At 42.8% G+C, this 52,962-nt stretch overlaps 6 protein-coding genes and 1 long non-coding RNA gene across 7 annotated transcripts in view; 4 read left to right on the top strand and 3 right to left on the bottom strand.

Annotated features, from left to right (window-relative positions):
* The window catches only part of bcl6ab (BCL6A transcription repressor b), a 15,138-nt gene extending 4,662 nt beyond the window's left edge, over positions 1-10,476 (top strand). The window contains exons 2-9 of the mRNA XM_080544319.1: positions 5,007-5,178; positions 6,114-6,335; positions 6,457-7,305; positions 7,608-7,735; positions 7,865-8,032; positions 8,215-8,345; positions 8,556-8,693; positions 9,677-10,476. Coding sequence (XP_080400445.1) covers positions 5,007-5,178; positions 6,114-6,335; positions 6,457-7,305; positions 7,608-7,735; positions 7,865-8,032; positions 8,215-8,345; positions 8,556-8,693; positions 9,677-9,823 — 1,955 coding nt within the window. The 3' untranslated portion in view covers positions 9,824-10,476. The remainder of the gene's footprint in view (positions 1-5,006; positions 5,179-6,113; positions 6,336-6,456; positions 7,306-7,607; positions 7,736-7,864; positions 8,033-8,214; positions 8,346-8,555; positions 8,694-9,676) is intronic.
* Positions 10,477-13,054: 2,578 nt separating this feature from the next.
* Positions 13,055-17,503, bottom strand: cmpk (cytidylate kinase). The gene is made up of 6 exons (XM_080544325.1): positions 17,309-17,503; positions 16,466-16,612; positions 15,433-15,585; positions 15,035-15,111; positions 14,805-14,901; positions 13,055-13,989 (listed from the first exon to the last, which is right to left on the bottom strand). The coding sequence occupies exons 1-6, from the start codon at positions 17,453-17,455 to the stop codon at positions 13,948-13,950; spliced, it is 663 nt and encodes a 220-aa protein (XP_080400451.1). The 5' UTR covers positions 17,456-17,503; the 3' UTR covers positions 13,055-13,947.
* Positions 17,504-19,222: 1,719 nt separating this feature from the next.
* Positions 19,223-23,780, top strand: fam78ba (family with sequence similarity 78 member Ba; the record flags this gene model as incomplete). The annotated part of the gene is made up of 3 exons (XM_080544324.1): positions 19,223-19,557; positions 19,957-20,236; positions 23,538-23,780. 3 exons carry the CDS (start codon positions 19,223-19,225, stop codon positions 23,778-23,780), a joined length of 858 nt encoding a protein of 285 aa, XP_080400450.1.
* LOC308169632 lies at positions 21,376-22,205 on the top strand. Its single transcript, XR_013937762.1, has 3 exons — positions 21,376-21,521; positions 21,731-21,932; positions 22,098-22,205. It is a non-coding gene; the product is annotated as an uncharacterized lncRNA (long non-coding RNA).
* A 2,369-nt stretch (positions 23,781-26,149) lies between the features above and the next one.
* On the bottom strand, positions 26,150-30,761 carry slc35a3b (solute carrier family 35 member A3b; the record flags this gene model as incomplete). Its single annotated transcript, XM_080544025.1, has 7 exons — positions 26,150-26,243; positions 26,908-27,041; positions 27,258-27,376; positions 27,516-27,690; positions 28,267-28,389; positions 30,129-30,283; positions 30,467-30,761. The coding sequence occupies 7 exons, from the start codon at positions 30,759-30,761 to the stop codon at positions 26,150-26,152; spliced, it is 1,095 nt and encodes a 364-aa protein (XP_080400151.1).
* A 6,923-nt stretch (positions 30,762-37,684) lies between these two features.
* On the top strand, positions 37,685-42,599 carry imp3 (IMP U3 small nucleolar ribonucleoprotein 3). Its single transcript, XM_080544330.1, has 7 exons — positions 37,685-37,893; positions 39,738-39,845; positions 40,786-40,860; positions 40,966-41,045; positions 41,884-41,935; positions 42,060-42,132; positions 42,294-42,599. Exons 1-7 carry the CDS (start codon positions 37,757-37,759, stop codon positions 42,318-42,320), a joined length of 552 nt encoding a protein of 183 aa, XP_080400456.1. The 5' UTR covers positions 37,685-37,756; the 3' UTR covers positions 42,321-42,599.
* Positions 42,600-49,799, bottom strand: sec22ba (SEC22 homolog B, vesicle trafficking protein a). Its single transcript, XM_080544326.1, has 5 exons — positions 49,601-49,799; positions 48,926-49,035; positions 44,126-44,286; positions 43,706-43,852; positions 42,600-43,354 (listed from the first exon to the last, which is right to left on the bottom strand). Exons 1-5 carry the CDS (start codon positions 49,673-49,675, stop codon positions 43,200-43,202), a joined length of 648 nt encoding a protein of 215 aa, XP_080400452.1. The 5' UTR covers positions 49,676-49,799; the 3' UTR covers positions 42,600-43,199.
* Between the last annotated feature and the right edge of the window lie 3,163 nt (positions 49,800-52,962).

Here is a 52,962-nt window from a genome sequence, read left to right as displayed (position 1 = left end):
AATGTGATTCACTGCCCCCTGCAGGGCTGGAATGTGGTATCAACTCAGCTCCAGTGTGTCAGGTCAAAGACAGTCAGTAGATGGCCTCATACACTTGAAAGCCATTTACAATCTATAAATAAACCTATTGGAAGTAGAGGACCATGCATTTATCCAATTGGCTGCTATGCCTTTCCTGGTCATAGGAATTCCCACTCTAGTTAACTACATGGTCCCCCCATGTGTTGTCACAAATGCAATGAATGGGGAAAAATAGCAGGTGACATAATTCTATGGTCAGAACTCTCTACCCTTGCATCGCCTGTGCACGCCGCTGCAATGTTGCTTGCCAATGGCTACCAAGTAAATCCTGTCATTTTGTTCTGTTTTTTTTTCTAGCAAGTGAGGTGTGTCAGATACTGGAGGGAAGGCACGTTTTTTCCAAATAGCTACAACTATGTCAGACAACGCTATTGAAAACTGCTGTGAAAAATGTATTCTGGGAGGGTCAGCCTCATTTGGATGATACATTTATTTTGGCTAACCATCATAAATAATCGACTCTATAGAAACAAATTCCTGTGAATTGGGTGGTTGTCTGTGGTCAGTCAGTGAGACATTAATAAGTGAAATTGTGGGGGGAAATGTGAAATTACGTTTCTTTCAAAGAAAATATCTTGACAGAAATATGTGCCTCTTGGACACCAGCAACAAGGATAATGTTTTGCATTGGACTACAACATATGGTTTCTGTAGTCCTCTGTCATTAGTTTATTACCAGCACCCTCACTTAACCTTTCTTAACCTCTCAATCTCTCGCTCTCTCGCTCTCTCGCTCTCTCGCGCTCACACTCACACTCACACTCACACTCACACTCACACTCACACTCACACTCACACTCACACTCACACTCACACTCACACTCACACACACACACACACACACACACACACACACACACACACACACACACACACACACACACACAACTGTAATTTCACTAATCTACCCCACAGGGGGTGAGCCTGGTTAAGTGCCACCATGTGAAGTTGAAGCTGCCAACAGGATTTAACAGAGTATTAATCAATCAGCTGTACTGGGGGTGGAATATACTAAAGGAGATCCTTTACTGGGGGAAATGACAGTTGTGAAAAGAGTCTCAGATGCAAACTACAAGCTACAATTTCACAAAAAGAAAAAGCTCTGCACAAGTGTAATCTCACCGGGTTCAAACCCAGTTCTCCCACTTGCCAACTCTTATGACCTGCACAGGTGTTCAGATCTCAGGTAAGCATACTCATTTACAGGACAGTTGTTCCAATCCGTCTCCACAACACACCACCCACCGCTGACCTCCTCCTCTCCATGTCACGCCATCAATGCAACCTGACTAGGATCAAAGCCAAGTCTCCCACTCCCCAAATCTCAGCAAGCCAAAGTCTAAATCTCTCAAGCAAAGCAAGCGTACAGAAGTGGTTCCAAACCTACACAAGCAAAATAGGCTGAGCATACACTATGTCATGAGAGAACGTTTCTACGGACCCAATGAAGAAAAGCCTACCATAAATAGACTATAACAATAGATATATATAGCCCAATTATAATAAAATAAAAATAACAAAATAAAATAACAAAATAATAAAACAAAAAAAAAGAAAATGTTTACAACAGTAGGCGGCAATATTTAACTTTATAACATGGGGTAAATGTACAGCAGCTGGCATTCACATACCACTGTTTGAAACACAAAGCTGCACCTCAACCACTACAAATAACACCCATCCTCATTCGCCAATTAAACAAACCTGCAGATACGCATCAATCCAAACTCAATACAATAAACAAATGCATAGATCAATATTTTTTTAAACACAAAAAGATAATCGACTACTGTAATCGAGGATGTGTATATTTCCCATGTGAGAGGTTTCAACTTTAAAGAAAGGTTTGATAAAGTGGTGCAGCTCCCCTGCACAAGCTGAGCCTCGTGAACTAGCTCAAATTCTCCATGGGCTATATCGCTTGGTCAGATGACCTTGTATTTGGACAAATCCACTCAAGAGGGAGAACTGTATATCAGTAGAAATGGTTTATGATCAAGATCGACAACACGGATCATTTCTAACGGCAATTGCTTGTGTTACGAATATATCTTACCATAATTGGTTTCATATCAAAAAAACTTTTCATAACCTGTGATAAAACGAAATAAAAACAACTTACACCCTCCCCACTGCTTTGAAAATGGTTTGGCCCTCTGGTAGAATTCCGAGAATTAAGCCCTTGAGTTTCTTAGAAGTGGATTCTCAGAACTGGTGATGCACGAAGTTTCCAGGAAAGTTTTACAAGGTGACTTTTTTTTATTTTTTTTATTTCACAGTTATTATGCCAGAAGTTGCTTGATGTAGTTAGATATTCATTGTGCTACATTGGCTGTTATAGATGAATAAGAAGTACTTAAAACTATGTTTTTTTGGTTTTGTGCGCAATGTTAATTCTTCCATTTTACGGTGGATGTTTTGACATGATTCACAGTCATGTAGTGTCTTCTCCGCGCAGGAACCACGCTTAGATCGATCGACTCGGAAGTTCGCCATAGTCTGTAGCCTACCGTAGCCTCCCGACGCCTTGCCTACTGCAAACGATCTAAATATCATTTTCAAACACATCGCTTTATCAAATGTCATTTGGACGATCGCGACTGTCTAGGATTTAGGCTTTTATTATTGAAGACACGGAATTATTTTGTATACAGAGAAAGAGTAGGCGGTTACCTTTTTAGCTTTAGCTTGTCAAAATGTTTTTCTTCGATTATTGTATTCCAACCATAGTCTATGAATGTGTTATTGGTAAAAGCTTGTTGTGGGTTTTAATTTGAGATGTGTGTTTTTACCTACGTTTAATATGAGTAAACATCAGAAGAAAAGTGGCGCAACCGAACGAGTCTGTCTGGTTAGGTCACTGTACACTTTCAGCCCCCCCCCCCCCCCCCCTCTTCCTTGAACTTCGCTCGTAGATTTGGACTGATTATGTTTGATGATCAATCGTTTAAAAATCACTAAAATAAGCAAACAAATATGTAGGTTTGTATTTGGGATTAGCTTTGTGTGCATGATCATTCTGAACTGTGTTTTCAGTCGTTTCCGGGAACTTGTGTGCAATAGGCCAAATATGCGCACATGGATTTTGTAATACTCCTGAAATCACAGGATTTAAAAACCTATTTTCCAGAGTTAGATTGTTGTTGGAAGTTTAAATAACCATTTTACCATGTTTAAGGTCATGGGTTAAATAGGTTAGGTTTCTACTTATATCGAGGAATAGGATACCTCTTTGAGGCAACCTAATCTGTGCGCACCCAAGACGGAATGTACTAAATGCAGAAACACCATGGAAGTGCCAAGTGAGCGCGGGTCGGTCTCCTCTTAAAGGGGCAATCTGCGATGCAAACAATAACAAACCTCACCACTTATTTAGGTAAACAGCTGAGGGATGGGACTGGAGCCTAACCACTCTGGAACTCATAAGAGATATTATTATTTTATTATTATTATTATTTATTATTTATTATTATTTTTATTATTATTTATTTATTATTATTACTATATCAATGACAATAAAGACCATTCCATTCCATTCCATATGGATGCAAGGACTTATCCATGAGATTTGGACTTATCCTGAGTTTGAATCATGTTAAGTTATAACCTACAGACATTTACATTTAAAACGTCAACATTATACATTATACTGGCCCTGTTGTCTGTCGCTCAGATATAAAAAAAACATTGCAAGGTATTCATTAATTCCAACAAGTGAGTGTCCAATGTTACTACAATGTTTCAAATAGGCTCCTCAATGTGTCAATCAGCGGAGTGGAACACTGCCATCTGATGGGTTCAGTGTGGTGTTGTGATTGAGTGAAGAGAGATCATGGAGCTGTATACCCCCACCATCGCTAATTGCAAACTGATGGTTTTAGGCTACTATGGCACATCTTTTGTTTTGTATACTTTATATAGGCTCTCGCAAACCAGCCGTCCAAACACACATGTAATAATAATAATAATACATTAGACTTATATAGCGCTTTTCTAGACACTCAAAGACGCTTTACAAACTGAAAAGATCGAGTAGTAATAATAAAAAGAAACAAAAGTTAAATAGAAGAAAGTATAGAACACATGGGAAGGGGAGGGGAATGTGTCCCCAACACTACCATAATTAGGCCCCTATACGTTCTTATATTTACCTTTTTGTTTCTGTGATTTTGAGTTTGTTTTGAGTTTCAAAACACTCAAAAAACTCCAAACACAAACTCATGTGTTTTGAGTTTCCTAGCTGGTAAGAACTCTGTTTTGCTTTAAGTTCCTTAAAACCTCTAACAAACATCAGACCTGGGCGTGACTAATCGCAGTGATGTTATGGAATGTGCCGATTCCTGGATTATTGTCCAGGGGTTAATCAATCCTTGGCAATGTCACAATGAAAATTGTGTTGTGGAATGTTCACACTCAATTCACTTCACTTTGGAATGTGTTGAACCTTAATAACCTTATTCAGGTTATTTTGTCACAACAGTTCTGTAAAAGTTTTGGAGAGTTCACATGAATAAAAATAAAGCTCCTGTGTGAGTGGTGAGGCACCAACAGATTGCCTCTTTAAAGGTGCAATAGACCTAGTCCTGCAGGGAGTCGTTCCTAAATAACCTAGCAATACATTGAATGTATGCCTATTTAATGATGAAATAGGCTTTTGGTCACGTACAAGTGAAATGACTGTGTTATAGGTGAAATGGTTAACCTTGCTCACATTAGATATTGTGATAATTTCTTTATTTTGACTTTCTTGGCCACTGAAATGGTGCCACCTATCGAGGAAATATTTCTGAGACACACACCAAGTTCAATGGTAATTTCATTGTGTGTGTGTGTGTGTGTGTGTGTGTGTACAAGTGCGCAAGCTCACTCACTCACTTTTGGCAGGATGGGAGTGTTTTACCAGATATTTGACCCTTTTCTCTCAGATTCTGACATCATGGCCTCTACGGCAGATGGCTGCATACAGTTCACTCGCCACGCCGGCGATGTCCTGCTCAACTTCAACCGCCTCCGCAGCCGGAACATCCTGACTGACGTCACCATCCAGGTGAACAGCCAGCGCTTCAGGGCACACAAGACAGTCCTGGTGGCCTGCAGGTAAACTCAGACCCTGTAGATGATGTCTACCTGTATCTAATGATTCTCTTCACGATACATCAGGCTTATTTAACTGGCAGATACCGCCTACAAATTCAGACTGGTCCTTGGATCAATTCTGCAAAAAAGAAAAGAAAAAAGTCCCAGCAAAAATCTGATATTTGTTGCCAAATCGAGTCTAATGTCCTTCAATAGGAGAAGCGGGTTTTCCCTGTTGTCCCACTCATTGAGTTGACTGTCAGTCAATATCCCCAAGGTACCAGTTTGCAGCTAATCAGCGTTCACTCGTGAGTCCTCAACGTTGAATTTTGGAGCGCTGCTAGACTGACTGATGTTGGGCACTTCAGTATGTGGCCTATGCAGAGTTTTGGATTGACCGTGTAGATGGAGAGATATTCCCAAACACGAGAAGATTTCTTTCTCTAACTATGTTTGGATCAGCGTAAAAGTGTGAATCCAGCGCATATGAACGCTTTTAAAACAAATATCTGTTCCCTCTTGACAAATGAACACCATCATTGACTGAGAATTGCCCTCATGAACCAACGTTTTCTGCTCTTGCGTAGTTAAAGACATTTCTCTCATTAGAAGGGGAAAAGATCAGCGTGCTATGTTCATATCCAGTAAACGTTCAAAAGAAAGATTATGAATTTATAGGTCTACTAATGGGCACTTTAACTTGAAAAATGATTTATTGTATAAGGTACTCATAAGAGTATAGTCATATTTGGGCATTGGTTTACCAGTGTATACAGTTCTTGGGACGAATAATTACATGCATGAGGAAAATGTCTTGGCCCCTCTGCAAGTAACATTTAGAAAATCCATCCCCCTTAAGAATGTAGTTGAACAGCCCTGTGATGCATGATTATCTGGCTGTGAGAGAGGAACATAGAGTTTAACGTATTTTCTTTCCTTTTTTGGGGGGCCCACAGTGGGCTCTTTTACTCCACATTCACAGACCCCCTGAAGAGCAACCTGAGTGCCATCAGCTTGGACCCCAAAGTGGACCCCGACGGCTTCGCCATCCTCCTGGAGTTCATGTACACCTCCTGTCTGACTCTGACGGAGAGCTTGGTCCTGGCGACCATGAACACAGCCTCGTACCTGCAGATGGACCATGTGGTGGACACCTGTCGCAGGTTCATCAAATCCAGGTAAGGGACAAACTGACATCATGGCTGGAGCACATTCCAGCTCCTTCACATCATCTGAATAAGTGTCAGTTTTGGACTACATTCTTAAGAGACACTACATTTCTTTCCTTTGCATTCTTAGAGAGCAGACTGTAAGTTTGCAGAGAGAAGTGGTGCAGGCCAGCCCAGTGTGTCTCTCTCAGGACACCCCTGCTTTGAAGCCTCATGTTGGTGTGGAGCCCAGCTGGAAGAGCTACGGCCCCAGTGTCTTCAGCGGGATCAACGCCTCCGGCAGCTCCTACCACGTCTACGGACACCTGCCCGTTCCCCCAGGGAAGCTGGACGACACCTGCGACATCGGTGAACTCCCAAAAGGGGTCGCCATACTTCCGAAAATCTGCTCGGACATGAATTCGGGCGACGTGGCTTGCACCCAGGCGACCACAACCATCATCCACCACACTCTGTCGCCCCATTCTTCCTCTGCTGCCACCGTCGTCCGCCCTTTACCCTACCCCATCCACCAGTCAGGAGGAGGCTTCAGGGTCCTTCAAGGGCTCGAGCACAGAGGGGCCTCTCCCATGGAGGAGCATGGCATCCAACATCCCCAGCCTAGCCCCCTCGGCGTGTCCCCAGGCTGCAGTAAAGGGGTGATCTGTAGCCCCCGGAGCCCCCACAGGTCTGATTGCCAGCCGAACTCCCCGACAGAGTCCAGCAGCTGCAGGAATGCTGCCCTGGCGCAGACCCACGGTTCCTCCCAGGAACCCAAGGCCCACAACTGGAAGAAGTTTATCGTCATGAACCAGGCGGCAGATGAGCTGGAGGAGACCCAGGGAGGGAGGATCGAGGCTGGGGCCACCTCCCCTCCCCCTGTCCCCAATGGTACCAGTGGATCAGATGGAAATAAGGAGCTGCAGTCTGGGGGAAGAGGCAGTGAGCATTTTGAAGAGCTCCCAGCCTCACAGACTAACCACTACCACAGCAGCATCAGGTGAGCATTTAAATCCACGCCACAACTCTGTCGGGATGTATTCATAGCATATGTGACGGCAGCTGGTGAAGGGGGAACAAGTCAACCGACCAAAATGTTCAGACTTTTATTCAGAAAAATCTATTGGATTCGTTGAGTTATCATTTTCATAATAAAAGTCTGAACATTTGGTCTGTTGGTCGACTTGTTCCCTCTTTCACCAGCTGCCGTCACATATTTGTATTGGGTAAAACGGAAGTAGTGGCAAACCCTCTACATGGCCAATTCTGTTTTCACTAATGCAGCTTCTCCCTCTCCGTTAGCCACCTGAGATGCTCCTCCTGTGGCACAGACGCCCCACAGCACCTGGAGGTTTGTCCCCGCTCGCCTGGCTCCTACAGCGGGAAGGAGACCTCGGAGCTCAACTCTGAGTACTCCGACTCCAGCTGTGGTGAGTATTGTACAATACCTCAGTGAATGGAGACAGAGTGTGTTCTATTGAAAAAAAGTCACGTGTTAACATTCGTACTATTGCCCTTTTTTTATTGAGTTCGATCTCATTTATTGTTTCCTGTTTCAGAGAACGGCACCTACTTTTGCAATGAGTGCGACTCGAAATTTGCGGAGGCTGACTCTCTGAAAGGTCATATGCTCCAGGTCCATAGTGACAAGCCGTACAAGTGTGATCGCTGCCAGGCTGCCTTCCGCTACAAAGGGAACTTGGCCAGTCACAAGACCGTCCACACAGGTAAGAACACAGATCTAGTACTTAATCTGTATCGTTTTTGAATGTTCTCTGTACTAAAAATAGTTTGTTATTTTAACACTTTTTAAATAAGAACTCAGTTTAGTGCAAGTGTAAATTCCTGTTTTTAGGAGACCTGAATGAGGCCAGTGTTTCATGGCCTCTGTGTACTTCCTGTATTCCAGGAGAGAAGCCATACCGCTGCAACATATGCGGTGCTCAGTTCAACCGACCAGCCAACCTCAAGACCCACACCCGCATCCACTCGGGGGAGAAGCCCTACAAGTGTGAGACGTGCAGCGCCCGCTTTGTACAGGTGATATTCATATTCATATTCATATTCGTTCACGTCCAGTCAGACAGGACAATCACGGTTTTCACTGATGACTGATTATAGTACAATAATCTGCAGTACACCGGATGTATCAGAGGGAAGCTGCTTGACACATATTATCCCATGCTGTCACTCACATGTAAATACATGTCAATGTTCCCAGAATATAAAACATGTTGTTTTTCCTCCTAGGTGGCTCACCTCCGGGCCCATGTGCTCATCCACACCGGGGAGAAGCCGTACCCCTGTGACGTCTGTGGGACACACTTCCGCCACCTTCAGACCCTGAAGAGTCACCTGCGCATTCACACTGGAGAGAAACCCCATCATGTAAGCACCTTTTCCTTTCCATCCAATTGACCCAGTGTGTCTGGTTGTTCAAATCCACTTCCTGAATAATCCCTTCCTTCCTTCCTTCCTGTGACACAACTATCAATAGCCTAATACCCTATCAATAGCCTAAGCTGGTTAATAGATTGGATTAGATTAGATTAGATTCACTTTATTGTCATTACATAGAACAAGACAATCGTAATAAGGTCACCAATTCTGTTCCTGAAGAGCGATTAACACATCAGATTCTACTAATAAACTCATCATCAAGACTGGTTATTAGGGGAAGCAGGGGTGTGTTAAGACTGGTTATTAGGGGAAGCAGGGGTGTGTTACGACTGGTTATTAGGGGAAGCAGGGGTGTGTTACGACTGGTTATTAGGAGAAGCAGGGGTGTGTTACGACTGGTTGTTAGGAGAAGCAGGGGTGTGTTACGACTGGTTATTAGGAGAAGCAGGGGTGTGTTACGACTGGTTATTAGGAGAAGCAGGGGTGTGTTACGACTGGTTGTTAGGGGAAGCAGGGGTGTGTTACGACTGGTTATTAGGGGAAGCAGGGGTGTGTTAAGACTGGTTATTAGGGGAAGCAGGGGTGTGTTAAGACTGGTTATTAGGGGAAGGAGGGGTGTGTTAAGACTGGTTATTAGGGGAAGCAGGGGTGTGTTAAGACTGGTTATTAGGGGAAGCAGGGGAGTGTTAAGACTGGTTATTAGGGGAAGCAGGGGAGTGTTAAGACTGGTTACCGGTATTAGGGGAAGGAGGGGTGTGTTAAGACTGGTTATTAGGGGAAGCAGGGGTGTGTTAAGCTGGAATAAAAAGCCTCCACAGTACTGTTCAGGACCAAGCTGAGTCACCACTGGCAATGCCGAATACATAACTCATACAGTAGAACCTCTGTCATGTTGACCTCTGCCATGTTAACCTTTCCTCGTTTTATGAACAAACATCTGAACGCTCTCTAAATCTGCTCTTCTCCCCCAGTGTGAGAAATGTGACCTCCACTTTCGACACAAGAGTCAGCTGAGGCTCCATCTTCGACAGAAGCACGGTGCAGTCACCAACACCAAGGCTCAGTACCGCAGGGCAAACACAGACCTGCTGGTGGCCGGCTTAGCCAAGGCGTGCTGAGCAACACTGGGACAATCAAGTCTTATTGGATGACGATGTTCTTACCATGCATGAAATGTAAGAATGTCATAGTACCACACTGTCAGAGATTAACATTATGTTTGGCAGACGTGTTCCCTCCAAATGTGAACAGAGAACCAAATGATCTCTCATTTATAGTACGTTTACTGTCTTCTTTTAGGAGAAGCATTCGACGCTGTACGACAAATTCTCATTCGAATTGAGAAACACTGTTACATTGGTACAGTTGTGTTATATGCAGTATATTGGGGGGAGGGATTCCACTGGTAATGAGCTATATTATCCAGTTCATGTTAGGTACTTATAGTTACATATTGTGAATATATTATGTAATATATATCCAGATTGCCCTCTGCTGGCAGAGAATGTCGATGATTACACAAAGGTACCGCTTCTGTATTGCTCCAGTTCTTGACTTGCTTTTCAGCAAGTGAGTGCATGTATTTTGTCATTGCATAATCAGTTGTAATACATTCTCACTGGTGTGAATAGTCAATGTATTCAAAGTGCCTTACACTGAGCTGTCTGGGTTTTCCCATTCAGTTCATTGCTGTTCTGTCCTATGTCAGCACTTCAACCTTGTACAGTATTTGTTTTGTACGCTTTTTTTCAACCCCAAGAGCTGTAAATACACCAGGTCAAGCTACATGTCCTCAGGAATGTTATTAATGTGTGTTTGTAACTGCAGAGCTTTATGTAAAATATTAATAAAATAATGTATTATGAAAACAAAACTGCTGGGTTTTCTGTCTCTGTATTTATCTGTCCTGTTTCTGTAATGACTTATGAGATGTTTAAGACACATACAGGTGCATAAAAAATTTATTTCTCAATATTATTTCACAATATTTCTCCAAAGAATATCGTGGAAAGGTTAATTATTTTCCGTAATTTAATTCAAAAAGTGAAACTTTTATATATTCTAGATTCATTACACATATGAAGTGAAATATTTCAAGCCTTTTTTGTTTTAATGTTGAGGATTATAGCTTACAGCTCATGAAAATCAAAAATCCAGTATCTCAAAATATTAGAATATTACATAAGACCCCCCCCCCCCCCAAAAAAATAATAAAACAGAAATGTTGACCTTCTGAAAAGTATGTTAATTTATGCACCGGTCTGGGCTCGAATTACTGCATCAATGCGGCGTGACATGGAGGCAATCAGCCTGTGGCACTGCTGAGGTGTTAGGGTAGCTCAGGTTGCTTTGATAGCGGCCTTCAGCTCGTCTGCATGTCCATGGAGAGTTGTCTGGAAGGGAAAGCGTGGTAGGAAAAGGTCCACAAGCAACAGGGATGACCGCAGCCTTGAGAGGATTGTCAAGCAAGACCGATTCAAGAGCTTCACAAGGAGTGGACTGAGGCTGGAGTCAGTGCATCAAGAGCCACCACGCACAGATGTATACAGGAACTAGACAACATGTGGTGCATTCCTAGTGTCAAACCACTCCTGAACTGGACCGTTAGTCAGTTGTCCAAAGTCCTTTTTTCAGATTAAAGTAAATGTTGCATTTCATTTGGAAATCAAGGTCCCAGAGTCTGGAGGAAGACTGGAGAGGCACAGAATACAAGTTGCTTGAATTCCAGTGTGACGTTTCCACAGTCAGTGATGATTTGGGGTGCCATGTCATCTGCTGGTGTTGGTCCACTGTGTTTTATCAAGCCCAGAGTCAACGCAGCCAACCAGGAGATTTTAGAGCACTTCATGCTTCCGTCTGCTGACAAGCTTTATGGAGATGCTGATTTCATTTCCCAGCAGGACTTGGCACCTGCCCACAGTGCCAAAACGACCAGTAACTGGTTTAATTTCCATGGTAGTAATGTGCTAGATTGGCCAGCCAACTCACCTGACCTGAAGCCCATAGAGAATCTATGGGGTATTGTCAAGGGGAAGATGAGAGGCACCAGACCCAACAATGCAGACGAGCTGAAGGCCGCTATCAAAGCAACCTGGGCTTCCATAACACCTCAGCAGTGCCACAGGCTGATTGCCTCCATGCCACACCACATTGATGCAGTAATTTGTGCAAAAGGAGCCCAGACCAAGTATTGAGTGCATAAATGAACATACTTTGTATGGTTAGGTCGACATTTCTGTATTATAAATCCTTTTTTTGATTGGTAATATTCTAATATTTTGAGATACTGGATTTTTTATTTTCAAGAGCTGTAACCTGTGATCATTAACATTAAAACAAAAAAGGCTTGAAATATTTCACTTCATGTGTAATTAATCTAGAATATACAGTGGGGGAAATAAGTACTGAACACATCAACATTTTGGCCGGTAAAAAGACTTTGGTATTAACTCAAACAATCCAGAAAATCTAAACATTAAAGTCCATTTAGTGTATCAACTGTGTCACTCACAATATAGCAAGTGGAATAGGGAGTGCCAATCAGCCTTCTGAACAAAAAGTGGTCCCAGTCTGCCCTCTGCTGGTTCACAGGTGTCTCTGCAATGAAAAGCAGGTGGTGAAAACTCTCGACTATGGGTAGATCATGCATCGATATCAATGGGGGATTTGCTCCAATGTTAGTTACGTTTTTTTCAATTGCTAACAACGTTTTTTAAAACAGGGTTCATTTTCTCAAAACACTTAACACAATTCATAAAACCACACACACTAACTACATATACAATACAATAGACAAAACTACAATAGAAAAAATCTAACTTTTGCACCAAATGGCACACACATCATTCATATGACCAGATTTTTGTCCAACCAACTACACACTCAATTATTTTAAGACAGTGGTTCGAATCCCACTTCTGCATTTTTTTGTCTGATGCTTGTTCTCTGCAATAACAATAAAGTTGAACCCAATGTAAAAATGTATGTTTAAAATGATGGTGTAGGCTAATTTGAAGAACTGTCATAACTACAATGGCGTTTGAAGCCTTTCTGACTAGTAAATGATGTTCTTCTAGCATTGTAAGTGGCCTCTGGAATTACAAGCCTGGTTTTTCCTTTATCAGCATTCATGGAATACCGACCCAGACCTCCGAAGGAGCATATCATGATTTGGAGGTATGGTTATGGCTATGCAAGACTAGTGAACGAAGACCATGTGCAGTAGGCCTACTACCCCAAACATATTGTGACATTTTTGTATGGGTTCATGTGGGTTCACCTGGCAAAGAAAACACAAAGACACAAGAAGGGGGTGTAATTGATTTGTTAAGAGTTTTACTCTTTCTCCCAAAGGACACAACTGGTCCCTTTTCCTTTGTTGTCATAAATGATTTAACATGTAAACATAAAATGTAACAGAAGACAAAAAAAAACAAGTCATGAACCAAGTGATCAGAAGGATGTAGTAGTATCCATTATATGTGATATTCAATAACCTTATGGCACAGACATATGGCACGTATCAACATTTCAAGTATCCAACTCCCGACAAGAAAGAAGTACATGATTAAGTCTGAAGAACACCACATCCTCACTATAATGCAAAATAGTAGATAATCAAAACCCATACGCTAGCTCTTCTCATTTCATGCAACATGAGACAGGTGTTTTACAAGTTTTATTTGTACATAGGGGGAGCCATTGTTTACAGCATGTCAGTGTAAAGTGATGGATTCACCACTCACCCCTGTCCTTCATTTCCATCTTCCTAGTACAGACAACAGACAACCTATTGGTTTATGACACTGGAGATACATCAAACAATGACATGGAAACATTCTTACAAAAGAAACGCCTTTTGTTAACATACAGTATGTCACATGCCTCTGCTTGACAACACAAATAAGTGCCGCGCCAAGCTAAGAGCAATACTACTTGTAACTATGCAAAGCCCCCGTAGTACCAAGAGAGATGGCAGTCCATACTATACTATCAGTGAGCCACTTTTGTATGTAACAGTCGATCACATAAGAGGTTTGTCAGCTGAGCATCTTACTAACTCAACCCGCTGCCTCTTGGATGGGCAACTCTGCACGAACAAATAGGAAAACAAAAATAAACAATAATTGTAAAAAGTCATATGACTGGACATATAAACTGAGTATAGTGTTGCTGCAGTTGATAAAAAGAACTAAGCTAGTAGTTAACTGTGAATGGCAGAACTGTTGGCGGTGGTCAGAGATCAACCTTCTTTGTCCAGTATGGCCTTCACATCGGCAAACACCTGAGAGAGAGAAAAGTCAAATGTCTTAGTTTGTGTCTGTTAAAGGTGTCAGTAGGGATGGGACAGAATAATTGATTAATCGTTCCTCAGGCTCAAAGTCGATTTTAACATTTGGACCGTTAACATTTACCCATTCAAATGAACGCAAATTAACGAACAGAACTAATGTCAGTTCTGTAGCACTATTAGTTGTTGTTTTTGTATTAATCATGTACAGACTTCACTATACACAACACACAAGCATAATATTAATATAGGTCAGTAATTAGGCTATTTAGTAAGTTAGTTTCAAGTCCAGCAAAAGCTCTGCCTGGGCACACTTCAAGAAAATGGAAGACAATCGTACGCAGTGTTGGCTATGTGTCAACAGAATTATCTTACCATGACTCCACGTCAACAATACTATCGTAAACGATCAAACATGGCAAGCAAGCGTGAGAGAACCCGCAGCGGAAAAAACGACTGTCCTAATTGCCAACGTGGGGGCTAAAGGTTGTTTTTTTGCGTTTAAGATATGAAGTTGCCGATGATCCATGGCTGTTTTTGTAAATGTCAGCACACATTGAAACATCTATTAATCGTTCATAGCGCCCACTGATTAATTAAAACTGAGTTATGCATATCCCTAGGTGTCAGTGTGTGATAGCATTCCTTTGCAGAAGAACGATCAGCAACAGAGAGTAACGACAGAAAGGGAAAGAAAAAACACTGAAGAGTGTAAGGAACGGTCAGATGAGAAATAATATGTTTTTTTTGTTTTTTTAACAGGAGTGACCGCAATAGTGCAGTTTATCGCCAATGCTCCTTTGGCTTACCTCGTCCACATCGCGCGAGGCATCCACCCTATGCACCTTGCCCTGTTTCTCATACTGCTCAATGATAGGCCGTGAAGACTGGAGGTAGGTCTGGAGCCTGCAGCGGGGGGAGAGGAGAGACTCTTTAAACACAAAGCTTTAATACACAAGTAAAGCTACTGACACTCTACTTTCAAATCAATGTTTTCCAGAGCAGTGTAGTAGCGGATGCAGCAGGGGTGTGACGTTACCTTTTCTCCAGACTCTCTCTGTTGTCGTCAGATCGCCCGCTGCTCTTCCCCCTTTCTAGACATCTGTCGATGCAAACCTGGAGGTGACAGAAAGGCAAGGGCTCTTAGGATGAGAGGACAAGCCGAGGAGGACAATGATCTAAAACATTTAAATTGTCAGACATTTACTGTCCCCCTGTGGAGATTCTTTTTTTTTTAAACAAAGTTTTTATTCAAAGAGTACATATACACAAAGTATACACAAATATCACAGATGACTCTTTCTTTCGTGTTTTTCTTTTCTAAACATGAAAATCAAATAACCCCCCTGTGGAGATTCTGACCCCTTCCCTAAGCTCCCTCTAAACCCCCCCCACCCCCTTCCTCTTAGACTCGCCCCCCTCCTCATGTCCTCATACCTCATTGCTACAGTCGAAGAACAGCACAAACTTAACGTCCGCCTTTCCCTCCATAACGGTGACCCATCCCTGGAGGTTGTCCTCGTTGCGGGGGAAGCCGTCGATGAGGAAGCGGAACTTCTTCTCGTCGCCCTGCATGGTCTCCTCCATGGCCTGATGAAGAAGGATCCCAAATCAAAAGTGTGTGTCAGATATTTTCTAACTAAAATGCTCTGCCAGGTTGAGTCCATAGAACGCAAACCACTTGTGTAGATCCAGCTATATGTGACAGCAGCAGCTGGTGAAAGTGGGAAGTCAGCAACCGACCAAATGTTCTGACTTTTATTCAGAAAAATTTTAATACATTTCAAAGTTGTCGAAAATCAATGACACACTCGCTAGTTAAGCCAAAATATAGTGAGAACATTTTGACTGGTTGCCGACTTGTTCCCGCTTTAACCAGCTGGTGTCACATACGGTGTCTTTATAAAGGCTGTTGTGCAGCCTGAAATCAAAACCCATTAAACAAAACAAAAGATCCAGCTTCATGTAAGCCTGGTGTTTGATCTGGAAGTTGATTGGTTGCACTGAGCAAGTTTATACTGGTATACTCTCAGGGGCTGATCACTAAGGGGCTGATGACTTAACCAAACCATAATTTGTTTTACTTTGATGATGAGGGTTATAATGTGTACATACATACAGGTCAAAAACGTTAGATTTGATTCATTTTAAACTACAGCGTGTGATGTGACAAAAGGCAAAGATTTTCACAGGGTATGATGACTTTCTATAGGCACTGTATGAGTATACAGCTGAGATAGGGGTGAACTGTCCCTTTAAGGGTGGAAAAAAACATTGACTCATTCCACCAATCCTCATTATCACCTCGTCATCCTTATGAAAAGAAGAATGATAGGTGTGTCTTAGAACTGTCATGAATCCATCACTACTCTACTGCTCTACTTCACTATACCCAACATAACAGTTACGCTGCCACACCTCATTCAGGCTTACACAAGCTCTGTAGCAGGTAGTAACTGGAGTAGCATACCTTCCTAAGTAAGTTAATCGTGATCTCGACAGGGACGATCTTGCCGTCCTTGATGAAGTTCTCAATGAGCTGGCCGAACTCTGACCCCTCTCGGCCCCGTTCGGCTCTTAGCAGGTCCCCGGCCGACAAGTGAGTGTAGCTGTAGTTCTAGGAAGGAGGAATACAGAGGGTTAACGCTAACACTGGTCCAGTGCATAGGCCAAACTTGAAGTGACCACCACCATGATGGATTGAATGAGAACTGGTCTGCTGCACTCACACAAAGGGACATTTCTGAAATGTCATAAAACAGTAGCTAATAATGATCATCAGTAAAGTCACTGCTGTTCTTTATATAGCTGGTAAAGTAAAATCTTATAAGCACAACATCTACCAATAAGACCCAGCCAAGCACTAACACAGCTAGCAAGCATCCTGATGTTCATCAAATCCTACCCTCCTCTTTTGTTACCTTATTATAGCAAGTAGAAATAATGTCATCACTCACCGTCCACCCTCACCCACATTTTTGGGTGCGTTCATAAACACGCTCTGAGAGCGCCGGAGCGCACTGAGGTTCTCTCTGACCTAACTGATTTCCAGTTGAAACCACAGCGCTCAGATTTCTCAGACTGTCTTTACGAACGCACCCTTTGGCTGCTACGGCTAAAGCGCTAGCTACAATGTTAGAGGACAACCGGAAATGGTTAGATTCAGCTTATCTCCTGTCGGTAGACGCCAAGGCAAAGCTCAAAGCACAAACCAGCCAATTCTCATTCTCATCTCATAACACATGTCAATACCTTGTACACATTCTCACAGATCACTTCAATACTTGTTCCTTTTCCCCTCTCTCCTCCTTACCTCTACGATCCTGGCGCACTGAGTCCCTTTGCCGGCGCCAGGCCCGCCCAACACGAACACAACCTTCGGCTTCATCATCGAGGCGACCCGCTCCCAAACTACGCTAGGCACCTTCTCAGAGAACGTACGGAATAAACGGAAAATCATAAACCAAAAAAAGCACAAAAACACAAAACTATAAACGCGAACCGGCTCTACGTGGAGTCGATGCGTGTCAAGTGTGGGTGAAGTCCACCGGAGAAACACGACCACATCCGTGGTGGACACCGACCAATCACTGTACAGCGGGGGAGGAGTTGGAGTAGAAACCAACCAATCACCGTACAGCGGGGGGAGTGTTGGAATAGAAACAACCAATCACTGTACAGCGGGGGAGTGTCGGAGTAGAAACCACGCCCACGTCCCGTGTCTTGTTTTTTTCAATGCAGGGGGGTCGGGTGACGCCTCTCCCTCCTCTCTTATGGAGGACCAAGTCTGTCAAAATTAACAATAAATATATAGACACATAAATGAATGTATGAACAAATAAATGAATGAATACACACAGTATATAACGAAATACATTTCTATATTTATTTATTCTTTTCCAAATTCATTCTTTCTTTTCCACATTAATTATTTCTTTTCCACATTGTCTTCCACATGCATTCTTTCTTTTCCACATTGTTTTCCACATTGTTTTTTCCACATTCATTCTTTCTTTTCCACATTGTTTTCCACATTCATTCTTTCTTTTCCACATTCTTTTCCACATTCATTCTTTCATTCTTTCCCCGATTATCAGATCTGTATGCAAATATGGGGGCGTGTCGGAATAGAAACCACGCCCACGTCCCATGTCTTGTTTTTTCAATGCAGGGGGTTCGGGTGACGCCTCTCCCTCCTCTCTCCTCTGTTCCATCCTCACATCTTCAGCACCCAGCCGAACTGGACAGCGACCGTCCTCGAGGAAATGATGCCCTTACTACACTACCACATGCCAAGGGAATTGAAGCGATCACGTTCAATCGGATGAATGGATAAATGATGGATGGTTCGTGTCACCGAGACGTTTTAGGGATGACTAATAAGCGGATGGGTATCATCACACCTCATGTTCACGTTTATGCGTCTCGCCGCTTCTTCTTCTTCTCATCATGCACGATGATGCACCATTCATGATGAAACTGAAAGCATCCCTCGTCGATTTCGAGAATGGCATCACACGGAGGAAAAAAAGCATTTCATGTTTACTCTAGTTTGGGCTCGTATACGGGACTAATCTGCCATGCACCACCAGTGCATTATTGTGCATGCGATCAGGGTTCAGTAGGCTAGCCAATATAGGGTATATATAGGCCTGTAACAACGTCTTACCATTGTGACCAAATACTCTCCTATAGGGACTATCTATGCAAGCCGTCCGAACAAAGGCACCCGAACATCCCCGCTGAACGCACCTGCTGCTGCCCCCGGCGTCGCCCCCCACGGACATGACCACGCAGAGTCGGAGGGTCAGACTCAGGATCCAGGGCCACCGACCTGCCGCCGGACGCGTGGACTCGAAGAGGAAGGGGGGAGACGGACACACGGCGGGACAGCGGCCCGGGAGAGGCCCGATCGCAGTTTCTGGGGACAAGCACCAAGGGCAGTGCGGCACTGAACAGACACATCGGGGGAAGGCTGATGTGTGGATCACGGGATGTTCACTGTGTACCTTCCCCCCACTCCATTCCATGACACATTATTGAAAACATAACAGCTTGCTGTGGGTGATTTTTTTTTTATCTGATCGAATATTGTATTGAATATTGTAAAAAAGAAAAAAAAAGAAATGCTGGCTCTCTTTTTGGTCTCTATAGCAGTTAACAGCACCGATGGGCATTTAAAAAGATTGATCTGCTTTTCAAAGTGGGTGGAATCCGAGGGGGACTGATGTGCATACTGGTCAGGTGTCATCTGGTCCGCCCGTCTCTGGTTCTGCTTACTCTGCTACTTGCCAGCACCATGGGCTGCATCCAGAGCATCGCTTGCAAGCCGCGCATCAGGCGGGAGAACATTGTGGTGTACGAGGTGTCAGCCTCCATTGACCAGTGTCCAACGGTGATAGAGGAGAACTCGCCCATTGTGTTGCGCTATAAGACACCGTACTTCAGGGCCTCCGCTGGGATCGTGATGCCTCCGGTGCCCCGCAATGAGACATGGGTGGTGGGCTGGATCCAAGCTTGCACACAAATGGAGTTCTACAATACTTATGGTGACATTGGCATGTAAGTTCTAGGAGTTGTTGTCAGTGTTTGCCCCCTATCAGTTATTTCAGTGCCACACTACAGGTTTTTTTACACCCTACAGGGCTGACCAGAACCGTAGGATCTGGGTCTTATATTTTCCTTTCAATAGTCCTTTCCATCACTATGACAACACTGGTAAATGTAGAGTAACCAGGACAGCTTGGTTTAACCCTGTCCCCCCCCCCCCCCCACTCTCTCTCTCTCTCTCTCTCTCTCTCTCTCTCTCTCTCTCTCTCTCTCGCTCTCTCTCGCTCTCTCTCTCTCTCTCTCTCTCTCTCTCTCTCTCTCTCTCTCTCTCTCTCCCATCTAGTGACTTGTGTTTTGATGTCTTATTTTGTATTAAGAGATGCTCCCTACCAATTCTGCCCACTGCCCCAGGTCCAGCTGGGAGTTACCGGAGCTCCGTGAAGGCCGGGTCAAGGCCATCAGCGATTCGGACGGGGTCAGCTACCCCTGGTACGGAAACACCACCGAGACAGTCACTCTGACGGGCCCCACCTCCAAGCCATCGCGGTTGACGGTCAGCATGAATGACAACTTCTACCCCAGCGTTACCTGGGCCGTGCCCATCAGCAACAGCAACACACCCATGCTGTCCCACATCGTCCGCGACCAGAGCTTTATCACCTGGCTGGTGGCTATGAACTCTGTCACCAAGGTATAGAGCCATTCTACTTCTGTTTTGGTCTATTTATTGTTGTCTTATGTAGGCTTAAGTTTTAGTTTTTGTCCCCAGTAGCCGCGGGACAAACCATTGAGGTTCACTCAAACCGAAATATACACACCACCACAAAAGCAAATTCAAGCCACAGTACACAGTATTCAGTGCTCAGTACACCCGAAATTGCTCCCACACTCAATACTTTTTTCCATAATCGGAACTTCAGATTGCACCTAACTGTGAATGCTCTACATGTGCTGTAATATATTGCATGAAATATGCTATATGAATAGAGTTTTATTTCAGGGTATCCGCGGTGTCTTGAAAAGTATTAAAAATTGATAAATACATTTTGGGAAAATCAAGACCCAAGTATTAAAAAGTCTTATCACGATGTTATGAGGTCTTGAATTTTGTAGGTATTTTTATGAATTAGACTCTGTCCAAAGAGTTTGAGTCCTAAAAACTTTTAGTAAAAGTTAGTGAATTTATTCGTTTTATTAAAAAACAAGGATGAACCGGAAATTCTGTTGTATGATAGTGGTCTAGTCCAGGGGTGGCCAACCCGCGGCTCGCGAGCCGCATGCGGCTCTTTGGCTGTCTGTGTGCGGCTCTTCAATCCATTCATTAAAAGTGTTGGTGTAGCGCTCTCTGACAGGCCGCGTTCGTAAATTCGCCGGAGCGCACACTGGGTTTAACGTCATAATGGAACCAAGTAATTTGATTGGACAAGAGACGTGGAGGCACCAACGTTCTCAGAGCGAATTTACGAACGCGGCCTCTGTCTCGCTGCACGCTGCTGTAACCCGATACTTTTTTTTCAAGGATCATCTCGAGTCACTAACAATGTTGCCAGATTGGATTGATTTTTCAGCCCAACCAGAGTCTAAAAACCCACCCAGAGTGATCATAAGTAGCCCGATTGGGCTGGAATCGGCCATATCATGGCAACACTGTTCCCTAATTGTCCGTTCTGAGGAGAAGCTGTCACGTAACACGGCTTTTTGACAGTTCATTTATTGACAAATTACGGATAACAACAACAAAATAAAAATGTCAGGGAAGAAATGTACAGCTAAACGCAAGTATGGAGATGAGCACAGGAAGTTTTTAGCCGAGTGGGAGAGTGAATATTTCTTTGTGGAGCGCAATGGAAAGCCATTCTGCCTGATATGCCAAACATCGTTGGCACATTACAAAGCTTCCAATCTCCAGCGCCATTTCAGCACAACGCATGCTAACATTGACCAGGAGTTTCCAAAAGGCACCGAACTTCGCAAGGGTAAATTAAACAGCTTGAAAAGCCAGACACAAACACAGACCAAGTTGTTCCAAAGATTTGTTAAGCAATCAGAGACAGTGACACTTGCATCCTATCAAGTGGCCTGGAACATTGCACGTGCTAAAAAGCCATACAATGAAGGAGAGTTTATTAAGAAATGCATCATGAATGAATGAATGAATGAATGGTCTTTATTGTCATTGATATAGTACAGGTACCAAACAACGAAATTTGGGAGGGGGGGGGCTCCCCTGGTGCTAGGAAAAAGAAAAGAAAAAAGTAGTTCTGTTCTGATTGACACACATGTGAAGGAACTGCTTCGAGTGGCCACAACAGAATACGAACCAGATTTGAAGAGGATTGTGGCAAGCAAGGACTGCCAGAAGTCCCACTGAGTCAAAGGAGCAACAGGTAAGACAAAAATATTTGTCACATACACTGTTATTGTGAGGTAGGTTATTGTAAATTGTTATATTTCTGTGTGTGGAGAGAGTATGAGAGAGGGAAAGACTGTGTGTGCATGCTAACCTTGGCAAGAAATAACAGAAGCTGCTTCCTCCCTCTCTCTCGTTTCAGATCTCCGAGGCAGAGAAGAGATGATATTTAGCAGCTTTCCCACCTGCTTTCATTTCATTCATGCATATTCAGTCGTGTGTGTGAGAAAGAAAAATAAATAAATCTGTCTGCAAAGTAGCCTATTGGAAATGTATTATTGTGTGTGTGTGTGTGTGTGTGTGTGTGTGTGTGTGTGTGTGTGTGTGTGTGTGTGTGTGTGTGTGTGTGTGTGTGAGTAAGAGGGAGTGCTTTTGTGAGCCCGCATGTATGATGTGGCTCTTTGTGGTACCCCAATATTTTTTTGTGGCTCTTAGTCTCCGACTGGTTGGCCACCCCTGGTCTAGTCTATTGCAAACTAAAACTGTTAAGTTAAAGGTGTCACCAGGGGCGGACTGGAATAAAAAAACAGCCCTGGCATTTGCGACACAACAGCCCTATTTCCAAACGCAACACGCAACACGGATTGTTAACATAAAAAGTCAGAGGACAGATGCCAAACTACCAACATGTTTGCTGTAATTATATGTATTATCAGTAGGCAGTCATCAGTCAATATCTCTTTCAATAGCCTTTTCACACCGAATGTACTTTTTTGTGCTATTTTCGGCCCAATACATGCGAATTTCGGTGCATTCCTACTTCCAACTACACTTGCTCCCTGCATCCAGTTGTTGCACATTAACTGCATCGCTCTCGTCAAATTCCCCCATTCTGAAAATGAAAGCAGTGTAACGTTAACTGCTGTTATAAACGGAATGATGACATGAGGTGCGTGTCCACTGGCGATATAGAGCTGACTACGATAGTTATGGAGATATACTCCAGTTCGAGGTCCGCGCCCGCCCTGGGGTGCTATAAAACGGGCGTCCTCCGTTCCCTCATTCTCCCAAACATACAATACAGCCGGGTTTGAACAAGTCGAAGTGGGCCAGCATCCCTATTGGGCTCCGCTCCACTCATAGAACTGGAGTATATCTCCATAACTATCCTTCTATATCGTGGAGCTCCGCCCCATAGGGGAGCTCTGCTCCTATTGGTTTAGGGCCCTGGGCATACGCGCAGAACTGCGTGGATGGCCCGGCCGATATAAAACGTTTTGGGCCGCGGTATGCTGAAATAAGTTATTTTCAATGAAAATCACCAGAGACAAAATTACAAATATATATATATATTTTTTAATATAATACATTCTGAGCGGCCCAGAGTCTCGCGGCCCTCCTGGCATTTGCCAGGCTTGCCCGGTGGCCAGTCCGCCACTGGGTGTCACTGATGTAAACGGTTACAGCTCGAAGTGGCGGTGAGGTCTGGAAAAATATTGACAAGGTCTTTAAAAAGTCTTAGAAAGGTATTGAAATTAACCTCAAGATTCCTGTATATACCCTGTGTAATGTATTGCATGAAATATGCTATATGAATAGAGTTTTTTTTAAACTTTCATTACATACTTTCATTATTTCTAAGGAGCGCATCGTGCTGCAGACGGTGCGGTGGCGGATGCGGGTGGACATCGCAGTGGACCCTGACATGCCCCTGGGCTCTCGGGCCTCGCTGGTGGGCCGCCCACACCAGGAGCAGCCCCACATCCTCAACTACCAGGAGCCCATTCCCCCCAATGCCCTGGGAAGGCCCAACGCTAACGACGCCCAAGTGCTGATGTGGAGGCCTAGGAGAGGGGCGCCCCTAGTGGTGATACCGCCCAAATAAGATCCAAATACTACTGTCCCCTTCAGAGAGAACACGATGTGATTCATTTGGAATAATGAGGCAGCATGGCCTGCCACAAAAGAGGGAAATTAGGATTTCCCATACCAAGATGGCGGCTGCCCTCAGGGTTAAATGGATGACTCATGAGGAATCAAAGTTGAGGTGTTTTGTCCGTACTGCATTGGAGATGGCACAGTTTCACGTGTCAGATGTCTATTGAGCTGGACTTGTTTTGAAGACAGGTGCAGTACTGGATTAGAGTTTTTAATTAAGCAAGACTTATTTTGGACGGCCACAGAGCTGCACTAGAGTTCTATCTGCCGTTGGACTGGGACAGCGCGATCATAGATCCAGTGATCCAGTGGACTGCACACAGAAATGCTTCCTGCATCCTGCTGTAGATCTTATTGCATGAGAGAGAAAACCGTCTTTGAGTGGAATAAGAGTAGCATTTTATATAAGTTGATACATAAGGACATTTAATGGAATATACATTGGCCATGATATCCTGCAAGCTGGAAAAACCTCCTCAGTGCCAATTTTGGACATATGGCCTTTAAAACTCATGTAAGAAACACATAATTAAGACATTTTTAGAGACAAATCATATATTATGAATCTTTTGTTAGTTTAAGATCAACTCACATCAGTCAGATTGTATAGTGATTTAAGAGCACCTTTACTTGGCATAAAGTTCTGAAAGAAAATGTGGCGGTTGTCGTCCGACTGAAATTCACAATCCAATGAAATTTGTCCAATGAGGTGTGGAGTGGGTATACAATTGAGAATTGAGAATGTTTTTGCACACACAATTAGGCCTATCCAATTCCATATCAACCCCAAGCCCCCTGTCCTTGGTGGCCTATCAGGGGCAAGGTGAAATTGCTGCCATCTGGGCTGAATCCTAAGTTATGTACGCGGATCTCCAGTTAGGATTTCACCCAATATAATCTTTCCATTAATAGATCAGTGCTCAGGGGGGGACTAGGAGTTGATTTGGGAATAAGACCATACTGTATCATGGCAGTGGTCTGGGCCAATGGGTTCATTCAGACAGTGCCCATATGTCAAATATGACTCCCCAGGGTCAGTCCTCTCCTTGCCATCTGTCTGGCCTTTTGTTTCCCTCTTCACTCTCTCATCTCCACCCCAGCCCCCCTTCATCTTTCTGGACTAAGATTATGCAAAGACAAGACGCTGCAAGAGACATAGGAGAAATGTTTACGGAAGACAGGGTGGAGGTATTGACAAAGCTGGCTTTACATTTCCCCCAAAATGGATGTCATTTATTGATTCACTTGATGCTTTGATTGGGTCCTAGGTAAGATGCAAGTGACTTCCATCTTATAGCCACCAATACATAAACAGTGTATGTGCCTTTGACGAGGTACCAATCATATTCAGTGTCCAATTGCTATTGAGGCTGGTTCATCATCAGAGCTTAGAAAAACACTTAACACGCGAAATAGGCATGTCTAAATAATTCTCACATTCGTCACTTAATCCTGCTTTGGAATAAAACAAAAGAAAAAGTACAAGCACTGATGGATCCTTCAATATAAACACACAACATAATATCAAACGTACAATCTTTGAATTTATTTATTTCATCTTGTATAAAAGCAATTTGTTCCATAAAGACAACAGTAACTGGATGTCTGCATTTGATCGGAATGCCCCAGACAATGGGCAGTAAGGTCAAAGCATCCCTTTCCTTTTGCATCTTCAATAAAAGCTCATTTGGCACTTCTACATGCCATACTGTAATACGTCTCTCCTCTTGCAGAAAATTAACTATGCCCCATATCTTCACTGGATGAAGTGGTCCATAAAATAAACAAGAGGCTTTTTCCTGTTGAGGAAATGTAATTTGTCTTGAATGCTCTCAATAAACCTAACTTAATACATTAATTATGAAGTCTTTCCCCCTTTCCCTACAACCCTTTCCCCTACTCCCAAAATACATAAATACAGATTAAATATATAAAAAACTATTTAAAAAGAAAACATTGGCAGTGAATTCCCGGATTGATTGATTCCTGCTGGTCCCTGCAAGTCCCAGTTTCCCCAAGAAGCTCCAAACCCTTGAGGTTAAAGTTGATATGTCAAAGTGTGTGTGTGTGTGTGTGTGTGTGTGTCTGTTTGTTCGAGTAGTGAATAGGTAATGGTCCATCTATCTCCAGGGGGATTCCATCCTATTGTAGGCTTGTAACAATGGAAGAAATATTCATTCTACTTCCTCCCCACGTCCCTGGTCGCTTCAACTTCCTCCATTTCATGAACTCCTGTCCTGAACCCCCCTCCATTTTGCCATCCCTGTCCTCCATCCCGTCTCTTTGGGGCTGTAGAGGGTATCTTAGGGTACCCCTCTATACGTTGCAGGGGTTGGCGGCGGTCTTCTTGCCCTCATAGCCGTAGAGGAAGGTGGCAGCGATGACCAGCACTGCACCCAGGAAGAACACACTGGGAGAGAGAGGGGGGGGGAAGAAAGGAGATTACACTAGCTACACACCTGTGTCCAATACGCTACTTGAAAGTATTTGAGGTGTGTCCTTGGAGTTTGCGTTGACACGGGTCTGGTAAACTAGGCTATTCATCATGTCCCCAGACACTTCCACCCAATATGCTCGGAAAGTCTGGTAGGCCAACACGTCAAACTTGGCCTTTGTTTAAATGACTAATTAACTCAGTAAATGCACTCCCATAAAGGCCAGGTGTGAGTCATTGTTAGTCCAGACTTATGTGCACAATAGCTTCGGGATAAGGTTAGCTAGGCTATAGGCAGCACGACTGCATTCAGCTTGGTATAGTTTCTTATTTAGAAATCTAGTTTACTTCACCAGGAAGTGCCTTGAGGCTTGAGACAGTTTTAAGAGACAGCCTGGAAAGACACCTTGTCACGTTATACAGTTTATCCTAAACTAATTCTCTGTTTTCCAAGCCAAGGAGCTGAGCTTTGTACCTGTCATACTTTAAAAGTGTGTGTGTGTACAGTACCAGTAAAAAACAAAAAATCAAATTGAATGGGGAAGTGTGTGTGTGTGTGTGTGTGTGTGTGTGTGTGTGTGTATGTGTGTGTGTGTGTGTGTGTGTGTGTGTGTGTGTGTGTGTGTGTGTGTGTCTGTACCTTGTAGGGTCGAAATCTTGCAACCAGAAGTAGGATATGAGCGTAGACAGGATGATTGACAGAGACGTAGCGAAGCCCTTCAGGATGTTGTCTGCATACTTAATGACGGCTGCTATGACCAGCCCGCCCAGGGCCTGAGGGGACACCCAAACACATCACACACAGAGTCATGATCTCAGGAACCACAGATGAAAACACATTGCACTCTATTTCATATACAGTATATATATATATATATATATATATATATATATATATATATATATATATATATATATATATATATATATACACACACACACACACACACACACGCACGCACGCACACAAAGCCAGAAGTCGTAATATACCTGCAGGGCTACAACTGTCCAGGTGATACCATTATATCCTTGGAACATTCCAGACTCTCTCACCCTCTCCCCATCATACACAAATACTCCTATTAGACCAAACATCAGGCCAAACATACCTGCAGAGAAGAAAAGAGACAGAAACAGAGAGAGGGGTCAGAGTGGCCATTGCAAACCTTCTAGTACTGCAAACATGTTCACACACACACACACACACACACACACACACACACACACACACACTGTCCTGGTCCTGACCTAGCTGGATGTTGCGGACCCACACACTCTGTTTGGTTTCCTTGAGGATCTTCTCAAAGTAGACGCCAGCAAAACCACTTGAGAAGCAGGCGACCAGTACAGCCATCACACCTACCAGCTGGGAGCCTGCAGAGAGAGCCTTCTGCTCAGACCCCACTGGGGACTCTGTAGGCCACTGTGGAAACATGCACATGTCAATCAATACAGACCACAGTGTACCGTGCAGAGAAAACTCTGTAGGGGTTCACATACTTTCACATACTCTCATCACTTGGGACTGATCACTTGACATACTCTTCATTCACTTGGAACCTAAAATTGAAAAATGCCTTTAGGAATTGGATTTTTCTTTTACTGATCTACATAACCCACTCCACACGTAAAAAAAAAAAGTGTTTATAGGAAAGGTATAGAAAGAGTAAAAAACAAAAAAACAAACAAACATGTGAATAAGAACCTTTGGTAATGGGGATTCAACATCTGGGGATTCTGTAGGCCACTGTGGAAACATACACATATCAATCAAGAGATTACTATTATTAATTAATTAGTAATCTCTCTGAAAGATTCCTGTCCATCATTAAATAGTAATAGTACTAGATCAGGTCATTCCTCCAGAGTGAACAGATGAACAATGAAACATTGTGTCTCAGTGCTGTAATTGTTCACAAAAGAGCTGTGACACACCCAGGATTGCATACTGGTATTTTGACATTCTAGGCTTCAGAAAGGCTTCATTTGGTATGTTCACCTGTACGAGAGCGATGCCAGCCATGAGTACCAGCAGGGAGATCCACTGGTACACGCCCAGCTTCTTCCCCAGCATGGACACAGAGAACAGAGCCGTGGTTAGGATCTTCAGCTGGTATGTCACCTAAGGAAAAGGACACCATTGAGATGCAGCACAACTAGGGCTGGGTATCGCCACTGTTTTCCCAAAACGATTCGATTCCGATTCACAAGGTCCCGATTCGATTCGATTTGCGATTTGATATCGATTCGATTATTTAGTTACAATACCAATTTTGCTTGAACATGAAAGAAATCCTCAGAACTAATGCTATAAATGGTTCAAGGAACCCTCTAACATGTTGCATTGTTAAAATATATCAATGTTTACATTAATAATTGACTCGAAAGCAGTAATTGGAACATAAATGAAAAAAAAGTGCTTTCTTTACTGCAGCCAGTATAAATAAAGGGGCTACAAACATAGCGTACCTGTAAACAGACATCACCTATCCCTCAGGAAAACATACAATTTGCTGTAGTGTGATTGTCTCAAATAGCTTATTTGCATGTGCAAAACACTGATGATTTTGGGGAACAAAAATTGTACATTGTACATTGTAAACCGTCAAGTCCATGAAACTAAAGCCCTTTATGACTGCTTCTTCATGACTGCTTTCTCACTTTTTGGAGATGGTAAGATTTTTCTGCAAGAAAAGGAGCTGATCTACAAGTTGCGACGTCATGTTTCACATTTGCGTACATGTTTGGGGTTTCACCGCATAGGCGGCTGCATATATGAAAAAAAGACCTTACCCTAAAATAATTGGAACAAAAGGTTTCTCAACTGTTGTTTGTAGTATTAGGTCCAATTGGGGGTTAGCGGTACTGAGCCTTTATGTACCACACAGTAATAATGAATTTATTCCTTATTGGTAGCAAAAGAAATCACCTGAAAGCTTCAACAGAATGTGAATTATAAGTGAAATCACCATTATGCATTATGGCACGTGGAAAAGGGAGAAATGTCCAATTACATTGGAAAGTTTTCTTCACTTTTAACATACATAAGCTTATAAGCTTTAATATATAATTGTACTTGTTATCACTTCACTACAATTTATATATGCTAACTGGATTCCTAGATCACAAAACATGGGGTTAGGCACCAAAAGTACTTTTGTCTAGGATGAATAATGAAAGAGTAATGGTCTAAGGCACTGGCGGTGGCCATCTTGAAAATTAGACCTTACTTGTGGTCAGATTTTGGTAGACTTTTGATATGTTATTAAGTACACCTGATACTACAATAATCCATTGAGATTTTTTTTAGGGTCAAACCATATTTTATCTGACTATCACTCAACTGTTTGCGGTTTGTGGTATTTCGCTTTTCCACTTTGCACAGCTTACATATGGCTTTGCTTTTGTCCTGCTGTTCTGTCGTCATGTTTTTTATATTTACCGCCACAAGATATCGTTGCGGGTTGAATCTGCACGCAGGAAAAGGCATAAAAGATCGATCTCAGGGTTTATGAGTCGATAATCGCTCATTCAAATTAAGATCGATTTTGAATCGGGAATTTATTTTTTAACCCAGCCCTAAGCACAAAACACACATGGTGCCACTGCCAACACACACACACACACACACGCACACACACACACACACACACACACACACACACACACACACACGTACACGTACATACACACATACACACATACACACATACACACATACACACATACACACATACACACACACACACACACATACACATACACATACACATACACATACACATACACATACACATACACATACACATACACATACACATACACATACACATACACACACACACACACACACACACACACCTGGTAGGTGGCTGCGTCCAGGTTTGACAAAGCAACGTAGAGAAGGTTATTCTGGAGTGTGTATATCCCTGAAGGAATAGCCAGCTTTAATGTCTCCATGGGCTTCTTTAGGATTTCCTCCTTCAGCACAGAATTGAACGCCCGCACACTGAAGTCTGAAGGCAGTGAGAGAGAGCAAGAGACAAAAAGAGAGTGTGGAAAGAAAACAGCCCTGAAATGAAACACTATGCTTGAGAGATGGACACAGAGAGAGAGAGAGAGAGAGAGAGAGAGAGAAGCAAGAAATGATAAAAAGACACAAAGATAGATACAATCTCACAAGTGAAACCGAGACTCACTTTGGTCGTTGAAGACCAGCAGACAGCAGGCCAGGATCTTGATCAGCTCAGCCAACACCACAGCAGAGGAGGCCAGGTAGCGGGGTCCCTCCCCCTGCAACGTGCGCGAGTAGCGCATGGTCAGCACCAGAGACGTGGTCTGCAGCACCAGCACCCCCAGGGACATGTACTTCAGCCGTAACGCAGACGGCGACGGCGAGGAGGACGACATGTCCACGACAGCAGTGCCGCAGGATGACACCGGCAGGGAGGAGTGTGACAGGTCAGGCTGTGGAGACAAAAAGGCGTAATACATCTCTTAAATACAGCTATAGTATATAAAAATATATATATTTTTATAATTATAAAAAGGAATCCAACCATGGCATGGAGTCCAAGATCCTGCTGGCCCTTCTACAGAGGCACAACCGAGAGTATACTGACTGGGTGCATCACTGTTAGCATCCAGGATCCAGGATATATATAACCTCCATCCAGGATATATACAGTAAACAGTGTGTCAGCAAGCCCGGAGCCCGGAGGATCATCAAAGATCCCAGCCACCCCAGCCACAGTCTGTTTGAACCGATGGCGTCCTAAAGACGAAGCCTCTTCCGGAGCCTCACGGCCAAAACTCAGAGGCTAACCAGCAGCTACTTCTCCCAGGCTCATAAACAAACCTACTGTAGACAATTGACTATCATCCCCAAGCACACGCTATGCACTGTATACAGTCTACCTAACCTTAAGCACACAGTCACTTTACTCAATACTACCTCCCACACCCAATAATGCCACCGGGTGCAATACTCATAACATTCTACTTTATCACTTACGTCTTGTACTATTGTCACTTTTTTATCTTGAATTATGCCTATTGCCTCTAAGAATTGTACTCTCTTACACTTGTGTAATATGACAATAAAACTTGAAACTTGACTTTCAATCTCAGTGAGGAGACTGGCATGGGCTCAAAATAGTGGAACAGTAGCTATTTTGCTATTTAGAGAGAGGGGAGGAAACAACCTTTTGGAAAAATAATGCAACTGTAGCTTATAGTGCCACTACGAGGCACTGCAGGTTCCAAATGACCAGTCCTCCAAATGACCAGTCCTCTTAATGACCAGTCCTCCTAATGACCAGTCCTCTTAATGACCAGTCCTCTTAATGACCAGTCCTCTTAATGACCAGTCCTCTTAATGACCAGTCCTAATGACCAGTCCTAATGACCAGTCCTCCTAATGACCAGTCCTCTTAATGACCAGTCCTCTTAATGACCAGTCCTCTTAATGACCAGTCCTCTTAATGACCAGTCCTCTTAATGACCAGTCTCCTAATGACCAGTCCTCTTAATGACCAGTCCTCCTAATGACCAGTCCTCCTAATGACCAGTCCTCCAAATGACCAGTCCTCCAAATGACCAGTCCTCCAAATGACCAGTCCTAATGACCAGTCTTCTTAATGACCAGTCCTCCTAATGACCAGTCCTCTTAATGACCAGTCCTCCTAATGACCAGTCCTCTTAATGACCAGTCCTCTTAATGACCAGTCCTCCTAATGACCAGTCCTCCTAATGACCAGTCCTCCTAATGACCAGTCCTCTTAATGACCAGTCCTCCTAATGACCAGTCCTCTTAATGACCAGTCCTCTTAATGACCAGTCCTCTTAATGACCAGTCCTCTTAATGACCAGTCCTCCTAATGACCAGTCCTCTTAATGACCAGTCCTCTTAATGACCAGTCCTCCTAATGACCAGTCTTAATGACCAGTCTTAATGACCAGTCCTCTTAATGACCAGTCCTCTTAATGACCAGTCCTCTTAATGACCAGTCCTCCTAATGACCAGTCCTCCTAATGACCAGTCCTCTTAATGACCAGTCCCCCTAATGACCAGTCCTCTTAATGACCAGTCCTCTTAATGACCAGTCCTCCTAATGACCAGTCCTCCAAATGACCAGTCCTCCTAATGACCAGTCTTAATGACCAGTCTTAATGACCAGTCCTCCTAATGACCAGTCCTCCTAATGACCAGTCTTAATGACCAGTCCTCTTAATGACCAGTCCTCCTAATGACCAGTCCTCTTAATGACCAGTCCTCTTAATGACCAGTCCCCCTAATGACCAGTCCTCTTAATGACCAGTCCTCTTAATGACCAGTCTTAATGACCAGTCCTCTTAATGACCAGTCTTAATGACCAGTCCTCTTAATGACCAGTCTTAATGACCAGTCCTCCTAATGACCAGTCCTCCTAATGACCAGTCCTCCTAATGACCAGTCCTAATGACCAGTCTTAATGACCAGTCCTCCAGGTTGTATGACAGTTGGATGACAAGCTGCATTGCCCGACAGGTTCTGAAGACATAGGCAGAGGAGTCCAGTCTTTTTATTTTTATCATTCACTGTAGTTACTGTAATCCCTCAGCAGATATTCTCCATTCTGACTTATGCTACTGTACGTATAGCTTGAATGATGGTTCTTCGAACCTGGTCCTGGTGAAGGTGAACAGGCTTTTGTCCTGTTCATTAACACAAAGATCAGACTTTGGTCAAATAACGGTCACCTACTTTCTTACAATCTAGAGGCAGAGCTGTGCTTGACTTTGTTTGCCTGGTAAAAATGGAACCAATAGTCCCAGAAGTGTAATCTCCAGACTTAATGAAGCACATACAAATAATTGTATTAAGTGACAAGAGCTATTGTGTTTTTATTCAAGGGCACCACACTGTGCTTCAACCACTATGCTACTTGGCTAGACTTTCCTATACCAGCATCTTACCGTCCCCTGACCACCCACAAATACCATCAAACAGACAAACCCCATTCAGAGGGCTGAGGCAGCATTGCTCATTTGCAGTAAAATCAACTGTGTGTCACCCAATGACACGACTTCCACTCCTTCCCATGGTCCCTAGTGGAAAGTGACTGTGAGCCGGATGGGAGAAGGATGTACCGTAGTTTTTGCCAGAGCCCGGCTGTGTTGGCACAAGGAACAAGCCCTGTCAACTCTAGATTATTTACACAGGAGTTTTGGACAGCAGCCATGGGCTCAAATCTCCTGCCCCCTCAGTCACAAACTCACCACTACTTCAAACTTCAAATGTCAAATTCACACTTTCCTACAGGTAATCCTCGTTCTGGTAGGCCAGACAAATGGAACAGCAAAACTATGCTGTCACCAAATATCCAAGTGAAGTAGACTATGCAAATGAGGTAGTCCATTAGAGCTATAGAGTCATGTACCTTTATAGAGTCATGTAGCTTTATAGTGTCATGTAGCTTTATAGAGTCATATACCTTTATAGAGTCATGTAGCTTTATAGAGTCATGTAGCTTTATAGAGTCATATACCTTTATAGAGTCATGTAGCTTTATAGAGTCATGTAGCTTTATAGAGTCATGTAGCTTTATAGAGTCATATACCTTTATAGAGTCATATACCTTTATAGTCATATACCTTTATAGAGTCATGTAGCTTTATAGTGTCATGTACCTTTATAGAGTCATGTAGCTTTATAGAGTCATGTACCTTTATAGAGTCATGTAGCTTTATAGAGTCATATACCTTTATAGAGTCATGTAGCTTTATAGAGTCATATACCTTTATAGAGTCATGTAGCTTTATAGAGTCATATACCTTTATAGAGTCATGTAGCTTTATAGAGTCATGTACCTTTATAGAGTCATGTAGCTTTATAGAGTCATGTAGCTTTATAGAGTCATGTACCTTTATAGAGTCATGTACCTTTATAGAGTCATGTACCTTTATAGAGTCATATACCTTTATAGAGTCATGTAGCTTTATAGAGTCATGTAGCTTTATAGAGTCATGTAGCTTTATAGAGTCATATACCTTTATAGAGTCATATACCTTTATAGAGTCATATACCTTTATAGAGTCATATACCTTTATAGAGTCATGTACCTTTATAGAGTCATGTACCTTTATAGAGTCATGTACCTTTATATTTCATGCTTCACTCACAAAGCAGCCACTGGAACTCAATTTCGAGAGAAAGGGAGAGATGTTCCCCTCAGGTCAATATTAGTACATAGAACCATAAATACGGAAAATAAATGTGTACGCTGTCCTAAGTTTGTAACAGGAGCGAGGAGGTCATGTAGGTGCGGCCAGGTTGGGCAGAGAGGGATGGGGGCACAGAAGGCTTCCTATGCAGCCCTCTCAAGCTGCTGCTGTTACTGGGGAGGGGCCACACAATCCCCCTCTGTGTGCACATACTAGGGAGGGGGGGCAGGGGGCCGACAGAGCCCAGGGCAGCCAGGAGACGCCCTCCACATACGCACACAAGCTTTAATACACTGCCCTTCCTCCAAAAGAGCCATGGGCACGTGCACACATGCTCACGCACACAAGTGCTCTCACTCTCTCTCTCACACACACACACACAGACACACACACACACACACACACACACACACACACACACACACACACACACACACTCACACACACTAGGTTCCTTCTGTAGGAAAGACAGAATCCTGTTTGAGAGTAATTAGCTATGCATGAGTAAGAAATGCAAGAATGCAAGAAAAACCAGAATGACAAGAAATAATTGTCTACCCTTTGAGTACGGAATGTTTCTTAAGGGCAATTCCATGGTAACAAAATGTTGTTGAGAAGTGGCCAAAATAAAGACACAACGGTACAGTGTGGCAATGGGACAGTGAATCATTTTTTTAAATGATTTTGGTTCTATACTCCAAAGGTTTAGATAGAGTATGACTGTGTGTAAAGTGTTTTCATTTCTAAATGGTGAAACCAATACACACAGTCAAATAAAAGCTGAACATCTCTACTTTAACGTCATAGTAATTATTTGATTTAAAATCCAAACTTTTGTAGTATAGAGCCAGAAAATGCTTCACTGTCCCATTACTTATGCAAGGCACTGTAGACAATAGACACTCTCATTCAAAAGAAATATAATTAGTTATATATAATTCTAATATAATTATAATTAATATGTCATGTGCATACACACGCCCAATCTGGTCCTAGTTTGCATCAAGAGATAGCACTTCAACACATTTGTAGAACATGTGTTGTATGTGCAACATGTGTATATCATCATTCTCAATGGAAGTTACTTGCGCTGCATATTTGTGTGATTTGTGCGCTGGATTTGCTTAAGTTAGGATAACTTATTCATTTATAAACCAAAGCAAGTATTTGGTAGGTCTACCTATAGTATTCGGATTACTTTCGTTAACTTTCATTATCCTCATTCCTTATGAGGCAGAGAATGAAAACATCATATGTGGGTTTTTGGCAAATATAAGTGTTGATATTAGTTGACCGAGGTCTATACTTGAAGTACACAGAACTGCCCATATCCAGAGCCAGAAAAGCACCATTAAATGGCAACACATTTCCAATAGGTCTACGTCACACCAGAAACGGTTGGAAAACATAACTATGGTCTACATGTTATGATACTACAGGGCCAGAATAGGTCACAATACAGGCTTAGTATGAAAAGTGGGCCAATTATGAAATCAAATTGCAAGAGGTAAGAGTAAAGTCTTCTTTCTGACAGATAACATCTTGCCACAGATAACATCTTGCCAGATAACATCTTAGGTGCAGTGTACCTAACAATGCCATACATTGTGTTCACCCTGGGCAAAGGAGACACGGCTGTAAACACATATGCATTCCACCACATCTGCTGATGTGGATTGTTCACTTACTGCAAGGAGGTATCCGTTGACAAAACACACCCATTTACTTTTGAGTGGAGTTGGCTTGAAGAACAAACAGAAGACTTGCCAAATGTTTATCAGGACACGGATCAGGAAACGGATCCAGAACCTGAAAGAGGCCGATATAATGTTAATGATATCATGTTATATAGAATGTCAATGATATAATGTTATATGTAATGTCAATGATATAATGTTATATGTAATGTCAATGATATAATGTTATATATAATGTTAATGATATAATGCTATATATAATGTTAATGATATAATGTTAATGATATAATGTTATATAGAATGTCAATGATATAATATTATATATTATGTTAATGATATAATGTTATATATAATGTTATATATAATGTTAATGATATAATGCTATATATAATGTTAATGATATAATGTTAATGATATGATGTGAGCGTTGTGCCCCAAAAATAATTAGAAATTCACCAGGACATGATTTATTCCGTTATATCATACGTGCTAACAACAACAAAACAACTTTTAAAGGGCCTCCACATAGATGACACCAAAAAGTGAAATCAATATCGACGCAATCGTGGACTTAAGGCTAAAACAAATACCACGACTCTTTATTCTAAGGATTCCTAAATTATTCTTTTACAGTTGGCTGGGCTATGAAAGCTTGGACCAATATATCAGCCAACATCATGCTCCTGTCTGCAATAGTTAAAAAGTTAACCTACAAAACACTAACGACAGATCTGCCTGGTAACTTTTCACTGTTTCTCTAAATAGGATTAAACATCATGTAAGTTGTGCATTGTGAACAAAAATTGTTGTGTGCAAAAAGACTTTACTACGGTAGAAAACGTACCTGTGTGATTCAATGACGTTGAGGACGTGGAGGATGGATACTGTCCTGACTCTCTGTCCCTCTGTCCCTCTGTCCCTCTGTCCCTCTGTCCCTCTGTCCCTCTGTCCCTCTGTCCCTCTGTCCCTCTCCTCGCAGACTGCTCCAGGCGCGCCCCCCTGTCCTGTTCAACGCTGGTCACTTTCAGCGCTTTCTTTCTTTCTTTCTTTCTTTCTTTTGACTTCAGGAATTTAGGGCAACTGTCTCTCAACGCTCCCGCGGTTAAAGTACACCTGGATGGAATTACCTCGCTTGGCCCCGATCTCTCTGGACATGTTTGCTTTATTTTCTATCCTCAATGTTTGTTTTTTACTCGGTGGTAGTACGCGTGTTTATAGTGACCCCTGCTGGAGACACACAGGCGACACTGTTTCTAAACCAACTAAATATGTTTTTTTGTGATACAACTGGATGATCGTTCGTGTACCGTTACGGTGAAATGCACGTTTTTGAGTGATGCCGTGTTGTTTTTGTTTTATTGCACAAATCGAGTGAAATTACATTTCTAAGATTTCCTCCGGGTCCTATGTAACTACTCCGGCACGGTAGGGGGCGACATATTCACATATAGATATCCTCTTTGTTTACGAACCACCCGCCTGTCCTAGAAGGAACCCATGTGCTTTCTGAGCTGAACGTTCCGAGTCAACATCTCTGAGCCAGGCGTTGTGTTTTTAGTCTGTTTTGAACTTCGTTATTTAGCAAAAATGGTTCGTAAATTGAAATTCCACGAGCAGAAGCTTTTGAAAAAGGTGGACTTCATCAACTGGGAGGTGGACAACAACCTGCATGAGGTTAAAGTGTTGCGCACGTATCACATCGAGAAGAGGGAGGATTACACCAAGTAAGTGATCATGCAAGGGCTTTGATAGTCACCAGTTCTTGTTTTCACAGATTATTTGTTTATTTACATTATCTGTTTTCTATTGTTGGTAAATATGTAAATACGTAAATACATTTGATTTAATTTAAAAAATATTATATTAATATTGAAACGGCAGATTATTGATTATTAATCTCTGAGTATTGGAGAAGGGGTAGGATTAAATAAGTTTATGCTTCTTCCTACTCCTTTTCGGACATGTGAAGTAAATAGTGTTTTTTCTTGTTTTTGTTTTGTTTTTTCTTGTTATAACTATTTAATTTTTTCACATGTTCGAAATAAAGCTTTCATTCATTCATTCATGCATGTTGTTGCTTTTTTTTTTTTTTTACTGTTCTACCTGGGTCAGTGATGTTCTACCTGGGTCAGTGATGTTCTACCTGGGTCACTGTTGTTCTACCTGAGTCAGTGTTGTTCTACCAGGGTCAGTGATGTTCTACCTGGGTCAGAGGTGTTCTACCTGGGTCACTGTTGTTCTACCTGGGTCAGTGATGTTCTACCTGGGTCAGTGATGTTCTACCTGGGTCAGTGATGTTCTACCAGGGTCAGAGATGTTCTACCTGGGTCAGAGATGTTCTACCTGGGTCAGTGATGTTCTACCTGGGTCAGTGATGTTCTACCTGGGTCAGAGATGTTCTACCAGGGTCAGAGATGTTCTACCTGGGTCAGAGATGTTCTACCTGGGTCAGAGATGTTCTACCAGGGTCAGAGATGTTCTACCTGGGTCAGAGATGTTCTACCTGGGTCAGTGATGTTCTACCTGGGTCAGTGTTGTTCTACCTGGGTCAGAGTTGTTCTACCAGGGTCAGAGATGTTCTACCAGGGTCAGAGATGTTCTACCTGGGTCAGTGTTGTTCTACCTGGTTCAGTGGTGTTCTACCTGGGTCAGTGATGTTCTACCTGGGTCAGTGATGTTCTACCAGGGTCAGAGATGTTCTACCTGGGTCAGAGATGTTCTACCTGGGTCAGAGATGTTCTACCTGGGTCAGTGATGTTCTACCTGGGTCAGTCATGTTCTACCTGGGTCAGTGATGTTCTACCTGGGTCAGTGATGTTCTACCTGGGTCAGTGATGTTCTACCTGAGTCAGTGATGTTCTACCTGAGTCAGTGATGTTCTACCTGAGTCACTGTTGTTCTACCTGGGTCAGTGATGTTCTACCTGAGTCACTGTTGTTCTACCTGGGTCAGTGTTGTTCTACCTGGGTCAGTGTTGTTATATAGGATTTGACCTTAACTCGAGTTGCTTACGTAACAATGATGATTACACAACAATTGACTCTCTTGGCTGATAGTTATACCCTACTCAGTCATCCAACAATCTACCATGCAGAGCAGACTGACCTCTCTTTCATCTATCCATTCAGTCAACTAACCTAACACACCCATATCACTTTCTTTCAACTACCCAGAGAATCTTCATCAACCCTGATAAAAGCTTTCTGATACCTGTTAAACCTTTTAAACTATGAAGCTTTTTGTAACTCTAACAAAAACTCTCATCCAGTTAACCAACTAACTCTACCACTCAATCGACCAACTCTATAATTACCCTCTCCACTGAAGTAGCCTACCTCTGGCTCATCCTATCTATCCAACATTCTATTCATCTATCCATCCATCCATCCATCCAAACAAACCATCTCTAACTTTATCCCTATCCCAGGACTCTCACTTTATTTCAACTACCCAGCAAATCTATCGAAACCATCTTTTAACCTTTTCCACTACCAAAATAAGACTTTGCAGATCCACAAAGTTTCTTTTGGAACTTGTTTTTCTAATTTGAGTTCTTCTCTCGCCACAGGTATAACAAACTAAGCCGTAACATCAGAGATCTAGCCCAGAAGATCCGTGATGTGGACGAGAAGGACGGCTTCAGAGCCCATAGCACTTCTCTACTACTGGAGAAACTGTGAGTATCACCAGAAACGGGTGCAATAGTACAAAGAGCTTGAGAAAATATTGTAGTTGATATGGGACCTGGATGGGAAGGCGTTGCTAAAATGAAGAGCAGTGAAAATGAAGACTAGCAGCACCAATAATTTAGAATTGAATGCTTTGGGATATGCCTGAGTGATATGCCTAATGAATGTATGGGCTAGTGGTGCCCTAGTGTGGGGGTAGTGGTGGCCTAGTATGGGGGTAGTAGTGGCCTAGTGTGGGGGTAGTGGTGGCCTAGTGTGGGGTAGTGGTGGCCTAGTATGGGGGTAGTGGTGGCCTAGTATGGGGGTAGTGGTGGCCTAGTGTGGGGTAGTGGTGGCCTAGTATGGGGGTAGTGGTGGCCTAGTGTGGGGGTAGTGGTGGCCTAGTATGGGGGTAGTGGTGGCCTAGTGTGGGGGTAGTGGTGGCTAGTGTGGGGGTAGTGGTGGCTAGTGTGGGGGTAGTGGTGGCCTAGTGTGGGGGTAGTGGTGGCCTAGTGTGGGGGTAGTGGTGGCCTAGTATGGGGGTAGTGGTGGCCTAGTATGGGGGTAGTGGTGGCCTAGTGTGGGGGTAGTGGTGGCCTAGTGAGGGGGTAGTGGTGGCCTAGTGTGGGGGTAGTGGTGGCCTAGTGTGGGGGTAGTGGTGGCCTAGTGTGTGGTAGTGGTGGCCTAGTATGGGGGTAGTGGTGGCCTAGTGGATAGTGAGTTGGACTGGTGAAGTTCAGAAGATCATGAGTTCAAATCCTGGGAACACCACCACTAGTGTGCCCTTGAGTAAGACCTGGGAACACCACCACTAGTGTGTGCTTGAGTAAGGCACGTAGCCCTAAGTTACTGTCCCTGGAATCTCTTAATTGTAATTCGCTGGATAAAAGTGTCTGCTAAATGGTTAAAATGTCAATTGTAAGTAACATGTGCGTGTTCTCCTTGAAGGTACAGCACTGGGCTGGTCCCCACCAAGCAGAACCTGTCCCTCACAGAGAAGGTCACAGCCTCGTCTTTCTGCAGGTGCACCACCCCCGTCATAACATCATATCTCAGAGACTTGTGTCATCGTTTAACTGGCAGTGCCTTAGTCTGACCCCTCTCACCTCCATCTTGTCTGGTTCCCAGGAGGAGACTGCCTACCATCGTGGTGAGCCTGCGCATGGCCCAGAACCTGAAGACAGCCATCACCTTCATAGAGCAGGGGCGTATCCTTCTGTCAGTGACACCACATGGTTGACACACCAGAGCCTGTGTATGGATATGTGCTTGTGTCTTAGGAAGCACACCAGAGCACGTGTGTACGTGTACGTGTGTGTGTGTGTACGTGTGTACACGTGTGTACGTGTGTGTGTGTATGTATGTGTATACGTTTCAAGTTTATTGTTACGTCACATTACACGTGTGTAAGAGAGTAAAATTCTTAGGCTTCGATTCCTGAATTGCAGACATAAGGCAATAATAAAGATAAAAAAGTGACAGTAGTACAGGGCATAAGTGACAAAAAAGAATAGGCATACTACCAGATAAAGGTGACAATAGTACAGGTAGACAGGATACACTAGTGGTGCCACTAGTGATAATAGAGTTCAGTAGTAAAGTGGCTGTGAGCTTAAGGTTTCCGTAGTCCGTATACACAGGTTGTGCTTGGGGAAGATATTCAATTGTCTACAGTGGGCTTGTTCATGAGCCTGATCTCCTGGGGGAAGTAGCTGTTGGTTAGCCTCTGAGTTTTGGCCCTGAGGCTCCAGAAGAGGCTTCATCTTTAGGACGGCATCGGTTCAAACAGACTGTGGTTGGGGTCTTTGATGATCCTCCGGGCTTTGCTGAATATATATAGAGTTTTTGTATATATCCTGGATGGAGGGAAGCTCACATGATGGGGTCCTTTTCCTGACCATTCCTCCTGAAGTCTGCCACCAGCGCCTTGGTCTTGTCTGTGTGTGTGTGAGTTTTAGTTGACCCTTTTGTAGTTATGATGTACAGGTAGTTAAATAATTGGTGTTCTAATAATGAGTGAAGTGCTTATGCCCTTGACGGTGTTAGATGTACGTGTGGGACCAGAGATTGTCACAGACCCAGCCTTCCTTGTGACCAGGTTAGTGTCGGTTTGTTTTTCTCTTTCTGTCCCTCATGTTTTCTGACTTAATGTCTGTGTCCAAACATGTCGGCTTCCTAAATACACTTAATGGTTCATTACATGTATTTTTTCTTCTCTCCAGAAATATGGAAGACTTTGTGACTTGGGTTGATTCCTCAAAGATTAAACAGCATATCATGACCTACAATGATGAGGTGAGACAACACTGGCAGTTAATTTACTTACACATGTTGTAATACTAACCTAAAGGCTCCTGGATATATTTGGTATGATGTAATCAATGGTTAATCCCATTGTATGATAGTGATGCAACCACAGAGCACGGATCTACGGTCTGACTCCTTTTGTTTTTCAGAGGGATGACTTTGATCTTGTGGTGTAGACCTGTTGACCGACAGTTCATCCATCGCCCTTGGGAAAAGAGGAATGTAAAGAGGCCGGCTTGCGTGTTTGTATGTGTGTATGGATGTATTGTGTGGGTGTGCATATGGAGTGAGTCAGTATTTTCAGTAAGTTCTGAATTCATATTTAAGTGTAATGGTAAGAAGTCATTACACACACAAAAATGATGAGTAAATGTATACTTTTGTTTTCAAGTAATCCTTTTTTTCTTTAACATGTATAACTTTTGTAAACAATAAAAACGAAACGTTTTGCCATGGTAAGTTGTTTTTATACATAAGACCACTGCATATAGATATCATTTCCATTCACAAAGAATTGTACAGAACCCAGGCCACCCCAATATGTAAACATCGATAATGCAAACAATCTCTTTATACTGCAGAACATGTGATTATACAAGCATTATGAATGCACGGAAAGTTCCACCTCATTCACAGTCACACACAGGGCAGTAGTATTTGTGGCCGTCCAGGTATGACATGACACACCGCTGAAAAAGGCACACGAGACCCATTCACACACTCAATACAAAGACACAATGGTTGCATTCCAGTATTCCTACATTTCAGCCATGCCGCACAGATAATCAGATTTCGGGAGAATAATGTCAGAATAAGTGTACCATCTCAAGGACCACATCAACATAATACTGCAATCTGCTTTTCCGATAATAATTATAATAATAATGCAATATAGATTACCTGGAATGCAACCACATCTTCCCCTTCTTTTTTTGTTGTTGCTGTGAACAGAAACCACCCAGATGATAGTCATATCTTTGGTAGCAGGAACATAGAACATTAGGTTACCGGGGGAAACCCAAACTTCTCCCTCTTTCAGTCTATATCTCAGTCAATCAGAGCCACCAGAAACGCACGTAGACTATGAGTGTAATGAAGAAGACTGCCCCGGCTGCCACCTTGGCATATGTGGAGCGTGTGTTGAGGTATTTGGCATCGCTGCGGTACTTCTTTGAAAGGCTGGCCAGATTACTGGCTTTTGAGTCCAGAGCTGAAGGAAAAGATAAGAGACAATATTTAAGATTAGATTGCAGATTAGATTGCAGAGTACCAAAGTACCAGACAACGAAATGCAGTTTAACATCTAATCAGAATTGCAAATAGTGATATAAAACATGATAGTGATAGGTACAGTATGGCAAGTACAGTAGTTAGAGGTATATACAGGAGAGGATAGCAGTAAACTATGTATATCATGGTGTATACAGATGTCTAAATAGAGGCTATATAAGGGACAGTAATTGAGTGAGACCTCAATTAATTGAGTGAGATCTGAGCAGCAACACTGCCATTAAGTCTTTATAGCAGGTTGTATGTATGAGATTGTATGCTATGTGATTACCAGACAGGGCCTCCCCTCTTTGCAGGACCTCCTCAATATTTGCCACCATGATCCTCTGAACGTCGTGCAGTTCTGTGTTGATGCTGCCCAAGTTCCGCCGTGCTCTGCTGTCGATGTAGGACTTCTTTGTTTTCTGAATGTACGTGTCTAGAGACAGGGGGAGGGATCGGGCAGTTGATTTAGGGTGCACAACATCGTCTAATATGGCTTTCATTTGCACTTAACCTGAAAACAGGATATGTAAAAGGAATATATAGTAGATGTCTACTGGGAAATTTGCTTTCACCTATGTTTTTTCCCCCCCACATCAAGAGAGGTATAAGGCACTTTTACTTCTGAGATGGACCCTTCCTTCTCAGACTTTTTGGTTAGGAAGTTCTGAAAGAGCTACCTGCCATGTTAGAATAAAAACGTGCTCACCAAACTCTATAAAAGAGTACGGCCGAGACACTGTGGGGACCTTCTTCCCATGCTGCTCATGGAACTCCGTCTGGAGGTCTTCCAGGTATCCGAAGGCCAGCTTCTTGGAGAACGCAGCCTCACACAAGGCCAGGTAGCACACGCCATGTTCAATCACATAGCTGGGGAGAGAACACAGACATACCACACATTATTGGTAGAAACACTAAGTAAACTAGAAAAATAAGTTCCAGAAGAAGAAACTTTGTGGGCTTGCAAAGTCTATTATTTTGGTAGTAGAAAAGGTTTAAACATGGTTTGGATGATAGACGATGGCTAGGTTGAATGGTTAGATAGATACAAGGTTGGAAAGATAGAACGTAAGATACTGTTATGTTGCTACTGCAAGCACACTTAATTAAGAGGTTAATCAGTATGGGTTATACTGAGTGCAGTAGTAGTGAGTGACCGGTGAAAGGATGACTGATAGTTTAAGGGCCGGTTTCACAGACGAGGCTTAAGCCTTTAAAAATGTTAATAGGTATCAGAAAGCTTTTATCAGGCTTGATGAAGATTTTCTGGGTAGTTGAAAGAAAGCGAGAAAGGTTAGTTAGGTTGACTGAATGGATGGATGAATGGATAGATGAAAAAGAGGATGGATATACAGTGGGGGAAATAAGTATTTCACCCCCTGCTGATGAATTTCAAAATTCATATAATGTGATTTTCTAGGATTTTTTTATTTTATATTCTGTCTCACTGTTAAGATGAACCTACCATTAAAATGATAGACTGTTCATTTCTTTGTAAGGGGGTAAACTCACAAAATCAGCAGGGGGTGAAATACTTATTTTCCCCACTGTATCAGAGAGGGGTGTAGAAAGATCAAAACAATTAAGAGGTTAACTGGTATGGGTTTTACTGAGTGAAGCAGTAGTGACTAGTGCAAGGAGGATGGTTACGAGGTAGTTGAAAGGTTTGAATGAATGAATGAATGGTCTTTATTGTCATTGCTATAGTACAGGTACCAAACAACGACATTTGGGAGAGGTGGCTCCCCTGGTGCTAGGAAAGAAAAAAAACAACTAAAAAAACAAGAAGGGAAAGGAGCTGGTTTACATAAATAAAGGCTATGTACACTATCCACTATACTATACTGTACAGATACAACTTTTGTTTGATGGAAATATGGTTGGAATGACAGAAATATGTTAGAAGGTCACAGACAGAATATTAGATAGATAGATATATTAGAGATGCTCCGATCAGGGTTTTTGGTGCCGATCACCGATCACCGATCACTGGAATCAGTGATCTGCCGATCCGATATCACCGATCACCGATCACAGCGTCGAAAATGGCAATTGAAGCATTCTATTTATTGTGTAGCATTATTTATGTTTTTAATTATTCTTAACACCATTGACATTGTATATTAAGTATTCAAATGAAATTAGGAGATGAGAAAGTATCATGAATTGACAACCATCTGTTTTATTGAATTCACAACCACCTGTAGCTTACTTCAGGAAAAACAAATAAAATGTGAAAATAAAAATCATAATAAATAAAATGTACACTGTCACATCAAATGTGCAACATTCCACTCGAATGAGAGGAACTAGGGGCTCTTAGAGAACTTGGAGCTTATACTGTAGCTTTCCTGAGGAACAATAAACATACCCAAACTAAACTGCAACATAAACAGGCTATAGCCAAATATAAAATACTGTTTCAAGTCAGTCAGTTTCAAGTCATATTTAGGAGGAGATAAGACAGCAAGTCAGCAATAATCAATAAAACAAAAAAACAAAACATTTCACCTAAGGAGATTTCAGACTCAAACCTTACTTCTGATTAAGCAGCATCACTGACAGATTAGCCTTGAGAAATACAAGCATCTCAGCGTTTTTGGCACTCAGCCTGTTCCTCTTATCATCTCAAATATGTCCTGCTATGCTGAAAAGTCGCTCGCTATCTACACTTGTGCAAGGTGCACAGAGAAAGACCTAAAACTCTCGCGCTAATAGTTGTTGTTGCTATGGACCTTAGTCTAGCTTAGTGACTTCCTGCTCGCGGGGTCACATGACGTCGCTGAACACTACCTACACTACGCTCGTGAAGTCGCGCTGGAACTCTGACCAGCACTCGTGGAACACCTCTCGTCCAATCAAAGCACTCGGTCCCTTTATGACGTCGAGCCCAGTGTGCGCTTCGGCGCTCTCGGAGCGAATCGACGAACGCAGCAAATGCCGTATGATATTCGTGGTATTGAAAGTCCTTGCGTGCGTTCCTCCGCGAGGAATTTCTTTTGCGCAGACATTACAAACTGCATATTTGTTGTCTCTTTCCGACACTGTGTAATATTTCCAGACTGGCGACGCCATTTTGTTAACTGATCGGTCGTGTTTGATCGGCCGTTTTGAGAACTCCGATCAAAACCGATCAAGGCCATATCGGCCGATACCGATCGGCGCCGATCAGATCGGAGCATCACTAAGATATATAGATAGCATGCCAGAGCTCACTGGAGTGAGTAGAGTTGTTTGGTTGAGTGGTAGAGCTGGATAACCGGATGATAGTTTTTGGAGTAAAAAAAAAAAAAAGAGTTTCTGGCATATTTTACAGTTGAAATGGTGTTAATAGCTTAAAAGGTGTAAGATTACACAAATGTTTCTTTCTGTTTCAAACCCTGATGTCATAAATTCAAAACTCTCTTCCGACTTTCACTATTTACATGAATGGTTGCAATCTAATCTAATCACCTAACTATCAATGTCAAGAAAACAGAATGTATGTACTTCCATTCCCCTAGAAAATCTATATCTATGTCTGATCACATTCAGTTTGCAAATCAAACACTAAACAGAACCTACAAATATCTTGAAGTAGGCTACTCCTTGATCCACATCTCACGTATCAAAACCACTTATAAGATCAGACCATATCTCACCCATAGGGCCCTATTATGCACTTCTTAACTTGCCGTCTTAAGTGTTAATTAAGACGCACCGCCAGGTTAAGACCTACCGCCACCCTTATTATGCGCTTCATACGCGCTACTGCTATTATGCAGGTGTCGATAGGCGCCCACACATAAGACGTAAAACTCCTGTGCATATATTGCTCATTGTGGGAGTGTTCATATGTTAATGAAGTGCACTAGGCGCCCCTGCTATTATGCGATCTGACTTTGCTCCTATCGCTAAGAAGTGGTTTGAAAAGTTCTTAAGTTTAGACTTCATGCACGTTTTGAAACACGAGCGCGCCGCGGTTTGCGCATGCATGTGGGCACACATGAACACGCACGTGGCTCCACGGCAAGACGTCAATTACGGTCACAGTATAATGCTTTATTTCAGAAGGGAGAGGCAGAGAAGCGCGCTGACCTCCTTCTCAGGACTTCCATAATAGCATAGCGCTAATGACTCAACGCAGCCGGTTCTTAAAGGGAATGGCACCTGGCACGCTGATTGGGTTGATTGAGAAGACGCCCAAAACACACCCATGACTAATTTCTTTGCTTAGCGCCGGGTTTTAGGCGCCCACTACAGCACGCATAATAGCAAAGTGGCCTTGACCACGCCTCCACGTCTTAAGTTTAGATCTACCGCCTCATACTGTCTCCCAATGTGGTCCCACACCTCAAAGGAGATCATTGTATAGCAAGACTATAGCCTATTAGAGCCTACAAGATACATGGCAACTTTCCCCCTTGGACTCACCACTGCACTTTCACACTCCAATGCTTTGACTTTTCAAAATTGCACGAACAATCTAGCCATTAAATGTGTCTTTCAGATCCAAAACAATAACTCCCCTCCAGCACTCAATGCTAGACAAAAACAAAACAAGAACGCATCATCACTAGATCAATTAGCCTACACTTGCACTTATACCAGTACCAGCTTACAAAAACAACTATGGTCAGAGATCATACACCAACATCTGGAATGACATCCCATATTGTATTAGAGAAACAACCTCTATCACACCAAACAGCATTTCAACACCATCTGGATGCATCAGCCACTGATCCAACTCACATACCATCTTACTAACTCCCCATTATCCTCTCCTTTTAATGCTGTGTAATTGTTTAATGTTTTCCCGTTGTCTTCCCTGTGATTGTACCTTTTGTATTGTTTATGTGATTCTGTCCTGTATGTTGCAGAACAGGAACATGCTGCAAACTAGTTTTAACTGAGTCAGGCCAGTCTAAACGTAACAACATTTTAACATCTATAATGTTACTTTTAACCTTTTCCTATATACTATTAAATCAAATGGAAAAGAAAGATCGGCAGTGGTTCAAAAATGTCATCATTTGGTTTCCATAGACCTCTATGTTAAAAAGTGCACTTTCAAGTTACGTGTAACGTTTAAAAAGTTTAGGCCTAGTAATAGGTATCAAAAACAAAAGTCATAGCAACGCGAGTAATTTATACCTCTGCTCATTTTAAAATTGTAGGAGGAGTGGTGCAAGAATTGGAACAATAAGAAGAATTGGAATAAAGAAGAAGAAGAAGAAGAATAGTTAGACCTGCTTAGCAAACCCACCTAATTATACACAATGTCAATTCAGCAACAACGAAGGTTGGATGACATGTCCATCCACAGCAGTCCTGTTATGGTGTACTACATCCCTAGTAAATGTCTTTAGGACTCACGGAAGCGGATTTGTCTACATGACAACTATTTTAGTTCTTGTTCGGCACGGGTACCAGAAATGGCACGGGTACTTTGGCAGTGGAAAAAGGATAATAAACCGGGCTGACCCGGGCTGGCCCTGTAGTGGAAATGCACCGTTACATTACTTACTGGAAAGCCATGGCCCCGGCCTCCAGGGTGCACCTGCTGGGACTCTGAGCGTTGAGTTTACGGAAGAGCTGCTTGGCCTGGTTCTGGTACTGCTGCAGGTCTCTCCCAGACTGACATGATGATGGGACACACAGAGACAGAGACAGAGACAGAGACACAGAGAGAGAGAGAGAGAGAGAGAGAGAGAGAGAGAGAGAGAGAGAGAGAGAGAGAGAGAGAGAGAGAGAGAGACAGAGAGACAGAGAGACAGAGACACAGAGACACAGAGAGAGAGAGAGAGAGAGAGAGAGAGAGAGAGAGAGAGAGAGAGAGAGAGAGAGAGAGAGATACAGAGATACAGAGTGGGTGTACAGGGTGTCATTATTAACAGGCCTACTACAACTGAGTTAAAAACAACCATTTTCACTAACTCGTGAGCTTAGAATTATAAGGTTCTATCTCCGTTTAGGGTAGTTCAGAGATATTGAGTTTTTACATTCCATGATTATGTTTTGTGAGATGGAACCTTTGTATTTTATGAATTACTAACTCAAAAATGTCAACATTTTATAAAATAACACCACACAGGCATTAATAAACACCTAATGGATCAGATTATGTAAAAAAAAACTCAATTTTGACCAAAAATGGAGATAGAACCTTATAATTCTAACGTCACTAGCTGTTCATTCAAACCTGCTCGTCCTCCTGCATCGACGCAGCCAGCGGTAGTCCGTCCGCTACTCGGGCGATCATGGTCAGCAAAACCATCTTCTGGGTCGAGTTTTTCCCCGTAAAACTACAGGTGGAGTTGAGGTGTTGAGGTGTTGCCAAACCGCAACAAGAAAAGTTCAATAAATAATAAATGTCCCTGGGTGCTGCAGTGACTGTCACTGTCAACTGTCAACTTGTCAACTTGTCAACTTCGGTGCATACAGAGAGGATACGTGAGCTGGCCGGAAGTCTCCGTTCCGTCCTGCAATTCGGTCCGACTTGCAACAGTTTTATTCCTCGCAGCTGGTTTTGTTGGCTGTGTTCGAAATGGCATACTAGCATACTGCATACTAGCATACTCAATGAGTATATACTGCATACTAGCATACTCAATGAGTATATACTGCATACTAGCATACTCAATGAGTATATACTGCATACTAGCATACTCAATTAGTATATGAATGAATGGACTTTATTGTCATTGCTACAGTACAGGTACCAAACAACGAAATTTAGGAGGGGTGGCTCCCCTGGTGTTAGGAAAAGAAAAGAAAAAAAACTTTTAAAAAAAAATCACAAGAAGGGAAGGAGCTGGTTTACATAAATACACTGAACACAATCCACTGTACTATACTGTACAGATAGACGACTAGGGTTGTCATATTGCACAATAGTATTGTTTTACGTTATTTAAAGTGTCACAGTTTGCAGGCTTGAAATGTACATATTTGTGCCTCAGTACTACACCAGATTTTTTCAGTCCAGCAGCTGCCATACAATCCGTCCAGACTGTCCAGGGCCCAGAACTTAGGCCTTTGCTGTGTTTAGGGCCTGGACGGCCCTGTGGTAGAAGCTGTTCTTCAGTCTGTTAGTCTTAGCGGCCAGGGTCCTGAACCGCCTTTTCGAGGGCAGCCTGGTAAAGTGTACGTACCCAGGGTGGGTCGGGTCCCTGGAGATCTTGGAGGCCTTCCTGAGACAGCATGTTGTACAGCTCTTCCAGAGAGGGGAGGGGGGCGCCGGTGATCTTCTGTGCTGTTCTCACGACTCTCTGTAGCGCATTTCTCTCCGCTGTTGTGCAGCTGGAGAACCAGTTGCAGATGCCGTAGGTGAGGATGCTCTCCACTGCGCCGCGGTAAAAGGTCACCAGTATCTCCTGCTTGCTGTGTTCCTTCCTGAGGCATCTCAGGGTGTATAGCCGCTGTTGTGCCCTCTTGATGGTGCCTTTTGTGTTGTCCTTCCAGGTCAGGTCATCCCGGTCATCCCCCCATATACTGCATACTAGCATACTCAATTAGTATATACTGCATACTAGCATACTCAATGAGTATATACTGCATACTAGCATACTCAATGAGTATATACTGCATACTAGCATACTCAATGAGTATATACGGCATACTAGCATACTCAATGAGTATATACTGCATACTAGCATACTCAATTAGTATATACTGCATACTAGCATACTCAATGAGTATATACTGCATACTAGCATACTCAATGAGTATATACTGCATACTAGCATACTCAATTAGTATATACTGCATACTAGCATACTCAATTAGTATATACTGCATACTGCTTACTAAAATTAATAATAAATATGCCAATACCAGCCGACCGAAAAATCTAGTATACATTTCTCGCATACTTCAAATTTCACATACTCTACAGTGTGAACGCACTGCATACTCAAAATCTACGTCATATCTAGTATGAGTAGTATACTAGTATGCCATTCCGAACACAGCCTGTGTTTTGTTGTGTTGTGTTGTGTTGTGTTGCAGCCTCGACGCCAATGTAACACACATAATGCCATGTTGTTGCCGAAATGATGCATGTGGATTGAAGTGTTAAGCAGGACTATTTTATGCAAATTTTAATTTTTCCTATCAGCATCTCCTTATGTTATAACTTGGATAAAATGTAAGATATAACGGTCCAGTAATCTCTTTCACTCAATTAAAATCACCGGACCGGACCAAACCGTTGGTAATGGACCAGACAGAGAGCAGACATGATAATGGACCAGACAGACATTGGTAATGGACCAGACAGACATTTATAATGGCCCAGACAGAGCAGACGGATGCATCTCGATTGCTAATGTCTGACGTGTGTATTGGGAGAACCGCTAGTCTCGTTTTGAAGCTGTAAGACTCCTAAATCAACCCTACAGGCAGAAATCATGGACAGATTATGTACACAATGGTAATTTTTCTCAATACTATTATATTTCATTTGCTTGCTCGTTTGCATGTGGATATGCTCGTGTCTTTGATGGGATCGCTGCTCTGTGCATTTTCTTTTGTTATTGTTTTCTAGTGGGTAGGCCAATTCAGCTACAGTCTCATACACTTATTCATTCATAGTCGGGTTCAAATTTGGTCATTCCCACTGCTTATGTCTGTCTACTATTAAAGTCTACTATTAAATAAACAAGACAGGCCTGGCGTAATGATGCTGAGTAGATCGCTTAGTAGATTTCTTAGTTTTCTGGTGTAAGAATCCTCTGATACACGGTCCAGACAGGTTTATAAGCAGTCGCATTTATTGATCCACTATGGCACAACTACAACCCATTTCAGAGGTTCAGAGATAGGAAATGTTAGGATATTTATAGCATAGCATAGAGTACAGCACAGTGTTTTATTTGTATAGTATAGTATAGTGGATAGTGTATATAGCCTTTATTTATGTAAACCAGCTCTTTTTCCCTTCTTGTTTTTAGTATTTTTTTCCTAGCACCAGGGGAGCCCCCCCTCCTAAATGTCGTTGTATGGTACCTGTACTGTATTAATCACAATAAAGACCATTCATTCATTCATTCATTCATTCATACAGTAGACTATCGAGGCTGACAACCATCAGCTGACAGCGCAGCTGGACTGAGATCAGTGCGCTCAAGCGGAGACGCTCTCCATTAAAATGACTATATTAAAGGTCTCCATTCAAATGACTATATTAAAGTGTAATGCTTCATGGTCTGTAGGCTGACACCAAACAAGCATCAACAGCACATAGACTACAGGTTATAACCAACCAGCAGAGCCTACTTTGAGATAAAGTGTCAATCTTTGGTATTGATTAGACCACGGACGCACGAACGTCTTAATTGATGATGCATTCGGTGATCGCGCAGGCGAACAGTCTAGCCGGCTCACAGTCACAGAACACCCGGCGCGTTGGGCATCATGGGCACCCTCGCATGGCCTATTGTGTGAGACACAGCTGGCACTAGGCTATGTGTTGTTGTGATTGATTGATTGATTGAAAACTTTATTAGAAGATTTGCAGAAGTAGGTACATGAAAGTACATATTACATACAAGGTCAACTAAC

The sequence above is a fragment of the Nansenia antarctica genome (genome assembly GCF_963989245.1).
Source record: "Nansenia antarctica genome assembly, chromosome: 13".
Classification (NCBI taxonomy): domain Eukaryota; kingdom Metazoa; phylum Chordata; class Actinopteri; order Argentiniformes; family Microstomatidae; genus Nansenia; species Nansenia antarctica.
The sequence above is the reverse complement of the archived record's forward strand: the minus strand, read 5'-3'. Positions and strand labels throughout refer to the sequence as shown.

What these genes read in the sequence shown, in the direction of transcription:
- imp3 (XM_080544330.1), top strand. Translation starts at nt 37,757, where the DNA reads ATGGTTCGTAAATTGAAATTCCACGAGCAGAAGCTTTTGAAAAAGGTG. An exon ending in CACCTTCATAGAGCAGGGGC is followed by an intron (nt 41,046 to 41,883) that starts GTATCCTTCTGT and finishes TGACGGTGTTAG; the next exon opens with ATGTACGTGTGGGACCAGAG. An exon ending in CCAGCCTTCCTTGTGACCAG is followed by an intron (nt 41,936 to 42,059) that starts GTTAGTGTCGGT and finishes TCTTCTCTCCAG; the next exon opens with AAATATGGAAGACTTTGTGA.
- sec22ba (XM_080544326.1), bottom strand. Translation starts at nt 49,675, where the DNA reads ATGGTTTTGCTGACCATGATCGCCCGAGTAGCGGACGGACTACCGCTG. An exon ending in CGATGCAGGAGGACGAGCAG is followed by an intron (nt 49,036 to 49,600) that starts GTTTGAATGAAC and finishes TCATCATGTCAG; the next exon opens with TCTGGGAGAGACCTGCAGCA. An exon ending in AAGAGGGGAGGCCCTGTCTG is followed by an intron (nt 43,355 to 43,705) that starts GTAATCACATAG and finishes CTTTTCCTTCAG; the next exon opens with CTCTGGACTCAAAAGCCAGT.
- cmpk (XM_080544325.1), bottom strand. Translation starts at nt 17,455, where the DNA reads ATGATTTTCCGTTTATTCCGTACGTTCTCTGAGAAGGTGCCTAGCGTA. An exon ending in CGATTAACTTACTTAGGAAG is followed by an intron (nt 15,586 to 16,465) that starts GTATGCTACTCC and finishes CTTCTTCATCAG; the next exon opens with GCCATGGAGGAGACCATGCA. An exon ending in TCTTCGACTGTAGCAATGAG is followed by an intron (nt 15,112 to 15,432) that starts GTATGAGGACAT and finishes TGTCACCTCCAG; the next exon opens with GTTTGCATCGACAGATGTCT.